This window comes from Muntiacus reevesi, chromosome 20 (genome assembly GCF_963930625.1).
Source record: "Muntiacus reevesi chromosome 20, mMunRee1.1, whole genome shotgun sequence".
Classification (NCBI taxonomy): domain Eukaryota; kingdom Metazoa; phylum Chordata; class Mammalia; order Artiodactyla; family Cervidae; genus Muntiacus; species Muntiacus reevesi.
The window spans coordinates 30,861,600-30,933,688 of NC_089268.1; the positions used below are offsets into that span (position 1 = coordinate 30,861,600).

At 39.4% G+C, this 72,089-nt stretch overlaps 2 protein-coding genes, 1 long non-coding RNA gene and 4 other non-coding genes across 10 annotated transcripts; 4 read left to right on the plus strand and 3 right to left on the minus strand.

Moving 5' to 3' along the window:
* The first annotated feature begins 16,020 nt into the window (after nucleotides 1-16,020).
* On the plus strand, nucleotides 16,021-16,998 carry LOC136151223 (putative olfactory receptor 2W6). The gene has a single exon (XM_065912169.1). It carries the CDS (start codon nucleotides 16,021-16,023, stop codon nucleotides 16,996-16,998), a length of 978 nt encoding a protein of 325 aa, XP_065768241.1.
* A 6,538-nt stretch (nucleotides 16,999-23,536) lies between these two features.
* Nucleotides 23,537-31,350, minus strand: LOC136151145 (uncharacterized). Its single transcript, XR_010660006.1, has 3 exons — nucleotides 31,221-31,350; nucleotides 30,298-30,608; nucleotides 23,537-25,622 (listed from the first exon to the last, which is right to left on the minus strand). It is a non-coding gene; the product is annotated as an uncharacterized lncRNA (long non-coding RNA).
* Nucleotides 31,351-31,434: 84 nt separating this feature from the next.
* On the plus strand, nucleotides 31,435-50,367 carry ZNF311 (zinc finger protein 311). Of its 4 annotated transcripts, none has more exons than XM_065911997.1 (7): nucleotides 31,435-31,622; nucleotides 38,750-39,077; nucleotides 39,396-39,471; nucleotides 43,832-43,923; nucleotides 44,267-44,393; nucleotides 45,027-45,131; nucleotides 47,689-50,367. In XM_065911997.1, the coding sequence occupies exons 2-7, from the start codon at nucleotides 39,024-39,026 to the stop codon at nucleotides 49,269-49,271; spliced, it is 2,037 nt and encodes a 678-aa protein (XP_065768069.1). In that variant the 5' UTR covers nucleotides 31,435-31,622; nucleotides 38,750-39,023; the 3' UTR covers nucleotides 49,272-50,367. The 4 variants fall into 4 exon arrangements, with proteins under 4 accessions (XP_065768069.1, XP_065768071.1, XP_065768072.1 ...); XM_065912000.1 differs by having other exon boundaries at nucleotides 31,510-31,622; nucleotides 38,750-39,225; XM_065911998.1 differs by lacking the exon at nucleotides 31,435-31,622 and adding an exon at nucleotides 33,887-33,985.
* Nucleotides 50,368-53,148: 2,781 nt separating this feature from the next.
* On the minus strand, nucleotides 53,149-53,230 carry TRNAL-AAG (transfer RNA leucine (anticodon AAG)). The gene has a single exon. It is a non-coding gene; the product is annotated as a tRNA-Leu (tRNA).
* Nucleotides 53,231-56,727: 3,497 nt separating this feature from the next.
* Nucleotides 56,728-56,799, minus strand: TRNAE-CUC (transfer RNA glutamic acid (anticodon CUC)). The gene has a single exon. It is a non-coding gene; the product is annotated as a tRNA-Glu (tRNA).
* Nucleotides 56,800-57,258: 459 nt separating this feature from the next.
* TRNAF-GAA (transfer RNA phenylalanine (anticodon GAA)) lies at nucleotides 57,259-57,331 on the plus strand. The gene has a single exon. It is a non-coding gene; the product is annotated as a tRNA-Phe (tRNA).
* A 10,517-nt stretch (nucleotides 57,332-67,848) lies between these two features.
* TRNAM-CAU (transfer RNA methionine (anticodon CAU)) lies at nucleotides 67,849-67,921 on the plus strand. Its single transcript has one exon. It is a non-coding gene; the product is annotated as a tRNA-Met (tRNA).
* Nucleotides 67,922-72,089: the final 4,168 nt, after the last annotated feature.

The following is a 72,089-nucleotide window of genomic DNA, read 5'->3' on the forward strand; positions in this document are numbered from 1 at the left end:
ATAATCTGATTGACTGCTCTGCAGTATGTCTAGCATCTATGTTGTAGGGAGACCAGTGTGACATGACCTAAATGGAGACAGTGAGAAATGTATTCAGGATATATTTCAAATATAGCATCAACATGATTTGCATGTCTTCTTGAGAAAAAAAAAGGAAGATGACTTTCAAGAGATAGGTATAAACATAGGTATTTATTTTTCCCATTCCACCATCTGCCTTGAAATGACCCCATGAATACAGAAATACCATGTGTGTGGTTTATGTAAACATATTGTTGGCATAGAGATGATAGCAGAGCATCTTTTCATTTAGCAGGATTAGAGTGAGGGTCAAGGGAAGATACGGACAATTAAGACCCCTTGCCTGAAGAATAGAACATGACACTCAGCCACAACTTAAAACAGGGAAACCAAAGGAGTCAGCAAAATCAAGAGGAAAGGAACAGTTATAGACACTGAAAGGCAACCCTGAAAAAGCATATGATGGAAACAAAGAATTCCTTCCATTCAAAAATTATCTTATTGTGCCCCCACCACTACCACATTTACCACATTAGGTGGCATTTAATCAGAAAGGCTGTTTTCCAAGGCAGGTATCACAAAACTTCCCACTGAGCATTTCTTGATCAACAGATGGTGTCTTGCTAATTTGCATAACAATTAATGTTCAAGTGGATTATCAGTGAAAAGTAGTATCAAACATACGTGGCCTGTCTAACATAAATAGAAACACTCCTCATTCTGGCATGAGAGGCATAAGAATCAAAAATGTATGGAACCAGAATTTTAGTGACAATGCCCAAGATTTGTTTCCTAAATGGACTTATATCCTGCCTTTTTTTTCTTTTTTTTTTGACCTGAAAGTAACCAAAATTCTGCCTCTGCTGTCACATCTTCAAATAAACCTTTTATGCAAGATAGTAGTGGAGCATCTGAAACAGCAGTGAGCTGGGACTTCATGAGCTTATAGAATATATGGCATAGCTGTCTTATTCTAGCAGGTAGAATATATGCCTACCTGCTAATGTCTGCTTAATAAACCTCTACATGAGTGGTACGATTTGGTCAGTGTCACTTTCATTACAACCTGGACAAAAGGTTGTAGGGAAAATGCTAACCCTGCAGTCACCTCAAGTTTTTCAGGGACTGATTATCTACCAAAATAACCTGAGAGCTGAAGGTGACCAGACTAGCTTTTATCAGGTCAGAACCCCTGTACAGCCCAATTCTCTCATTACACACTATTAATTCTTTTCTTAATTTATTATAACTTACTTCCTTGCACAGCCCATTTCCTTGTTACACACAATTAATTCTTTTCTTAATTTATTATACCTTTCTTTCTGCATCTATAAAAATGAGAATCTGAACTAAAGTGTTTAAGAACAAATATCAACAAGACTTTCTTGTCTGTTAACAGCTGAGAGATGTATGCATACACCCTCCAAAATAAGAAGAAACAAAACAATCATTATTTTAAAATAACATACCAATAATTCACTCCTTTTAAATACAACAAACTCATATAAAAATGATTACAAGTCCCTATAGTTTCAGCAAAGAGAGAATATACAAAATAAATATTTAAAATCTACAGCTCTCCCATCAAGTTAGCAATTAAATAAAATACATCAATAAAGATAAAATTAAGATATGTAGAAGATTTTTATGAAAAAGTTCTATTCATCTTTACCAAAGTGGGAGAACTTTAATAAATTGAGACATGCTGTATTCTTCAAAAAGAAAATTTTAAATATAAACTTTTTTTAAAAACTTAAATGCAGATATTTCAGACAACTTCCTATATTTTGTTTGGTTTATAATAAATTGATTTCAAGATTTATTTGGAAAAATGACAGTTTAGTAGATCAAGACATTTTCTATTTAAAAAAAGGTAATACATAAGGAACTGCTATGCCAGGCATTGAAATGTTATCAAGTAATAATTATTCAAACTATTGATTTGCAGATGATTGAAACAAAGTGGACAGTCCCAAAACAAACAGGTGGGCATTTCTAATTCTGGCAATAGGGTGATAGATCATTTTAGCTAATCAAATGATGGAACACAGCTCATTACTCAGCTTGTTAAGTGAACAGGGTGGTCAAGTAAGACATTTCCTGTAAATTGTGAGCTTTTTGTTGGTAAACACTATTCCTTCACAACATTGAGTCATCTATGTGAACAATAAAATTTTGTAATATGTTGTTCCCCCTTTTGGGCTTCCCTGGTGGCTCAGACAGTAAAGCGTCTGCCTGCAATGAGGAAGACCTGAGTTCGATCCCTGGGTCGGGAAGATCCCCTGGAGAAGGAAATGGCAACCCGCTCAAGTATTCTTGCCTGGAAAATTCCATGGACAGAGGAGCCTGCCAGGCTACAGACTATGGGATCGCAAAGAGTCAGACACGACTAAGCAAATTCACTCACTCACTCACTTTCTGGTTTCGTCATTACCTCTTTCTACAGATGTCAAAAAGTGAAGATAGTGGACATATCCAATGCCAGCTTAGGTGGTAACTTCGTTTTGCTGGGCTTTTCCAATCAACCCCAACTGGACCCCATTATCTCTGTGACCGTTTTGTTCTTCCATATCATGACTCTGCTAAACAACACAGCAATTATCCTGCTAACTTTTCTAGACAGCCAATTTCATACACCCATGTACTTCTTCAGTAACCTCACATTTTTAGATATCTGTTACACAACTAGTATTGTTCCCCAGATATTGATAAATCTGTGGGGGCCAAACAAATTGGTTATTTATTCAGGCTGTATCCTACAGTTCTTCTTTACCTTTGACTTCAGTGCAACAGAAAGCCTTTTATTGGTTGTCATGGCCTATGATTGCTATGCAGCAGTCTGCCAACACCTGGACCACTTCATTATCATGCACTCTCACTTCTGTAAGAAGATGGCAGCAGCATCATGGTTGACGGCATGTGTGATGCCCTGACTATGAGCTCTTTTGCCTTTTCACTGCTGCTATGTGGTCACATACTCGATAACTTCTTTTGTGAGATGCCTGCCTTTCTGAAGACAGCCTGTGCATACAACAAAGTAATGGATGTTACCATTTACACACTTGGAGTAATTTACCTTGTTTTGCCACTGTTTTTCCTTCTTGTCTCATATGGAATCATCACTCAAGCTGTGACTAAGATCAAGTCAGGCAGAGGGTGGAAGAAGGTGATAACACCTGTGGTGTCATCTGACTGTGGTCAGCCTCTTTTATGGCAGTGTCATCTACATGTACTTGCAACAAAGAAAGTTTCCATGCACAAAGCTGATAAATCTCTTACCCTCTTTTACACTGTTATCACCCCAAGTCTTAACCCACTAATATACACTCAGGAATACAGATGTCAACGGGGCATTAAAATGGCTTTTTACAAGAACCCAACATAGAAGCACCCCACATATAAAGCAAATGTAACAAATATGAAAGGGGAAAATAACAGTAACACAATAATAGTGGGAGACTTTAATACACCCACTCACACCTGTGGATAGATCAACCAAACAGAAAATTAGCAAGGAAACACAAACTTTAAATGATAAAATGAACCAGTTAGACCTAATGGATATCTATAGGACATTTCACTCCAAAGCAATAAATTTCACCTTTTTCTCAAGTGCACACAGAACATTCTCCAAGATAGAACACATCCTGGCCCATAAATCTAGCCTCGGTAAATTCAAAAAAATTGAAATCATGTCAAGCATCTTTTCTGATCACAATGCAGTAAGATTAGATGTCAGCTACAGGAAAGTAAAACTATTAAAAATACAAACATATGGAGGCTAAACAACATGCTTCTGAATGACCAACATATCACAGAAGAAATCAAAAAGGAAATCAAATATGCACAGAAACAAATGAAAATGAAAACATGACAACTCAGACCCATGAGATTCATTAAAAGCAGTGCTAAGAGGAAGGTTCATAGCAATACAAGCTTACCTCAAGAAACAAGAGAAACATCAAATAACTTAACTTTACACATAAAACAACTAGAAAAAGAAGAAATGAAGAACCCCAAAGTTAGTAGAAGGAAAGAAATCATAAAAATCAGAGTGGAAATAAGTGGGGGAAAAAAAAAAAACAAAGGAGACTACAGCAAAAATCAACAAAAGCTGATTCTTCGAGAAGATAAATAAAATAGACAAACCATTAGCCAGACTCATCAAGAAAATAAGGGAGAAGAATCAACAAAATTAGAAATGAAAATGGAGAAATCACAACAGACAACACAGATATACAAAGGATCATAAGAGACTACTATCAGCAACTATATGACAATAAAATGGACAACTTGGAAGAAATGAGCAAATTCTTAGAAAACTGAACCAGGAAGAAATAGAAAATCTTAACAGAACCCATCACAAGCATGGAAATCAAAACTGTAATCAAAAATCTTCCAACAAACAAAAAACCAGGACCAGATGGCTTCAAAGGTGAATTCTACCAAAAATTTAGAGAAGAGCTAACACCTATCCTACTCAAACTTTTCCAGAAAGTTGCAGAGGAAGGTAAACTCCCAAACTCATTCTATGAGGCCATCATCACCCCAAAAAACCAGACAAAGATGCCTCAAAAAAAGGAAAACCATAGGACAATATCACTGATGAACACAGATGCAAAAATCCGCAACAAAATTCTAGCAAACAGAATCCAACAACATATTAAAAAGATCATTCATCATGACCAAGTGAGCTTTATCCCAGGGATGCAAGGAGTCTTCAATATTCACAAATCAATCAATGTGATACACCACATTAACAAACTGAAAGATAAAAACCATATGATTATCCCAATAGATGCAGAAAAAGTCTTTGATAAAATTCAACACCCATCTGGAGAAGGCAATGGCAACCTATTCCAGTGCTCTTGCCTGGAGAATCCCATGGACAGAGGAGCCTGGTAGGCTGGAGTCCATGGGATTGCAAAGAGTCGGACATGACTGAGCAACTTCACTTTAACTTTTCACTTTCATGCATTGGAGAAAGAAATGAGAACCCACTCCAGTGTTCTTGCCTGGAGAATCCCGGGGACAGGGGAGCCTGGTGGGCTGCTGTCTATGGGGTTGCACGGAGTTGGACACAACTGAAGCAACTTAGCAGCAGCAGCAGCAGAAGCAGCAACAGCAACACCCACTTATGATTAGAAAAAAAAAAAAAAACTCTCCAGAAAGCAGGCATAAAAGGAACATACCTTAACATAATAAAAGGCATATATGACAAACCCACAGCAAACAGTATCCTCAATGGTGAAAAATTGACAGCATTTCCTATAAAGTCAGGAATAAGAAAAAGGTGCTCTCTCTCACAACTACTATTCAATATAGTTTTGGAAGTTTTAGCCACAGCAATCAGAGAAGAAAAAGAAATAAAAGGAATCCAGATTGGAAAAGAAGAAGTAAAACTATCACGTTGCAGATGACATGATCCTCTACACAGAAAACTCTAAAGACACCACCAGAAAATTACTAGAGCTAGTCAATGAATACAGTTAACTTGAAGGATATAAAATCAACACACACAATCCCTTACATTCCTACACCCTAACAATGAGAAAACAGAAAGAGAAATTAAGGAAACAATCCCATTCACCATTGCAATGAAAAGAATAAAATACTTATGAATAAATTTACCTAAAGAAACAAAATACCTATATATAGAAAACTATAAAACACTGATGAAAGAAATCAAAGATGACACAAATAGATGAAGAAATATACCATGTTCATAGGCCAGAAGAATCAATACAGCGAAAATGAGTATCCCACCCAAAGCGATCTATAGATTCAATGCAATTCCTATCAAGCTACCAACGGTATTTCTCACAGAACTAAAACAAATAATTTCACCATTTGTATGTAAACACAAAAAAAAACTTTGAATAACCAAAGCAATCTTGAGAAAGAAGAATGGAACTGGAGGAATCAACCTGTCTGATTTCAGACTATACTACAAAGCTATAGTCATCAAGACAGTATAGCACTAGCAAAAAGACAGAAATACAGATCAATGGAATAAAATAGAAAGCCCAGAGATGAATCCACACATCTATGGACACCTTATCTTTGACAAAGGAGGCAAAAATATACAATAGAGAAAAGACAATCTCTTTAACAAGTGGTGCTGGGAAAACTGGTCAAACACCTGTAAAAGAGAAACTAGAACACTTTTTAACACCATACACAAAAATAAACTCTAAATGAATTAAAGATTTAAATGTAAGACCAGAAATTATAATACTCCTAGAGGAAAACATAGGCAGAACACACTCTGACATAAATCACAGCAGGATCCTCTATGATCCACCTCCCAGAGTAATGGGAAAAAAGCAAAAATAAACAAATGGGACCTAATTAAACTTAAAAGTTTCCACACAATGAAGGAAACTATAAGGAAGGTGAAAAGACAGCCTTCAGAATGGGAGAAAATAATAGCAAATGAAGCAACTGACAAAGAATTAATCCCAAAAATATACAAGCTGCTCATGCAGCTCAATACCAGAAAAATAAATGTCCCAGTCAAAAAATGGGCCAAAGAACTAAACAGACATTTCTCCAAAGAAGACATACAGATGGCTAACAAACACATGAAAACATGCTCAACATCACTCATTATCAGAGAAATGCAAATCAAAACCACAATGACGTACCGTCTCATGCCAGTCAGAATGGCTGCTATCAAAAAGTCTACAAACAATAAATGCTGGAGAGGGTGTGGAGAAAAGCGAACCCTCTTACACTGTTGGTGGGAATACAAACTAGTACAGCCACTATGGAGAACAGTGTGGAGATTCCTTAAAAAACTGGAAACAGAACTGCCATATGACCCATCAATCCCACTCTGGGCAGACACACTGAGGAAATGAGAATTGAAAGAAACATGTGTACCCCAATGTTCATTGCACACTGTTTACAATAGCTAGGACATAGAAGCAACCTAGATGTCCATTGGCAGACGAATGGATAAGAAAGCTGTGGTACATATACACAATGGAATATTACTGAGCTAATTAAAAAGAACACATCTGAGTCAGTTCCAATGAGGTGGATGAAACTGGAGCCTATTATACAGAGTGAAGTAAGTAAAAAAGAAAAACACCAATATAGTATATTAATGCATATATATGGAATTTAGAAAGATTGTAACAACCACCCTATGTTGGAGACAGCAAAAGAGACAGAGATAAAGAACAGATTTTGGACTCTCTGGGAGAGGGCGAGGGTGGGATAATTTGAGAAAATAGCATTGAAACATGTATATTACCATATGTGAAATAGATGACCAGTCCAAGTTCAATGCATGAAACAGGCACTCTAAGCCGGTGCACTAGGACAACCCTGAGGGATGGAATGGGGAGGGAGGTGGGAGTGGCGTTAGGGAGAGGGGGGACACATGTACACCCATGGTTAATTCATGTCAATGTATGGCAAAAAAAAACCACAATATTATAAAGTAATTAACCTCTAATTATAATAAATAAAATAATTTTAAAAATAATAGATGACATATAATGGAATCATCTATAGGATTTTACAAGCCACATGGCTATGCCACCTCCCAAAGCAATGAATTATATTTGCCAAAAGGCTAGTGCTCAGCCAAGATTGCCCAAGTGCCCTACAAAATTAGAAAATCTAGAATAGGATGTTCAGAAATTTGAGTCAGTCCATCACTTCATGTACTCTAGTTTTTGCTAGGGTTAACATATTGTAGTATAGTGACAAAATTGAAGATGAAAAGAAAGAACCAAATATAGTAACTTTGATAGAAGCAAAGATGTTGGAAGTAAAAAAGACAGTTTAAGTATGGTCCTTGAAATGCCCACTGAAAGTTTCCAGTGGAAAAATTCACTAGCAAATAACTCTATATCCAAACAAATTGTCTTTTATATGTGAATGAAATATAAGTTTTTCTGATATGAAACAGCTCAGATAGTAGAAAATTCATGTAATTTCTTAAATTTTTCAGAATTAATGAAGCCAAGAAAAAGATCAATGAAAATGCAAAAAAACCCAGAACCAACAGACTAAAGAAAGAATTGTTAACAGTGTGTTAAATATATTATTGATTGATACTCAGAACTCATTTTAGCTGCCCTCTGTCTTGTTTTTGGACTATAAGGGCAAGAAAGTGAAGACAATTATAAATATTCATGTAAGAATCTAAAGGAAGAGGCAGGTAGAGACCATTTTCTGCAGTGTTCTTTTCTAGAAAATGAAGATGTAAAGATACCAGCATTTCATCTCTAGATTAATGGTTGTCAAGATGCAGATTGGATGGCAGTGTCAGCAAGATTCTGTTTCAGTATGCTTAATTAATTTAGCAAAGACTAGTTACAAAAAAAACCTTGAACTAACACTATGTTTAATAATGAAATAATGAATATTTTCCTCCTGAATTCAGGAACAAGGTAAACACAAATTCAATTTAAAACTGTAGTAGAGACTGTAACAAGAATTAATAAGTAAAGCTGAATGGTGGCTCGATGCAAGGTGAAAATTTAAACCGAATTGTATTTCTATATGAACAATAAACAATTGAAAACTGAAAGTGTAAAATAATAGCAGTTACAATAGCATTTGAAACAGAATAATTTAAATGAATGATGTACAAGACCTCTACTTTGAAAACTACTAAACATCACTAAGAGAACTTAAAGAAGGCCTAAATAAATATGGAGCTAGACCATGTTCATGGATTGGAAGACATAATATTGTCATAATGTCAATATTCCCCAAACTGATCTCCAGATTCAAAACATCTCCAACTAAGTAGGCAGAATAATGGCTCCCCCAGAGAGGTCCTCATTCTATCCCTTTGAACTTGTGAATGTATTATGTGATGCAGTAAGAAAGAGTTAAAGTTTCAGATGGAATTATAGCTGCTAATCAGAAACCTTAAAATAGGGAGAGTGTTCTGAACTATATGGATGGACCCAATACAACCACAAGCATCCTTAAATGAAGGAAAAAGGATGCAGAAGAGTCAATGTCAGAGTGATCAATGTGAGAAAGGCTAGACTGACCATTCCTAGCTTGAAGAGGCAAGGAATCGATACACTAATGACCACGGCAGCCCCTAGAAACTGGAAAATGCAAGAAAATGAATTCTTCCTAGAGTCTCCAGAAAATAATGCAACCCTACCAACACCTGGTGATTTTCTCAGAGATAGCCATTTTGGACTTCCAATCCCCAAAAATGTAAGATAATAAATTTGTGTTATTTAAAGCCACTAAGTTTTTGGTAGTTCGTAACAGCAGCAATAGGAAACCAATGCATCAATCACTTTTTTTTAAGAAATTCACCAGCTGATTGTAAAACTGACATGGAAATGCAAAAACCTACACTATCCCCAAATCTTCTCAGAAGAACAAAACTGGAGGAATGACATCACCTGATTCCTAGATTTACTATAAAACTGCAGCAATCAGGACAGTGCAGTATTGGCCTAAGAATAGACAAATAGGTCAATAGACAGCTCAGAAATTGATGTATAGGGTCAACTGACTTTTTGCAAAGGTGTCAAAATTTAATAAGAAAAATAGTCTTTTAATGAATGGTGTTGAACTTACTGGATATTCTATGGAAAATACTGAAGTTCAACTTCTACCTCACACCATAAGAAAATTTTAACTTGAAATGAATCACTGACTAAAAATAAAAGCTAAAATTACAACGCTTCTAGAATAAAATATAGAGAAATATCTTCATAAGCTTTGAGTAGGTAAAGACTAATCATAAAAGAAAAATTCATGTGCTGAACTTTTTAGAATTAAAGCTTTATCTCTTCCAAAGACACCACTAAGGATTAGAAAAGCAAGCCATAGTCTAAGGTTCCTGCATATTCAGGATGATCTGTGCAATCACCAACAGACAACACTGCCTTTCTGAAACTCTGGGAGTCCAATGAGAAGTATCGGCACACCATTGGAGCAGAGACAAATACAAGATGGACACACTGATGAGGTTAAGAAGAACAGTTTTACTTTACTACCTACCACCTCTCCTCCAAGGTGTCACAGCTCAGCGCCAAAGGAGACATCCTTACCCTGTGACTTCTCCACTGGGAGAACGTGAGAGTACCTGAGTGAGCAACCAGCTTCCCTAGTTGTGCAACAAAGACACTGACAAACAAACCGACTTTTTTCTCACCGTATTCAGTATGCTGAGATGTGCTGCAAGACTCGTGGGGAGTGGTGACCATGAGGAAGGAAGAGCCTGAAAATGCAGCAGCTTGGGCCCTTGGAGGGCAAAAAAAAAAAAGATGCAGTTCCTACTAAATGCATTGCAGGCTCCATCAGCAAAAAAAGATAGAGGACAAAAATAGATAAAATTATGAAAAAGACATTACAACTGCTACCACACTAAATACAAAGGATCAAAAAAGACTATACCAATAAATCAGAATACTTAGAAGAAATGGTCAATTCCTAAAAACTAAAACCTACTAAGACTGAATTAGAAAGAAATGGTATCACCGACTCGGACATCAGTTTGAACAGGCTCTGGGAGCTGGTGATAGACAGGGAAGTCTGGCGTGCTGCAGTCCATGGGGTCGCAAAGAGTCAGCTACGACTGAGCAACTGAACTGATTTGACTGGTAAAAAATCTAAACAGACCAATTACTAGAAAAGATATTGAATCATACATGACAAGCCCACAGCAAACACCATTCTCAATAGTACAAGGTTGTAAACTTTTCCTCTAATATCAAGAGCAAGACAATGATGACCACTCTTGTCACTTCTATTCAATATAGCTGGGAAGTCCTAGAAAAGGAAAAGAAATGAAAAGCATCTAAATCAGAAAGTGAGAAGTAAAATTGTCTCTGCAAATGACATGATCTTTGATATAGAAAATCCTAAAGACCTAATTAAAAAAAAACTCTAAGAACTGATAGACAAATTCTGCAAAGTTGCACATGCAAAAGAATATATGCTATTTAGACATTCCACATATATGTATGGGAGTGTATTAATGTATAAATTAATCCTAATGTAAGTATTTGATGAACACAGAATTCAAGACCATGATTCCCCTGGGGGTCAGGCAAGAAGACAGACTGAACTGTGTAAAGCCATATAGCCAGTTCTAAGCTATTAGTAAATTTTCAGCTCTTGAACAGAATGGCAGGCTGACAGGTGTTCACAGTATTATTTTTAATTAATTGAAAATTAAACAATGATTATTTGGCTCATGAACCTAGATTTTTAATTATTCCATGGTTTTTCAATCAAATATTTTATTTCCTATGGACACAATATTTAGATAATTGCCCATATTTCTCCAACTTGATATCTTACCTGTTGAATAAATCATATTTCAATTAAGTGTGTTATTTTAATAAATATTGTTTACATTATATTTATAATATTCAATAGTAACTTTAGTGCAATATATAAATTTACCTCTGAAATTAATTTCCATGGAAGAAATCTAAATAGAAAAGGGATAGACCCCAAAGTCTTAAGGGAACTTTTCATAAAATTGTTGTTTGGATAAGATTCTGACCATAGTCAAAGATTTGTTAATCACCTCCGTGGGGCACCAGTCCCCAAGGTTTAAATCACATCCACATAGTAGTGTTTAAAATTCCACACAAATATTTCCCTGCTACATCATTATGATTCTTGTAGTATACACAGACCAACATAGCACTCTCTTTGTTTAATTAGGCAAAAATCTATCTACAAATGCATTTAACAAAAGTATACACTAAAAGACTACAAAAACACTATCAAAAATTTAACAAAACCTAAATCATCAACTCTTCAACCAGTCCTGCATCTAGCTTTTCTCCAAAATTCACATTAGATGGAGACATCTATTTAATCTCAGTTCAGTTTTTGTATTTAAATATGAATATGATTGTCATGTTATTAATAGTATAAGAAACTGGTGACTATTCCAATATTTCATAGACTCAGTGACTTGCCAAACAATTTTTCTGAATTATCAATGAAATGAAGGCTCATCAAAGTGCGCACAGAAGTACATATGGACTACGTAAGAGCATGACAACTGTGAATTCTTCCCTCATGAAAGTATAATTACGTTCTAATATTTTTTTCTTCTGGTAAGTATGCCCTGCTATCTCCAACAGAAGACATGGAGTAGAAAACAGATCCTAGGTAGCACAGATGTTAGATCTCAGTTTAACATGAAAGCAAATATGTGACAGATACGTGAGATAAAAATAAATCCTAATATACTAATTCCCTCTCAGGAATGAAGATTATATTAAATTTCAACAAGAGCAGTTAGCGAATATTTTAACTTAGTAAATGCTCTCTATGCTGAGCATCTTACTAAACAGTTAATATGCAATATATCATTTAATTATCTTCACAAACCATTCCATGAAGCAGGTGCTCTGCTGCTGCTGCTGCAGCTAAGTCACTTCAGTCGTGTCCAACTCTGTGGGACCCCATAGACAGCAGCCCACCAGGCTCCCTGGTCCCTGGGATTCTCCAGGCAAGAACACTGGAGTGGGTTGCCATTTCCTTCTCCAATAGCAGCTGCTCTAGAATAACTATTTTACAGATGAGGAAACTCAGGCTTAAAGACAATAATTAGCTGCTTCAGTTCACACAGTGAGAAAGTAGTTGAAGGGTATTCTAATACCATCACTGATGGTCTGAATCTAGAGTCCAGAGTCTTAACTACTTTTACATTGTATTTTTCTGCTTTGGCTTTGTATGGTTACAGCAATGTACATCTTACTTTACAGTTACAAAAGATCCATTTAATATCTTTTTGTTTTTTATAAAATTTTAGACAACTATGAAATTTTATGTATCTAGTTTTATCGCCATATCATTGTGTACACTCAAGTTATGTTTAAATGTGTCTGATTCATTTGTCTTAGATTTCACTGAAGAAAGTAAAATGTAAAGTTACGCTACATTATTAGAAACTGAAGTTCATACTATGAAAAATGAAAGTGAGTTTTAATTAAAATATAACATGCTTCTTTTTAACATCTATTTCTTCAACTCATGTTCTCTTTTTTATATCGTATTGACTTTTAAATTTAAAATGATATCTAAATTTTGAGACTTCAAGGCTTAAACCAAAATATTAAAAAGCATTAAGTGAAGTCTTATATTTGGGTTCACAAGAATAAATTACATAAAGTATAATCCTTGTCTTGACAGCACTTCTAACAAGGGGCCTTATATAATCCAAAGCTTAAATTAAGACTGTAATGTTTTCCACCTGCTAAAACTGGCTAAAGTATTTTAGAAAGCTTGTGTAAATCATAGACTGTCACTATTCTCTTCAACAGTGTAGCACACCTGGTGCACTGTGTTTACTTCTAAACTCACTATTCTGAGGCAGTTGATAAACCATGGTGCATCCAACGGACAGCAACCAGAAGAGCATAGTAGTTAAAGATCATTCAGTGACCTATGCACTTGGTCTGGGAACATAAATGTAAGTGTATATTTAACAATAGATTCTAATATTAAAAGAGACTTAAAAGACATATAGAAATTCTTAATGAACCAAATTAAACAATAGTGTCTACAGAGGCACAATTGATTAATTAAACTAGTAAAGCACAAGGAGGTAGTTACTATAAACATCAGGATAGTTGATACTTTCAAGGACAGAGAAGGGTTATGATTGGAATGAGGCACAAGAGAAGCTCCTGGGTGGCTGGCAGCATTCTGTTTCTTGACCTGGGTGTCAGTGAAAAAATATTCACCTTAGCTCACCAAGCTTTTATTTTTCTTTCTGTACATATGTTTTATTTTATAATAAAACTACCTTTATAAAACCATGTCAAATTGACTTATTCTATATTTATTTCCAGAAAAAAGAAAAAGAGCCAGTGCCTGGATGTTACAGAGGCATCTTTGAGTTCTACATAAGTAAGTAAGAGACACTGATTAAAGGAAAGAGGCTGCTTCATGTGCAAATGACTTTCCTGTCACTGAATTTATGACAATAGGAGTGGAAGTGAATCCTCCTGTGGAAGGATTTCCTGTGCAGGATAGAAGGCTGGATTCACGGTGCCCGAGGTTCATTTCAACTCTAAAATTCTGTGGCCTTTTAATTCCCAACACTATCCCACTTGATGAAGAGATCAAAAAAAGCCAAGTGCATTCTGTAATCAAGTCATTTTGGAAACCAAGTCCTCTCTTCCTTCTGAAGCTTATTGGTTCAATCTGTACACTGTGTTTGAAAGTAATTTTGTGTATACAAATATGCTTGGGCACTTAAAAAATCATGCCAAAAAAAGTACTTAAGCATTCCACTTTAGTTATAGACCACATGGTGAATCATCAGCGTGAAAGACAAAGGAAATGAGGGATAGATAGAGTAACAATGATTTGGGGGTAGGTGAATATAGCTTTTCAATTTTAGAATTAATCGTGAACGAAGGATTTCTGCCCTGCATAGGAAATCTTTCCACAGAAGAAGGATTCACTTCCAAGTGTCTTCACAAATATTAACCTTCACAATCTCCCTTCACATAACACATAGAGAACCTAGTATACAGACAGGTTAAATAAATTGCCCAAGGGCACATTGCTTCCAAGTGGTGAAGCTGGAATTTGATCCCAACCACTCTGAGTCAAGAACTGGTGCTCTTAAGCAATATGCTTAACTTAGTCTGACATCTACTCCATAAAAACTGGACACTCATAATTAAATTTCCATTTTATATTGAGAAAAACTACATCTTTATCTCATACTACTTAGTAATAACAGTTCTTTCTTCATGATTATAACATGTAATTTCTAACTAAAATGCTTATAACAATGGTACACTGTAGGTAATTTATCTTTACTTTAACTCACTATAACTGCAACTAATAGGTAATTATTCCTTGGCCTCAAAGACACTATAAATGTAAAGCATACATTTAGGTCTGAAGTTTATGGTCAAAGATTATATACATTAAAAAATTCATAAATAAAAAATAAAGATATGGTACTGTATCTATTCATAGTAAGGCTGATATAGTTGTATCTCTTATCTATATTCTTGTAGAGATGAAATTAGGTGATAGTTTTACCTATAGAGTTCCAAAGCAGCTAAAGGATAAACTCATGCAATTAGTAAATTCCATGGGGAAAAATAACTCATAGTTGTTTAATAAACTGCTTTTTGTTTCAATTAACTGCCTGGTTAATTTTGCTGAATGGCCAGGTAAATAGGAGCTAACACAGATTGCTGCCATGTGTATGTGGGGACCAAAACCTTTTGGAATTAGTTCAACTTTTAATTCTGCAACAAATCAATAAGACTACGTAGATGGTGTAATAACATTCATAAAAGGTGTTCAAAGAATTATACAGCCTCTGTACATGTAAATAAAAGTTAATAGTACTAATAAGGACTTTTATCCGGCATCAAAAACACATGCACAAAAAAAGGGCAGGAGAGTAAAGAACATCAAAATTAATACAAGAACAACAGTGTAATGTTGAAGAGGGGGGAAAAGAGGAGGATGCTGGTTGTGATGATAATTATGATTACAATTATAATGGTTGAGATGCAGACGTTTGAAACTGAATATAGAAAGTGATTCTCTTAGCAAAAGGTAGAGTTTACCACAGGAAAATGTCATTTAACTTTTACCTTAAGCTCAACAGCTTTGTAAGAAAAATATCTGTGTGAATCAGTGGTCAAAAATTATCTTTAGAAGCATTCTGGGGAATTCCCTAGCAATCCAGTGGTTAGGATCCATGTTTTAACTGTCGTGGGTGCCAGGCTCAATCCCTGGTCAAGGAACTAAGATCCTAGGAGCCACATGGCATGGCAAATAAAAAAAATAAAATAAAACTACACTTGATATGATTAAATATGTAGATTTGGGGAAATGAACACAGCAGATATGTTAAGAGGTGTTCCAAAATGGGAGAAAGCATGCAAATAAGTGGCCTTTGGATATTCATGACAAACTTCAGAGGTTTTTAGTTCTACCTAAGGCTGACACTATTTTTTTCTTACCATGGTACAGCCTCCTAGTTTTGCAAAAGGAGCAATGGGAACCAGCAATGGAAGTTCCAGAACAGACTTCATCCTTCTGGGCTTTTCTGATCGGCCCCAACTGGAACACATCATCTCTGTGGTTGCCTTCATCTTCTATATTATAACACTGGTAGGAAACACAACTATCATTCTTGTATCTTACCTAGACACCCAGCTCCATACGCCCATGTATTTCTTCTTATCCAATTTGTCTTTTTTGGACCTCTGTTACACAACTAGCATTATCCCCCAGATGCTGGTAAATCTATGGGGTCCAAAAAAGTCTATTACATATGGAGGGTGTGTGCTCCAATTCTTCTTTGCCCTTGACTTGGGAGCCACAGAATGCCTTCTCTTGGCTGTGATGGCTTACGACCGCTATGCTGCTATCTGTCAACCTCTTCACTACACAGTAATAATGCACCCCGAACTTTGCCGGAAGATGGTGTTGATTGCCTGGTTAGGTGGTCTTGGCAGTGCCTTAATTCTTTGCTCTTTGACTTTGAAGTTGCCAAGATGTGGGCACCGGGAGGTGGATAATTTTTTCTGTGAGATGCCAGCATTGATCAAGATGGCTTGTGTCTATTCAAAAGTAATTGAAGTTGTTGTCTTTGCTCTTGGAGTGGTATTTCTTCTGGTACCTCTGTCACTAATTCTCGTCTCATATGGAGTTATCACTAAAGCTGTCATGAGAATCAAGTCAGCAGCAAGGTGGCGAAAGATCCTTAATACATGTGGTTCCCATCTCACAGTAGTATCTCTGTTTTATGGAACAGTAATTTATATGTACATGAAGCCACAAACTAGCACCTCACAAAATGAGGGGAAATTCCTTACTCTCTTTTACACCATTGTCACACCCAGTCTTAACCCTCTGATATACACTTTGAGAAACAAAGATGTAAAGAGTGCAATAAAGAGAATATTGTGGATAAAAAAATGGCCAGCAAAGTCACGAATTAGATGGAAAAATCACAGTGTAGAGAGCTAAAGATATAATATTGACCTTGCGCAACAGAAGATGAATCAAATCATTTATTCAAAGAGTATTTCTAGGGTGTTTAACACATACCAAGAATTGCACTAGGTACTGACTCTGTAAATAAATAGGAAGTAGAGATAAATGATAAGGAGACAGATAAATAAATATACATAAATAAAATGTGATTCATGCATTCAAAAGCTTCAAGATTAATCAGGGACTACAAATAAATAAATAATTATGAAATGTGGTAACAACATACAAAAATTGAGAAATTATTTATCATAAGCATCTATTCTAAAATAAAATTGTACTGACTTTTTTCTTCCCAGACGTATCACTTTTATTAGAAATAACAGTCTTTCATTCACCTGATTCTGCCAAAGGAGACATTGTGGTGGAGACTGACAGCTCACAAATACCCATTCCACCTTCTGCCTCAAGTTATAACAGAGGAGAGGGCTACTACACTGGGGCTTCCCTGGTGGCTCAGTGGGAAAGAATCCACCTGCCAATGCAGGAGACACAGGTTGGATTCCTGGGTTGGGAAGATCACGTGGAGAATGAAATGGCAACCCACTCCAGGAGTCTTGCCTCAGAAATCTGCTGGGCTACAGTAATGGGGTCACAAAGAGTCAGACACCACACAGCAAATAAACAACAACTACAAGTTGACCATTTATAATGAAGTCAATATAAAAGGTTATTCCTCATTTAACACTACCTGCTTGCACTTTCACTTTATAATGTTCTTTCTTTTCTTGAATTATAGTGGTAGTAGACAGTAATTTGGAGGAAAGGTTTTGATGCTCTTACTTGACAAAACAAAAATTTAGTAATCATATGTTTAATCCCATTTTTATTTTATTTTATTGGTAAATACATTCAAAATCTGGGGATCTCTATGCTGGAGAATAAATTAAACTTCTCTACAAGTTGATCATTTCAGAGACTGAAAATCATCTCTGCAAATGAAAGAGTCTTCACATCCACAGTGCACTGCTATGTCATTTCAAGTGCAAACGAATCCACCATCTGCCTGAAGTATCAAATATTTGGGAAAAACTGACATTAGGCTATTTCTCACCTGTACTTTCAGTTCTGTTAAACAAAAGCAAACCTTTGTTAGGAAAAAAATTCCTTTCTGAGAGAGAATAATATTAGCTATTTGACATTTTTCAGAAACAGCAGATACTTCTTGAAGAAGACACTAATTATTACCACTAGTCTAGAAAAATACAGGTTTTTCTTTGGAGTTGAGGATTCAAGAGAATTTATAATTGTTTTAAGATACAGTAGTATCATCAAAGAAAATAACATTAAAGAATAATATAACTTTAACGTATGTTTATCTAATATTTTAAGTGCACATTCACAGTAGCCACATGAAAATGATGGGTTTTAAGTTCTTGTGCGCCAACCAAAATATCAAAAGAAAAGTTTCCATCCTTGCTGTCCTGCTGGTAAGAAACATTTCATGAACTTAAATATGGCCCATTGCTTTTCTTTATTGTTATTATTTTGCAGTTTATTCATCAGCCCCCAATTGCAATATTAACAGAACGTTGTCTCCATTTTGCTTGGCCTTTCCCCCAGAACGATCTCCAAACCTGAAATTCCAAAAATGAGTTTATATCAGTTCGCATACCCGACCAGGAAAGGACTGGTAGCTAAGTTCACTACTGCCATTTTGGCTTACGGCCACAAGGTGGTGCTATGAAAAACGGTCCTTCAAAATATAAACACTGACATTCTAATAAGAGCTAAGGAGGTTTTGCCATACAATATTGTAAAGTAAAATAAAAATTAAAAAGAGCTAAGGAGGTCACATTGGTTCTTATAAGGAAACTGACTCTCCCCTTTGCTTTTTCATAACAATTCTGTACCAGTGAGCCCGGCCTTCAGTCTCCCTTAGTGGCAGATTTTTGTTTCCAGATTTTCCAGTTTGAAATTCACCCATCTTCATCAGAGGACCTGCAGCCCATTAACTCTGGCCGAATTTGCTTTGGCATGAGGTTCTTGAGGCCCGGATCACTTTGCTCTCTTTTTCGTTCTGGATCCCCATCTTCATAGGGTCGGACAATTTTTCCTTCATCAACCAATCCTCCAACCTACACCCAGCTCTCCAGACACACACACACACACACACACACACACTTTTATAATTAATTACACTCTTTCCCAAGAAGATGGCAAACTCTACCCACATCCTCTCGATATCCCCAGCATCTCTAATTCATAAATTTGCTGCAAGAATGTGGTGCAGCAGGCATTAGGATAAATACTGCAACATCACACAGTGAGAACCAAAGAACAAAGATTTATTGGGGAAACACAGGAAACCAAGAGTCAGGAACAAGAGGCAAAGTACTTCCACCCTCTCATAATCTCAGGGAGAGGAGAATCAGCACCAGGGTCAAGCTGTTCTAGTCCTGACACAACTGCTGTACCTTCTCAAAAGGTAAACTTGAATTCCATTTCTCAGTGAGACATCAAGACTACTTTGTTGCCAGACAGTCTAGGTTTAGATGCCAACTGTTTGAGGAAGGCCAGCTAAAGACCATGGATACCTGGCACCTAAAGACCATGGATACCTGGAAAGTTGGAGGCTATCCTGTTAGGGAGTGTAAGGCACTGGTCCAATGGAAAACTGAGTTTAAGTGCAGTCCTTCCCTCCAGGAAGAGGGGGAAACCCCAGTTCCAGCTAGCTTCTTTCCTAGGCAACCTAGAGGGAGACCTCAGGATCACTTCTGAGTAGTTCTATTCATTGCCACACAGAAGATTAAGAAAAATATTTCACCCAGTGTTCAGTATAGTCTGTAGTTAAAGTTCTCAATAAATAGTAACTACTGTAATTAGTTCTATTTGACTATTATTTCTTTTATATAAGTCTATTAAGAATCTCATATGGGAAGAGTATCAGAAGCAATTGACAGGGGTGGACTTAGTCTTTTATGAATTCATTAGCAAAAAGAAAAAAAAATCTAAAAGTACGTCAAACCTCATCCTCAACTCTCTGTGTGTAAACTGGACTTAAACTATGCACTAAACCAGATGGACAAAACATTCCATCCAAGAATAGCAGAACACATATTCTTCTCAAACACCCATGAATATTCTTAAAATACCCATACTACCGCCCAAGGTAATCTACAGATTCAATACAAACCCTATCAAAATCCCAATGGCATTTTTCACAGAAATAGAAGAAACAATCCAACATTTGTGTGGGACCATAAAGAACCTAAATAGCCAAACCAATTTTGAAAGAACAAACTAGAAGGCATAACACTTCCTAATATCAAACTATACTACAAAGCCACAGTAATCAAAACTGTATGATATTGTAATAAAAACAGACACATAGATCAATGGAACAAGAATAGAAAGCCTAGAAATAAGCTCATACATATACAGATAAAGGAGCAAAAACCATGCAATAACCAAAGGACAGTCTCTTCAATAAATGATGCTGGAAAAACTAGATAGCCACATGCAAAAGAATGAAATTAGACCTCTCACAGTATTTAACTCGAAGTATTACACCTCTCACAATAATTTACTCAGAAAAGGATTAAATAAAGACTGAAATTTCATGACCTAACCAAAAAACTCCTAGAGGAAAACATTATGGGAAACAAATGGTTTTTTGGATACGACACCAAAAGCACAGTTTAAAAAAAAAAAAATGCAAAGACAACCTATGAAATAGGAGAAAATCTCTGTAAAACATATATCTACTAAGAGGTTAATATATGAAATCTATAAGGAACTCATACACTCAATTGCAAAAAAGCAATTATCCAATTTTAAAATAGACTGAGTACCTGAATATTTTTCCAAAGAATACATGCAAATGGCCAAAGGTACATGAAAAGAGGCCCAACATCACTAGTCATCAGGAGAATGCAAATTAAAACCACAATGAAATATCACCTCATACCTGTCAGAATGGCTATTATTAAAAAGCCAACACAAATAACATGTGTTAGTAAGATATATAGAAAAGGGAACTCTGTATACTACGAGTAGCAATGTAAACTGATATAAACCATTATTTTTAAAGTATAATGAGTTTCTCAAAAAATTAAAAATAGAAGTACCATATGACTCAGGAATCCCACTTCTGGGTATATAACCAAAGGAATGAAAACAGAACTCAAAATGATATCTGCACTCCCATTTTTATTGCAGTGTTATTCACAGTAACCACAATATAGAAACAACGTAAATGCCAATCAACAGGTATGAATGGATAAAGAAGATGTGGTGTATATGATGTAGAATATATAATGGAATATTACTCAGCCATGAGAATGACATCCTGCTATTTGTGAGAATATGGATGGACCTTCAGTAAAATGTGCCAGAGAAAAACAAATACTTCATGGTATCACTTATATGTGGAATTAAAAAGAAAAAAGAGGAGAAAAAAAATGGTTGACAGGGGCTAGGGAATGGGGAAATAGAGAAAGATTTATAAACGGTTACAAGGGGAATTCTTTGCCAGTCCAGTGGTCAGGTTCAATGCTTTCACTGTCACAGACCTGAGTTCAATCCCTGGTTGGGGAAATAAGATCCCACAAACCACATGGTGTGACCAAAAAGGAGGGGAGGGAAATGGTTACAAACTTCAACTATAAGATAAATAAGGTCTGAAGAGCTCATGTAAAACCTAGTGACTATAGTTGATAACATTGTATTTTATAGTTGAAACTTATTGAGAGAACTTAAATGTTCTCACTCCCCCTAAAAGAATAAATATGTGAGGTGATGGTGTATTAATTAACTAGATGGGTGGGGAAGAGGGTGATATCCTTTCATAATGCATACACATATCAAATCACAATGTACACTTTAAATGTCCTACAATTTTATACTTCAATAAAGGTGAAATTTAAAAAAGAAAGGCAAAGCAGGGAGGGGAAAACAATCATGGAAAGTGCTACTTAGAAAGGATGGTCAGGAAGTTCTGAGTGTGTGAATGTGAGCAGAGACCTGAATGAAGTAAGGGAGTCGGTCTTGCAAAAAAATATAAGAGAATTCCCAAGAATTGCAAAAGATATGTTCCACGTGCTTGCCAAAGAGCAAGAAAGTCAGTGTAAAGCAAGTGGCAGAACTGTAGGAGATTCTTTCTACAGGGACAGTGGGGGGAGTTAAAATGAGAGGCCTTATACTTCACATACTATAAAGCTTATTCTGAAAGTGATCATTCAGAATGTAGGATGGTTCTATAACAGCTGTTCCCAAACTTTTTGGCACCAGGGATAGGTTTCATAGAAGACACCACTTTTCCACGGACTTGGGGGCGGGGGGGCAGGGTGCAGAAGGGGGATTGTAATGGTTCAAGCTCATTCTATTTATTCTGAACTTTATTTCTTTCATTATCACATCAGCTTCACCTCAGATCATCAAGCATTAGATCTTAGAGGTTGGGGACCCATTTTCTATAAATCAGATTGCCTCAACTCTTTATTTAAACAATCAATGCCATGAAAGAAAAGTTGAGTGATTTGTTCTAGTTTCACACATCCAACAAAAATACCACATAAGCAATAAATGCAAGTCATATAAGTATTTTAAGTTCTCTTGCGGTCATTTTTTAAAAGGTTTAAATGAATAGCTGAAATTTTAATCATTTAATTTGTATATCTAAAATACTATTTCAACATGTGACCAATACAAAAACTGAGATATCTTACTTTTTTTCTGTACAAAATCAAAACTGGTGTGCATTTTAACTGACAGCACATCTCAATCACATTTACAGCATTCAGCTCAGTAGTTACATGTGACTAGAGTCTACTATATTAGACAGCATTGCATTAGACAGCATTGTTGTTGTTGTTCAGTCACTAAGTCATGTCCAACTCTGTGACCCCATGGACTGTAGCCTACTAGGCTCCTCTGTCCATGGGATTTCCCAGGAAAGAATACTGGAGTGGGTTGCCATTTCCACATAGTTCTAAATTAGACTAAAGAAACAACTACTGCAATGTGTGTACCTTAATTGAATTCTGATCGATGGTATAGCTATAAGACTTTGGAGGATAATGGGGAAATTTGAATGTGGGCTGGATGTTAGATGTATTATTGAATCAGTAATTTTCTTCAGTATCATAATGGTATTGTGACTATGAAAAAGAATGCCACTATTGTCAGGAAAGCATTCTGGAGTATTTAGGGATAAGTATCATGATATCTTCAACTCATTTCCAAATGGTTCAGAGAGAGGCAAAGTAAATATGACAAAAATGTTTTATAAAAGTGGGGAATGATGGGAAGCCACTGGAGAATTTTGACAGCACCTGATTTGTATGTTCAAATAATCTGATTGACTGCTCTGTAGTCTGTCTAGGATCTATCCTGTAGGGTGACCAGTGTGACATGACCTAAATGGAGACAGTGAGAAAGGTATTCAGGATATATTTTAAATATAGCATTAACATGATTTGCAGGTTTTCTTGAGAAAAAAAAAAAAAGGAAGACAACTTTCAAGAGAGTGGTATAAACATAGGTATTTATTTTTTCCATTCCACCATCTGCCTTGAAATGATCCCATGAATACAGAAATACCATGTCTGTGGTTTATATAAACATATTGCTGACATAGAGATGATAGCAGAGCATCATTTAGTTTAACAGGATTGGAGTGAGGGTCAGGAGAAGATACAATTAAGACCACCTGCCTAAAGAATAGACCATGATACTCAGCCACAACTTAGATCAGGGGAACCAAAAAGAGTCAGCAAAAGCCAGATGAAAGGAACAGTTGTAGACATTGAAAGGCAACCCTGAAAAAGCATATGATGGAAACCAAGCATTCCAATCAAAAAATATCTTACTGTGCCCCCCCAACACCACATTTACCAGACAAGGTTCTAGTGACCTTGAATACATTAGTAAACAAGAGACTAAGTTTTTTGTCCTCATGGAGTTTATATTCATGGAAAGGGATAATACACATCATAAACATTATAAATGAAGTATGTATTAGAAGTTATTAAGAGGTATGGGGGAAAAGTAGGGTAGGATAAAAGCAATTGAGAAAACCAGGAAGCAAGATACAATATTAAATAAAGTTAAGTTCCCCCCCAAAATAATAAGGATTCTTTGGTGTCAGTTACAGGGAGGTAAATGTGGATGTGGCTGAGAAAATAACACTGGACTTAATTTTTTACTTTCACATTCAGAAAGTTTCTCTTCAGTATGTGTTCTTCTCTTATGTTCAATGGGATCTGTATTCAGTCTAAAAGCTTTCTCATACTTTTCACATTTATATGGTTTCTTTCCTATAGGGACTCATTCGTGTACGTTAAGTTCTGAGCTCGGATGAAAGGCCTTCCTACACCCTATATCCAAAGGGTTTCTCCTCAATATGTACTCTTCTGTGGTGCCTTAGGCCTAAGCTATAACTAAAGGCTTTTCCACACACTTGACACTCATAAGGCTTCTCCCCATTGTGGGTTCTTTTGTGTTCAGTAAAATGACTTCCCACCCAAAGCCTTCCCACATGGGTTACAACCATACGGTTTCTCCCCATAGTAAATTATATTTGATGTCAGATCTGCAACTGAAAGACTTCCCACACTCAGCACACTGGTAGGGTTTTTCTCTTTCTCCAGTGTGGATTCCTTTGCATTTGGTAAGGTCTGGACTCCCACTGAAGATCTTCCCACTTCTGCACATTCACAGCGCTTCTCTCCAGTGTGGACCCTCTGATGCAGTGTAAGGTAGTGCCTAAACTGGGACTGCCAGTCAGAGCACTCATAAGACTTCTTCCCACAGTGGATTTTCTGGTGCGTGGTAAGGCAGCTCCTGGGCTTAAGGGCTTTCCCATAGTCACTGCACTCAGGATTTCCCTCCATTGTGTATCCTTTTATGCTGAGAAAGGACTGACCTGCTACTGAAGGTCTTCCAACATTTATTACATTCAAACAGTTTCTCCCCATTATGGATTCAGTGTTTAGATAGGGTTGAGCTTTTCTTAAAGGATTTCCCACAGTCCTCACATTCACAGGTTTTCCTCCAGTGTGAATTCTCTTGTGTTTATTAAAATAGAGCTGAGCTCCCACTAAAGGTTTTGTAACACTAGTCACACATACAGTTTCTCCCCACTGTTGATTCTTTATAGTGTTGGATTAGGGCAGAGTTTCAGCTGAAAGCATTCCCCCACACTTTCACATCTGCAAGGTTTCTCCCCAGTGTGGATTCTTCTATGTACAGTGAGAGCTGAATCACTCTGAAAGCTTTTCCATATTCAACACATTCAGTTTCTCTTTGGCATGCATTTTCTCGTGCAGAATAAGATCTGACTACTGACAAAAGTTTTTACAACCAGTACTACACTCAAAGAAACTGTTCCCATTTGAAATTTTCTCATACCTGGCATATTCTGAGCTTATGGGCATGCCTTCCTCTAAATCCTCATCTTTTTGTTCTGAAATGAGAATTTTCTTACCTTTGTCTTTCAGCTTTCTATAATGTCTATTCTTATCCTTCAATGTTTCCGTAGATTTTCCACTTTGATTTTTATGAGAATTTGTCAAGATAACCCTTTGTCACTTCTCATTTTCCAAAGATAAGTTTTTCAGTTGATTCCCTACCTCCAATCTTGGTCTTAACACTGGACACTAAAGGAGAAAGAGAGAGAGAAGAAGAAGAAAGGAGGAAAAGAGGAAAAGAAGAAAGGAAGGAGAAAAAAAAAGAAAATGTCACTTGTTTATTGCACTCAGGTGGGGGGAAAATGGATGGTGATTATATGGAAGAAGAAAAATGAGCTACGGTGAGACATTCTCTAAATCTAAATATTGTTTAAATATTAGGGACATGACAACGGACAAAATTAAGAAACACCAGGATAGAGCTATTGAAGAAAGATAAAGGAAAAGGAAAAATGAGTTGAAGCAGAAAACAAAAGGAAATAAAATACGTGGTAAAATAAAATGGAAAATCTTAAGCACATAAAGAGGGATTTTGTTCATAACCTCAGAATACCCTCCAAACTGAACAAAATGAGACTAAAAGATGGGTTACATTTGCAGTGATCCCACCAAGGAGGCTCAAGAACAAGAGCAACTCAAGGAATCTGTTCAGCCCAGGCCTAATGTCACACATCTCACTTTGAATACATTCTCTTCTGAATGCTAGGATTTCAGTATTTTCTTTCAAACTGTATCTCTGAACTCCTCTTCTCTATATATGTCACTAAACACCCCTTCTATAGGAAACCTTCCAATTAATTCAATCCAACTTTTGTCAAACAAGGACTGAGTTTTGTCTCTATTACTGTTCACTGTGTACTAGTATACACTATTTTGTTAAATCTTAGCTAATTAGGTCATATATTTGTCTCCCAAACAAGAATGTCAAAAATATGTAGAATCTCTGGCATAGATTCTAACTATTCTAGGAATAATCTCTTCATCAAAATTCAAAATAAAGTTACAGGAAGTCCTCTACATACAAACCTTCAAGTTGTGAATCTTCAAAGATGTGAATGTGCCCAGAGAAAGGACAAAGACAAGAGGAAGAAGTAACTCAAAAACTGAAGAGATTCAAAACAGGAAATGGCAAGGGGATTTTGAGGAGGCATTGGTAGTTTTTGAGGCATAGGACACAAATGTAGAATGGTTTACAAAGGTTGCAGCAGTCATCCAGAATGCAATCCAGTGCCACTATGTCATCTATGACAAGAAAAAAAGCTATATGACCCAGACATCATGGAATCATTTTTCAAGAAAGTAGACAGAATTGAATAAAGCAAGGAACCAGAACCAGAACCTGTGCCATCGATGTCAGGTGTGAGTGAAACTGCAGCTTGCTCTATCTCCTATTGCTGACAATCCTTCAGCTCTACCATTTCCCACCTCCTCTCCCATCTCCAGTCAGTAGTTCTTGCCTGTTCACTCAACGCCTGTAGGAGACAGACCTACTAAAAGGCCTGGCAAAAGAACTAAACAATCTTGCTGAGAGGACATGGCTCAGTATGTGACTCCTGGAGGAATCCAGGAGTCAAGAAGGATCAAAGAAGGATCAAAAAACATCTTGAAAGAAGGATGTACACCTGGGAATGGAAAGCCATCAACAGACTGTTCCTAGCTTTGGCAGCTGGGAGGCACATAAAGATTAACTGGGTCTTTGTCCTTGAGGCAGAAAAACAGGGATACAAAAATGTTAAATGTTAACTGCATAGGATTATCACTGAAGGCCACGTGGCCTGCTATGCTCATGTAAACATGTACAAGCAAGTCTCAAAAAGTATAATAAAGCAGGCTTGAGATCAGTTTTGGGCACCTTCACCTCGTGGTGGTCTTGGTCCCCTGATCCCTGCTATAACTTCCTTGAGTGTTTCTCATTCTTTCGTCATGCGGCGCTTTCAGGAACCTGTGCTGTCAAGCTGGACTTGACAGATGCCAGCCCCTGTAAGCCAGCTGTTATAATGTACCACTATACTTTCCACGGTACTGTACTATAAGATTTTAAATGTTTTATTTTTTGTTATATGTTATTTGTGTGAAATGTATTATAAACCTATTATTGTACAGTACTAAACAGTTGATTGAGTATATAGTTAGTTGGGTACCCAGGCTAACTTGTTGGACTTATGAACAACTGGACTTACAAACACACTCTCAGAACGGAACTTGTTCATGGAACTTGTTCATTTGTAGGAGACTTACCGTATCCTCAATATAAGCACATGCATATTAAGTCACTTCAGTCATTTCCAACTCTTTGCAACCCATCGGATCATAGCCTTCCAGGCTCCTCTGTCCATGGGATTCTCCAGGCAAGAATACTGGAGTGGGCTGCCATGCCCTCCTCCAGGGGATCTTTCCAACCCAGGGATGGACTCTGCGTCTCCTGCATTGGCAGCCGAGTTCTTCACCACCTGGGAAGCCCCAATATAAGCACAGTATAGTTGAACAACATGGGGGTTACGGGTGCTGACCCTCTGCTCAGTCAAAAATCCACATGTAGGGACTTATCTGGTGGTCCAGTGGCTAAGACTCCATGTTCCCAACACAGGGGACACCTGTTTGATCATATGCAACTAAGATCCCATATATTGCACGATGTGGTCAAAATAAATAACAACAAAAAATTTACAATGAAGTATCACTTCACACCAGTCAGAATGGCCATCATTAAAGAGTCTGCAAATAACTAATACTGGAGAGCATGTGGAGAAAAAGGAATCTTTCTATACTGATGGTGGGAATATAAGTTAGTACAGCCACTATGGAAAACAGTACAGAGGTTCCTGAAAAAACTAAAAAAAAAGAGAAAAATAGAATTACCATGTGATCCAGCAAGCCCACTCCTGGGCGTATATCTGGACAAAACTATAATTCAAAGAGATATATGCACCCCATGTTCATATTAGTACTATTTATAATAACCAAGACATGGAAACAACTTAAATGTCCACTGACAGACAAATGGCCAAAGAAGATGTGGTACATATATATAATGGGATATTACTCATTTTAAAAAATCTGCTTGTAATTTTACAGTCCACCCTCCATATTCAAAGTTCTATATCCTCCCATAAATCGTGCAATACGTTTTAAAAAAAGAAATGCATGTAAGTGTACCCACACATTTCAAACCTATGCTGTTCAACTGTCAACTGTCTACTATGCAATGATACTATCTATAAACTGCAAACATAGCACCAACACCTGAAATAGAGACCAGTATACACATGGGCTGTTTCAATGTTCATATAACAAGTATTTATTAAACACAAATCATGTCATGATGTTCTAGGGATAGATAACTCCAGTCTTTTGCCTCAAAAATCTCAGTCTAGCACAATGCTTCTCAAACCCTTTTCTCTGATATACCCTATAGATATACTCAAACATAAAGCCAAATTTTTTTAAGCCAAGTATTTTATTCCCATTTTACCTCTGATCCTACTCCCACAACACTCTGTACCTGCTTCTATCACAGTGTTTATCACACTGGAATGTTATCACAGATTTTCTAGTCTGTTTCACCAACCAGACTGAAGTATCTCGAGGTAGCATACTTGGTACCAGAATCATTATCTGGCACTTCAAGTACACTCAATAAATGTGTGAATGAATGCATGAATTAAATGAATAAATGAATGAACTGTTTAGCATCTGCTCCAGATGTACAGGAGAAGGCAATGGCACCCCACTCCAGTGCTCTTGCCTGGAAAATCCCGTGGATGGAGGAGCCTGGGGTCCATGGGGTCGCTAAGAGTTGGACACGACTAAGCGACTTCACTTTCACTTTTCACTTTCACTCATTGGAGAAAGAAATGGCAATCCACTCCAGTGTTCTTGCCTGAAGAATCCCAGAGGCGGGGGAGCCTGGTGGGCTGCCGTTTACGGGTTCGCACAGAGTCGGACACGACTGAAGTGACTTAGCAGCAGCTCCAGATGTACAAGGCACTGACAGGGAAAGCTGGTGCTATTAAACTGAAGGTTGGCCTTTCCTCCCATAGATATATCAGGTATAGTACAGCCCAGTGTTCACTTGGGTCTTTTTTTTTTTCTCTGTAATAGTCATTTGCGTAACAACTAAAAATCAGCTCTTGGTACCATCATTTTAAAGATATGCTCTGGCTCCTTTTCTACCAAAATTCGCCTCATAAGCAGAAAGATGACTGCTAGCTCCCCACCTCTCTTTTGCAGGATTCAAAAAGAAAAGGAATGATATTTTCAGGCTGGATGACTATGGGCCAGTGTTGAGTAAACAGTGAATCAAAAGCCAGTGCCAAAATCTCACATGCCAAACTCTGCCCTTCTTGAGTACTGGATGGAAGCTAAATGTAAGAATGACATCAAAAGGAAAGGAGGGACTTCCCTGGTGGTCCAGTGGCTAAGACACTGTGCCCCTAATGCAGGGGTCCAGGTTTGATCCCTGGTCAAGGAACAGGATTCCACATGCCACAACTAAAAGTTCCCGTGCTGCAACAAAGATCCTACATCCCACAACTAAGACCTGGTGCAGGCAAATGAATAAATAGTTATTGTTGTTTTTTTTTAAAGGATTATTTACATGTTAAAATTAAAATCCCAGTAAAGATACAAAAGCGCAATCTCTGGATTACAGTGAAAAGGAAAATCCAAGTTTCATTCCATTTTAGGAAAAGACAAACGATGCACACAGTCTTTCCAACAAAAGCATGCAACTTTAAAGACCATCAATACAGTCAATAACAAAATGGTAAAGGGAGAATCTCAAATGAGGCATTTTGTCAGTATTTTCTTTAACCATTAAGAAAATCACATCATTCATAGTTTCTCTTCCCTGGCCTCCCCTTACCCATTCTTCTCCATCCAGATCTGGCTCTCCGTCTCCTATCACTCCTGTGACCATCTCTCTACTAAGTGAATCACGTAACCATATCCAGTACTGTCTCTCTCCAGGTAAGACATCCAGGGCCTGCTGCTCAGGACAGGCCTCCTCAAGGGAGCAAAATCCCTGTGAACCCCATTAAAAATAACTGCCTCCTCCCAGTAACTGACATTTTGAGCCAAGGGGCAGGAGCTGCTCTGCATTTTTTGTCCATTGGCAGTATGGCTTTAGAGACCAGTGAAATTTAGAAGCTCCACTCTGCATTTTAGGTTACTGGCCTGAAAGAAAAGGGCAGGGGAAAAAAGAGAGAGAGAAAGTCATGGATGGGAGCAGTACCACATTAACAAAACTCACAAAAAAACCGAGCAGCCTGACGGGAAAGAAACTGGCAAAGAGGAAGTTAAAACTCTAATCAGAGATTCAGAATTCGTGAGGAAACTAGTGTTGAGGTTAAAAGCACCATATCGTTTAGATTTTTTTCCTCACCTTAGCAGATATGCGACTGTAGGTAAGTTTTTGGTATACCTGGGCTTCAAGCTGCTTATTTAAAAACTGGGGGAGTGATAATACTTACCTCATTGGATTGTTTGCGAATTAAAGGAGTTAATGCATATACTGCACTTAGAACTAAGGCCTGACCCAAAATAAATACTTTATTAACCGGTTTGCCAAATAAAAAAATTTTAATTGTAATATTAAAGAATAGCCTAAAGAAGGAAGAGCGGGGGGGGCTGCGGAGGGGGGAGTGGAAATATGACTAGAAGAGTTAAAGATAAAATAGGTTTCAGCAGGCAGGCCCTCCTACATCCCATCCCACCTCGGATCGCAGGCCCAGCCCCAGAAGGCCAGAAAGAAGCTCCCGCCAGAACCCCGGAAAGGGTCTAACAGACCTTACCCACGACCTCCGCATCTTCCCGGGTCTTGCTGGTCCTGTCTTCGCCGCACTGGGGCCGAAGAAGCCCAAGGACCTACCCAGAAGAGGTCAGAAAAAACCGCATCCTTACCTCAGAGTCTAGGGGCTGAGCCCCGAAGTTGCAGATAGCGCCTTTCCAGTCCGCGGTCTCTATGGTAATGCGCGGCTTGCCCTTCTAGGACCTTCGGAGGACTCTTCTCTTTGGTTCAACGCTGCAAACCCTGAGAAGCTGGACGGTCCCAGTCCCTGCTTACTAGGTTGGGACTGATGCCACATGGAGAACAGATGAGCTTAAATATGAAACTGATTTCCTTCAGCGTGTGAAGAGGCAAAACAACGAAAGAAAATGGAGCACCGAGTTAATCAGAATTACATGAATGTAAGCTCTACCACGCAGATATCTTTGTTTATTTATGTAAACCAAGCTCTTAGAACAGTTGCTGAAGAAATTCTTGTTAAATGAATGAATTGAAATGATTCTGAAAAGCTATTGCCGCAAAGCATCATTTACTAATATAAGTATTTGCCTTTTATCGGTAGCTTTATTTAAAAGAGAACTATGTGTCACATACATTGAAATATGTTATAATTTAGGGATCATGAAAACTCACAAGCATACATTATAAGTAACATATGCTGTATTTTCCAAAATATTACATTTCTAAAATGTTACATTTTCTATATTTTCCTTACGTTATGTTTCAGTGTAATGATTAGCAGTAGAAACTTGAACAGAAAATAATTAACATATGTAAGTAAGCACAAAAGTTATATTTAAAAATTTGAGGAAATGGCAAATACTTTTTAGATTGTCCTTTCTTACACTGGAATATGAATTGGCAAGCATAAAGTCATGGGACATAATCGTTTTAGAAGGGGAAACTCCAAGAAAATGATTTCAAAAAGACAGCCAATATAAACAAAATGAAATCCATAAACTCAAAGACTAAAAACAAATACTTGCTGAATTGTAAGCTGAACTGGAAAAATAATCAGAATAATGAATAAGATTATTGGAAGGGAAATGAAAAATACCTGTGACATAAGACAAATGAGCTAAAGATAAATTTTTCTTTAAGGATAAATCTCAGAATCATGAAAGCTGGGTGTGTACAAAGTCCATAATAACCCCTATGAAGCATTCTTGCCAAAAATACTGAACCTAAATCAAATCAAGCCTTTCAAACTTAAATGTGTACAGAGTGAAACTATATGTATAAAATTAGAAAAACAGGTAAACTATACTATAAAATGTTTCTGGCTACCCACATATGTACTAACAATATTTAAACATGCTTTGAAATAACAGCATCAGTATCAAGGTAGTAGCTAACCGGAAAGAAAGAGGAGAACAATTGGAGAAGAGTAGACAAGGGGGTATAATTATATCTGTAATATTTATGTCTTAAGATAGATGTTAAGTGTTTCTTATATCATTGCTTTGTAAGACTGAAATATTTGCTGTCTTTTTTAAAAAGCCCCTGGAAATGAATTTAGTAATTTCAACAGACAGAAGAGGGGCTATAGAATTACTTAACACCAGTCAGGCTTCTGTTTCTCCATCTTCAAATTGGGAATGGTAGGACAAACATTAATATGAGGGAAGAAAATTTCAGGACATACAAGGAGATAATGAAAGAATAACTACTTCCCTTAAATGAGTGTAAGTCTTCATACCCAAATAAAATGGCTATAAGTATTCAAAATACCAATTACAGGTAGATTGACCACAGGGCCCCTGAAGGCCATTTTTAAGAAGTGTGATCTTGACTGAGATTGACAAATATCCAGATTTTCAAAAACTAAAAAAAAGAGAGAGAGAGATGAATTGTGGAGTTAGGCTGAAAAGCTTGACATGAATCCCTGGCAAAATTCCAGCATTAATTATTTTAGGAGACTTTATGAGATTAGCAGTAACCAAGAATAATGTAAATGAATTATATCTCAATTGGGATAGATTATTTAAGTGGTAGTCTGAGGGTCTGCCGTGCAAGGAAGTTATCTTCATGTCTGCAAAGGTTATAGCAAAGGCTCTCATAAATGTACCCTGTGATATGTGTACTGGACGTTAATACTGTTAAGAAGATTGATATCACGAAGAAAGACTGTACCAACTCAGCCTGGAGGATGTTGTCACGGTCTTTATAGACCAGGACCTGGGGACTGGAGTCCGAAAAGAAGGACACAGGGGACCCAAGTCTCGAGTGAAACAAGGGTACTTTATTTGTAGCAGTGTGTGCTTCATATATCTCCATACAAGGAAGCTTTAGGCAGCAAAAATAAAGTTGGGCAAAAACAAAACTAGGCTGTCAGGGGACGTTCAACTTTAAGGGATCCAATATGTTATTCTTTTCTTTTGTGTGCCGTTGCTCAAGGATTCTCTATTCCTTATCAGTTCCTGGAAAACAGGAACAAGCAGAGCTGCACGCAGTTCTCAGGACTGAGATCATGAGAAAGGGCACCTGCTTGGATTCCTTTCAGTGACTGCCTTCAGTGACTCCCTTCAGTGACCTTACTTAAATGTAATCTATTCAGTTATGCCCTTCTTACTCAGGATATGGAATGCTTTCTGGCCCTTTCAAGATTGTCATTTGGTTGGCTTTGTTTTTGCTCAATTTTTTTACTGCCTAAAGCTGCCTTGTATGAAGATATATAAACATGCTTTTTTGCAAAAAAATCACCTTGTTTCACTGAACGCCCTTGGCAAGCGGACAGAGTGACTGTTAGGACCTCTGGAGGTCGGTAAGTGCGGGGTTATGGGACAAACGGCTGGAAAGCCCCACCACTTTTCTACTTTACTTCATCATTTATTTAAGGTTCAAGGACTTTCGGTTTCGAATCAATGGATAGAGGCTTGTCTCCAAACAGTGGTTGAATATAATCCCTGGTTCCCTGATGAAGGCAGTTTTGATTTAGAAATTGGAACTGGGTCAAAGAGAATGTTGAACGAGCCACTAGAAGGGGAGAAAATATTCCAATAGATTTCTGGCCCTTATGGGCCCTCATTAAAGCCATGATCTTGACGTTTCAAGGCAACTCTAGCCCCCTGATATTCGTCAACAAGCAGAATGTTCATTATACGAATATAAATTAGATGGTGAGACTTTACAAAAGGCCCAATTAGAGCAACATAAAATGTTTCAAGACTTCCCCACCATCCCTGCTCCGGCTGTCCCAAGTGCTCCTCCTCCTCATTTCAATGGGCATGAAACCAAAGGTCCCCTCAATTAGAGGACAAAATGAATCTGATGATGATTCTTCTGATGCTCTCTTTGACACTAAAGCCAACAGTACTTTTTTTGATGACAATGATAAACCCCTAACACACACTCATATTTATGAAAACAGACAATCCACTCATTCTCCTTCACAACAAAGGCTTTCTGATTTACTGGCTTTGCAATCTCAAGTTTCTGAGGCTGATGATCTTTTTGCCTTTTCTGTGTTAAGAAATATTAATGCTCAAGGGCAACTAATACCTCAATATGAAGGCATTGATTTTTCTCACATGCAACAAATGAAAAATGCTGTAACTATGTATGGCCATCATTCTCCTTTCACTAAAGAGCTTCTAAACGCTATGGCATCTTCTATTGGAAATTTTATTCCTTGTGATTGGCGAATTTTGGTAAAAGTTCTTCTTAAACCAGGAGAATATCTTCAGTGGATAATGTGGTTTCATGATGTGGCCTGAGATCATGTCAATTCTAATGCTCGAGCTGGCGCTCCCCAAAACCAAATTACTTTTGAAATGTTAACCGGTACAGGGCAATTTGATTCAGTGGAAGTTCAGATACAGTGCCCTCCTTTGTTACATGAACAGTTGAAAGAAGTTGCCCTTGAAGCTTGAGATCGAATTACTCCTCAAGGGGAACCTAAAGGTAGCTACACAAAGATATCACAAGGGCCTAATGAAGCCTAGTCTGATTTTTTAGCTAGGCTGGGAGTTGCTATCTCCCTTAGTGTTGTCAGAGAGGAAGCCAGAGTGCAATTAGAAAAACCGCTTGCATATGAGAATGCAAATCAGGAATGTCAAAGAGCCATCGCTCCAATTCGTGATACCGGGAATGTTATTGATTATTTGAAGGCTTGTCGCAACTTAGGATCAGAAACTCAGAAAATGCAAATGTTGGCTGAAGCAATGGCTGCTGCCTTTAAAAAGGGGAATGAAGGATGTTTTGTTTGTGGAGGTAAGAGCCATTTAAAAAAGGATTGCCCTAAAAAATGCACAAAAAAATTAAAACTATTAAAAAGCCTCCAGGAGTCTGCCCTCGCTATGGTAAGGGAGTACATTGGGCTAAAGAATGTCGATCTAAATATGATGTTGAGGGAAATCTTATATCAAGAAACTCAAAGAAGGGGGCTCCCCGGGTCCCCATCAACAAAAACCAGGGGCAAACTCCATCTTTTCCCTCAAACCCTCAACATCCGGCAGTGCTGCCGTCAATATACCAGCCCTAAATGATTTTCTTTTTTTTCCTCAAGCAGTCCCTTCTAGAATACCTACCAGACTTTATGAACCCCTACTCCACAGTCCTTCGGCCTTATACTTGGCTGATCTAATCTGACTTCTAAGGGAATTACTGTTCACCCTGGAATAATTGATTCAGATTATAAGGAAGAGGTTCAAATTATGATGTCATCTCAGATACTATGGCAATTCAAAAAGGGGGACAAAATTGCCCAATTACTTCTTTTCCCTTGCATTTCTATTAACTCCTCTAATGGTATATGGAGAGGTGGATTTGGTAGTATAGATCAAAAGCAATCCTTATGGACATCAATAATATCTGAATATGCATGACCAAATATAAATGTCAAAATTAATGGCAAAAGATTTTCTGATCTTCTTGATACTGGATCTGATATCACTATTATTTCCAAACATTTATGGCCCAAATCTTGGCCTATGCAGAGAATTTCTTGGCAAATTGCAGGAGTTTCTCAAACCAAAGTATAAGAGGTTTATCAAACTGTCCAAATATATCCATGTGAGGGACCAGAAGGCCAGCCTGCAACATTATGACCTTATGTGATAGCTGCACCCCTTAATTTAATAGGAAGAGATTTACATATGCAATGGCAAACTCAAATATATATTCCACATTTTTCCTAGGGGCCACTGCCCATTTAACAAACAATACAATTATTAAAATAACTTGGAAAAATGACGAGCCTATTTGGACAGAGCAGTGGCCCCTTACAAAAGAGAAATTAGAGGCTGCTAAAGACTTATAGATACACAATTGAAATTAAAACATATCGAGGAATCTTGTTGCCCTGGGAATTCTCCCATTTTTGTAATAAAAAACAAATCTGGCAAATGGCGTCTTTTAGCAGATCTTCGATAAGTTAATGCATCTATGAAACCTATGGGTGCATTGCAACCAGGAATTCCATCACCTACCACTGTTCCTCAAAACTGGCATATTATTATTATAGATTTACAAGATTGCTTTTTTACTATACCTTTACACCCTCTAGACCAAGAGAGATTTGCTTTCTCTCTTCCTTATAAATGATATCAATGGACTTGTTGCCTCAAGGAATGATGAATTCTCCCACCATGTGTCAATATTATATAGCCAAAGCCCTTGAACCTATGAGAAGCATCACAGAGAGTGAAATAATCCAACATTATATGCCTCCTGTTGTAAAGCAAAAGGAAGTAGGTAGCACCACGTAAAAATAATACTTACCCATAAAGGTAAAGCAAACTCTAAACCTTTAGAGCTAACATCTAGTTAACAAATACAAGGCTAGAGAAACAAATTAAATGGGGATGGACTCAGACCAAGCCAGCATGTGGAATATTCAGGATAAATGGCCAAATGTGTTCGATGGGGGAGAAAGTGAAAGATGGGGGAACTATTCTAGATCTAAATTTAAAAAGATTTAAGACAAATAACCAAATAAAGTACAGACTTTAAATCTTGATTCAAAAAAGCAGCATATTTTATCTATTTGGAAAATTCAAATATGGACTCAGTATTAGATGATACCCGGGAGTTATTTTAATTTTGATAGTTGGGATAATGACATTGTGCTTCTGTTTTAAGAGATGCATTCTGAAGAACATAAAACCAGAAATAACACGTTTGGGGCTGCGGTTGCGGAGGGTTTCTAGGGAACTCCTCAACCAGCGAGTTGATGATTTCCTAGAAAGTCACCGGAACTGATTATTGAAGGACTAGGAAGTGGAGCTAGAACAGATTCCTTTATTTTGTCATTTCTAGAGAAGAATAGCGGCAGGAAGGTCTGTGTCTCCAGCCAGCGTGGGATGGGACTGTAGCTGACGGGCTCCCAAGCTGCCACTGGGGTCTCCGAACCCTCCGAGGGGCGGCTGGAAGGAGGCCGACACCACCACCTGCTTCACTTAAATCTTAATATTAATACACCTCCTCCCAGGGGCCCGGAACGGCGGGCGGGGATGGGGCGGGGCTTTGGGGCCGGGTTGCCCGGGATCTGGAGTCCGCCGCGGATTCCTGCCCGACAAGGACTTTTTTCTCCGCCTCCCCCGCGCTCTTCTTGCTCTCAGCGGCCCTTTACTTTTTCTTTTTTTTTTTTTTTTTCATTTATTTTCCTCCCCAGCATCCATTCGTGCGTTCTTTCATTTGGCCAATTTCTAGCTGAGCGACTGCTGGTGCAGGCACTGTTTTAAACGTTGGGGATAGAGCAGTGAACAAAATAGACAAAAAGTCCGTGCTCTCAAAAGCCTAGAAGCTTACATTATAGTGAAAGGAAGACCTATAATAAACAATAGAAAGTATATAATTAACTTATGCACCTTGTTGGAAAGTGCTGTATAGGAAAGCAAGGCATGTCATGATTGGAAGGAGATGGTAGACTGTAATTTTAAATAGTGCACCTAAAGTAGGTTTCCTAGGGAGGATTACATACAAGCAAACAGTTGAAAGAGGCGAGATTATTCATCGTGAGGATAGCTTGAGGTAGAGGGAACAACCAGTGCAAAGTCCCTAAAATGGCACCGTGCCTAAAAAGGAAGAGAAAGATCTGTGGGACTGAATGGGGTTGAATGGGGGGGAGAATAGTAGGAGAGGTAATAGTAACCCTGTAGACTCAAATGGCCCTGTAAGGACTTTAGCTTTTATTTTGAATGAACAGAGGCGATGCAATGAGATTCTTTAGGGCCTTATATGCTACTCCTTATTTTGAGTAAGATGGATGCATTGAGGGCTTTTAAGCAGAGAGCTGAAATAATCCAACTGAAGTTTTAAATTGTCCACTTTATCGTATTGAGAAAAGACAAGTAGAACACAAGGACAGAAGCAGGAGACCAGTTTGATGGCTAACACAATACAGGGCAAGGCAGGCAATGGTGGCTTGGGCCAAGATGGTGGCAGGAGAAGTTGTATTCTGGATATATTATCATATTCAGTTTGTTCCGCTTCTCCCTCATCTCTCATAGATACTCCAGATTCTCAGTGATTCCTTTTCACTTTGGTCACATCCCTCTATTCTCTTTTCTCTTCATCAAATATACAGGAAAACAAGCTATGGGATCACGACTAGCTTATTACTGCTGATGAACCCCACATCTAGGGCAGTATTGATGCATCAAACCAAAAAGCAGCTGCCCTGTGGGTCAGGAGCAGTCTTTGACTGGTCTCACCAAGGCTTATATCCCTGAAAGGAGGCTAGTATCCGCTGGAGCCACTTCAAAACCGGTTATCTGGGCAAAGCCAGGATTGACTTTAGCAGCTGGATCCAACCAGCAGAGAAGAAACTGGGACAGTATTAGAAGACTGGAAAAGAAAACATGCAGCCGGTAAAAAGAGGAGAATCAGCAGTGTATCACAAGGAGGAAGAAGAAGTGAGTCCAGGAAAGGAGGAAAGCATTGGAAGTGTGGTGGGCTTGGATTGACTGTGTGGAAGTTTTCTCCTTCAAAATACTTTTTTGGATTACCTGGTGATGTTTTTAAGTTATAGAATAGTTGGATGCCATTTCTGTTTTTCATAAGGTATATCAAGAGACTGAGCCCCTGTTTTTCTCACCCCTTTTGGTAGTTTGGAGAGTTGATTTCCATGAATAGAACTTTATAGTTGGTTGCATAACCAACCAATATGCAGCTTACCATAAATTTTCTGTCCCTCCATAACTTCTCCAAATGTTTTCTATTCCTTGCAATAGATCGTGGTATCAGATGAGAGTCCAGGATCACCAAACCAGTTTGGCATCCCTGATACCATGTTCCTACAGGAAAGAGGTAATGTACACAGGGTATTGTGGCAGGAGTTATGGCAGCTAAAAATGGGGCAGGGACACAGACTAGGTGAGAGATGCTTCCTGGGGCCTGGAAATATGCTCATTATTGAGTATTTATAGAAAAATATATTCTTTCTATATTAGCCTTGGCCTGGTATTGACAGGAACTAAATTATTCAGTTTCGGCCCTCATCTTAAATCAAATTTGGAAAAAAAAATAAAAATTCATAAGAAAAGATTCTTCAAAGCAGTTTATGGAAGCTTTGAATGTATTCATCCACTTATTATATGTTCAACTCAATATATATATGACAAGTAGCTTACATATGGGTACATGAATATTTGCACATGTTAAACTTGTAGTATAATTTGGTAACACCTCCCCAACCACAGTTTTACCAACATGTAAATATTGATTGTATGTCATGTTATTTCTGTACATCTGTTAACCCTGAGATTTTTACGTTATAGTATAGGTATACCTGAGAAATAAGATAAAGCCATGGCAAAAGAAGGAGCAAAGGTTTTGTTTTGAAACTTTGGGAAAAATAAAGAAGGGGAAATGTGGGACTGTGCTTTAGAAATGCTCTTCGGTGGCATATATGAAGAGAAAAGTGGATAAGATTTGTGTGCTAAGTCGCTTCAGTCATGTCTGACTCTGTGCGACCCTATGAACTGAAGCCCACCAGGATCCTCTGTCCATGGGATTCTCCAGGCAAGAATACTGGAGTGGATTGCCATTCCCTTCTCCAGGGGATCTTCCCCACCCAGGGATGGGACCAGCATCTTTTACACCTAACCAGCATTGGCAGGCGAGTTCTTTACCACTAGGGCCAGGTGGCACTAGTGGTTTGTATAGACAGAGGCTATTAGAGGACTAGGCACCTGGACACCCCTAAAATAGGCCTTTAGGATGATACATATTACCTGCAAAGGAAAAAAAAAGGTAAAATGAATTTCTAAGCATATTATTGGAACTTCCAGAAGAGAAATCTTGAAATTTCTACTGTAAAGTAATCTTAAAGGAAAAATTAATACTATAGAACATACTTATCACAAATTTAAGAGGTAGAAAATAATGGATATTGCTTAACTTGGTGGTTAGTTTTATTTCATTTTTTTAAAGTTTAAAAATATATATAATTTTATGGTTCACATCTGACCTGAGTATTCCAGTCCTCTTTTTCTCAAAAGATATTGAATTCTCTTCCTATAAGTGATTTTTAGGGCCATAAATTTTACAATTACTTAGCATAATATGTAAATGAGTTAATCTCATCCTGGATAATATCTGTACATTGCTTTAACATATAGTTTTGTCATGGGCTGAATGTTTCTATCCCCTGAAAATTTATATGTTGAAGCTCTACCCCCCAACCCAGTGTTATGATATTTAGGGGTGAGGTTTTGGGAAGTAATCAATTTTAGATGAAGTCATGAAGGTGGGACCCCAATGATGAAATGAATGTCCTTAGAAAAGGACACTCTCACCCATGTGTGAATTCCCCCAAGTTCATTTTTAACTGATCTTTCAAATTCAGAAACTAAGAAATAAAGTTTAAGAATCACTACAATGAAGAGAATTCCCTTGCACTCCAGTCATTAGGACTGCTGCTCTTGCCTAAGTGCAATTACTGATGGGAGAACTAAGGTGCCACGAGCCACACTGCACAGTTCAGTTCAGTTCAGTCGCTCAGTCTGTCCAACTGTTTGCAACCCCATGGACTGCAGCACGCCAGGCTTCCCCATCCATCACCAACTCCTGGGGGAAAAAATCACTACAGTGGTTACCAGGGGCTGAGGAGAAGGAAAAATAGAGTTGTTTTGTTGTTTAATGGGTATAGAGTTTCAGTTTTGCAAGATGAAAAAGTTCTGGAGATCTGTTATGATTTTAGTGTGGTACATTTGTTACAAGCGATGAGCCAATATTGACACATAATTATTAACTAAACTCTAAACTCCCTAGTTTATATTGGAGGAGGAAATGGCAACCCACTCCAGTATTCTTGCCTGGAGAATCCTGTGGACAAAGGAGCCTGGAGGGCTGCTGTCCATAGCATCACACAGAGTCGGACACGACTGAAGTGACTTAGCATGCATGCATGCATTGGAGAAGGAAATGGCAACCCACTCCAGTATTCTTGCCTGGAGAATCCCAGGGACAGAGGAGCCTGGTGGGCTGCCGTGTATGGGGTCGCACAGAGTCGGACATGACTGAAGCAACTTAGCAGCAGCAGCAGCAGCAGCAGTTTATATTAGGATTCATGCTTTGTGCTATACAGTTATATGGGTTTCTACAAATGAATAATACTATGTATCTGCTATTAAAGTAGTATGCAGACTACTTTGATGCCCTAAAAGTTCTGTTCCACATATTCATCCTCCCCCCACCACTGTGAATATTTTAACACTATTGAAATACTTAGAAATAGTTAAAATGGTAAATTTCCTTTTATATTTTTTTTAACCACATTTAAAAACAGTTTTTAATGTAATGAACACTTAGGGGAAAAAAAACCACTACAAAGTAACAAAAGTTTTGTAATTTATGAAGAAGATATGGTAAACATCCAACTGAGATGCATATGGAGGAAAGTTTGAGTTAAATAAGGGTATGCTTTGTCAAAAATTTAAGACATACATTTGACTGTATATAAATTTTACTTTAAAAATAAGAATGTAAACAAATATTCAACTTTAATTAATGATATGTGTCATAGTGTTAGGGGTCATGTATGCTGATGTCTTCAACTTACTTTGAAATGCAACAAAAAATAAAATGAATTTATAGTTAGATGGACAGATATGCAATAAAGCAAATATTGCAAAATGTTAATAGTAGAATGTCAGTGGTGAGTATATGGATGTTTCCTATATAGTTCTTTCAACTTTTTTGTATATTTGAAAATGTTCATTATAAAATGGTGATTGAAAAAAAAAACAATTGGGAGGTTAAAGTTTATTGATATTATAAGGAAAAGAACTGTTATGGAACATTTTGGAACAAAGCATGTGTCTGCTGTGAGCTCTGTGCCTTCCAGGGGGTTGGTTTCCCAACCAACCAACTTTTTGAGACAAAGAGTCATAAAATAACAGACTTTCAGAGGAGATAGTGGGGAAACTGTATGGAATCCACAATGGTTGTGAACACAGACCTGTTTTGATCAAAAGCTAAGGGTGACATAGACCAAAGAAGAATCTTCTTGACACATTTCTGAAGAAAGAAGCCAGTTTTTTCCTAAACTGAGGTTTTGGTGAAATTGAAGTGATAGTTTTGGGGTCCTGAGGCCAAGGGATGACCCTAGAGTCTTACCGATAGGTGACTTCAGACCAGAAAGGAATGGTCTTGGACTGGGAAATATGTTGATAACTATCAAGAAAGATAAACCCCCATAAACATGGAAGCTACAGAAAGGCCAGGTTGGCCTTCAAGGAATAAAACAGGGGCCCCATTAACCAGTAGTGAGAAACTGTACTTTTTTTCCCAATTCATACGGATCATACCTGGTCATTTATACACTCTGAGAAAGTTTCTTTTGCATTTTAAAAAGTGGTGTGCATTATACTATACTGGAAGGGCAGTTGGGGGCGGGGAGCAGAATTGCTTAATACTAGGGAATTAACAAGAAAAAGACTCAGAATCAAAGAGGGAAAGTGATTTTCTCTAATAAGAACAAGAGAAAAAAATTTTCTAGTGAACTAAGTGGAGGTAGACCAACTAGTAAGTTACATAAAGAAGTAAGCTTTGGCCCTATCCCTTTTTATTTATATTTATTTATATTTCCTTTAAAAAAAATACATATTTGGTTGCATTGAGTCTTAATTGCGGATGCAGGGTCTTTCACCTGATAGCCGCAGTGCCGGCGTTAGTTGCTCTGTGGCAAGTGAGATCTTAGATCCCTGACCAAGGATCGAATTTGTGTCTGCATCACCAGGGAAGTCCCTCCGTGGATATTTCTGATCCATACCTCTCCTTTTTTCCCATCCACCTCCACTCCAAGTCTTTCTGGACAAAATTACTGCAACATTCAAACACAGGAAGCCGAGCTATCATATTAAGCTGGTAGTCAGTGATGTGGGCCTTTTAGGTCTTCTAGGATTAAGAGAGACAGAGTAAAGGATTTAGTAGGTGAGAGAAAAGAAGAGTGCACTTACAGTTGGCTTGGCTGCTGGCCAGGTCATGATACCTCACACTGGAAACTGAGACTAGAGGAATAACGGAGAAAGAGGATACTGTAATGCAGTTGACTTATCCCCTAGATCAGAGCTTCATAAGCATCTACATTGGGGGAGGAGAGGATGAAAGTAGGCTTCATTAACACTGTGCTGAATTGACTCTAGGCTTATTTCCCTTCTCTCAGCTCTACCATTTCCTCAGTGCCCTGCCTTAGCCAGAGATGAAAGCCAAGGAAACCTGCCAGGAGCAAAGCATACAGTGATGAGCCAGCCTCAAGTGAGCTAAGGCCCCTTCCTTCCTTCCTGAAAATATATCTCTGTCTCCTAAATGTGTCCTTGTCCTCACTCGCTTACCTGGCTATGCCACTCCCAAGTCCAGGTGCTTCCTCTCCTAAGGGATGCTTTTTTGGATGACAGACCACTTGTGGATTATTTGTTCTTTCGTTATTTTTTGCTACTGAAAGCCTAAGCTCCCTTTCACCTTGTCCCCAGATATACACCAAACAGTAACAGCCTTTCACTTCTGTAAACCTTCGCCCTACAAATTCTTTTCTTCTGCCTCTGTTTCCTGAGAGAACTATGAAATTTCCTCCCACAATGGCAGGAACATGTTGTTTCAGGAGTCAGTGACATTTGAGGATGTAGCTGTGAACTTCAGTCATGAGGAGTGGCAGTGTCTGACCCACGCTCAAAGGCACCTCTATAAAGATGTGATGTTGGAAAATTATGGGAACATGGTGTCACTTGGTAAGAATTTTCCCTGCGCTTGACTTAGTACTTTCTCCCTTCCTTTTTCTTTTCATTGCTTTGTTGATGTGTATGGGGTCTCATATTGGAAATCAGAGCCCTCGTTCTTTATCATCAGCTTCTTCCTCCCAGATTAGTTTTGAGTTGTCCCTGTTTACATAGCAAGATAATTTCCTGGCTAACTTAGTTGCTGTTTTCTGATTCTCTGAAATGAAAGTCTCTCTGAATACAATGGAAATCCTTAGCTTCTGTTCTCCCTAGATTCTTGCCTTCTCAAACCTCTCATTTTCCATCAAATGCTTTGTATCCATCGCCTAGTCATGAACTCCTTCCCAGCGGCTGAAAGCAGATCAGCCTTCCTTTACAAACTCCCATTCTCCTAAAAAGAACAGGGAAAATATAACCAATGACAGTTTTCCAGAAACTCTTTCTTTACCTTTCTGAGTATTGACTTCTGAGAAAGTCCTTCAACCTTTTTCATTTACAGGTTACCAGACCCCTGAATAAACCCTTTTCTCTGCCCAAATAGACATTTCTTTCCTATTTTCATATGCAAACAGAGGGATCAAAGTAAATGTTAGGGCAGTTCTTTGTTGCTATACACACTTATTCCTTCTTCCTCTGTACAACCAGGATTTTCATTTTCTAAACCTCCTTTGATCTCCGATCTGGAGCAAGGTACAGAGCCCTATGTTCAGGATCGACAGGACTGGGAGTTCCTGAGCTGCTCCTATCCAGGTGAGTGCCAGAGAAGCTGTCTGTCCCCTTGTGTGTTCCATGTGACAGAATGGTTATAGAATGTTCTTAGTGGTGGGTCATCCATCCTCAAGGGCCCAGAGGAAATCTATTTAGGAAATCTTAAAAGCAGAGAAAACATACTATTTGGGTAATTATTCTGTCATTATCTATCAGCTCTCTGCAACATATCTAATAGACTTTTTGCGATTTCTTACAAAAAGTCTCTGACAATTTATCTGCCCTCTGTGTATCATTTACTACAGTGCTCAGAGATCATTGCTTTTCTGCCTCTGGATTTTAGGGGATTTTGTTTGCTTGTTTGTTTTTTCAGGACCTTCCCTCATTCAGAGTCCTGAGCCTTTGACCCTTGTCTTTTTCTATTCTCTGTTATTGTGAAGTTGGATGCCTGCCATCCGAAGAGGTAACCTTTACCTCTTTCCTGGGCAGCAGTCTCATGTTTCTAACTCCTGATTTTTATTTGAATATTGCATTGTCATCTGGGAAGCAACATATCTAAAGTCAAACTCATCTCTCCCTGCAAGGCTGTCTCTTCATTAAGCTCTCCCTATTTCTATATCTGGTTCTACCTCTTTCTTTACATTTACTTTTCTTTACATTCCATGAACCTCTTATGTAGTCAGTCATAAAATATTACCAGGTCTTCATTTAAACTATTTTCTACATTTGTCATTCAAAAAAATCGTCCTTTGCTTACAGGGCAACTCCAGCTTCCCTATCCAAATACCTACTCTTTGGTCCTACCTGCCATCTAAAAAGCATAATTGGGCAACTGTTATGTGCCAGCTATTATATAAGGTTCAAGAGATAGACAGATAAGATATGGGCCCTGACTTCCAGAAGCTTGTTTTCTAGTGGGGAAAGCAAATAGGTAAAGAAATAATTATACAGTCCAGTATCATGGGACTTATTGAGATATGTAGATGAGGATAAGCATCTGGTATACATAAACAGAGAGGAAAAACACCTAAATCTGACCTGGAGACCAAAAGACTGCAGGAGGAATGACAGTTGAACTAAGTTATGTGGAATAAGTGAAGTCATTTTGTTGAAGGAGGGGAGAGTCCTTCTAGGCAGAGGGGAATAAGAATGTGAACTGTGAATAGTTCAGTATGACCAGAGCAAAGGACTTGCACTAGCCAGTGGAGACACTACAGGAGCAGCGGACAGGGGCAAGATCATGACTGAATGAGTTTTTGCTAAACTACAGACCTTGAACTTTATCCTTATACTAACAGGTAAGATGATTAAGTACTTATTTCAGTGTTGCAGGTGCTTTACATACATTGACTCATTTCATTATCATGGGTAACGTAGATCCCATTTTATTGATAAAAACAATGGGTCATAGAGAGAAGTTACATCATCCTCCCAAGTTGGCACAGTTATTAGGTGTCAGAACTAGGACAGTGAGCTGGGGCTCTTGACTGTACATTTTACTTCCTGTCTGGTTAACTATGGAGCACCATTGAAGTGTTTTAAGCTAAAAAGTGATGTGATTAGATCTGATTTTTAGAGGGAATAATCTGGAAGCAGCGTACAGGATGGATTAGAGAGGAAGCAGACTAAAGGACTTTTGAGGGGTATCGAAGTTAGCTAGTGAGAATGCACTCGAAATAGAGATGAAGAAGGGATAGAGTTAGGAGATAATAAGGTAGATTTGGACTGTGGTTGCCAATAGAAAAAATTAACTCAAGCTAGCTTAAGCAAAAGAAAACAAATGTACTTATTATTCAGGGTGTCATGGAACTTAAGAGCAGGTATACAGGAGACTTAAGAAGGGCTGGAATGCCATCAGGCCCTGCTCTTCAGCTGTCTTCTCTGCCACTCTGTGGGTCTGCTCCATTCTTCTTTCTTGGCAGATCCATCTCTGCTTGTCAGTCCCAGTGACAGAGCTTTCCATCCCCTATACAACACCCATATCCCAGCACCACTCAAATTTAAGTGCTAAAGATCCAGCCGTCTTCAGAGCCGGGCCTTACCTGCTTTCATATCGTGATTCCAGAGTTCATGAGGAGAGAATCTGGCCTGGTTTGGATCAGGTCTTCCCCAGATCTAACTTGTCCTACCCAAGTGGGCAGAGGTACACCACAGAAATATGGCTCTCCAGGGTCCACTGTCAGGAACAAAGCAGACAGATCCTTATGAAGGGGGCTACACTGGCACTTGAGCATCACCTCTGCAGCTCACTTCACTGGTAACATCTGTAAAACATTAGTGAGTGTTAGAATGAGTTGAAAATGATTTCCAGTTACCTGTTTAGGGGCTTAGGTGTATGAAGTTATCATTTGCGAAACTAGGAGATTCTAGAACATGAGTAGACTTTGGAAGGATTTTTGTCAGGTTTACTCAGTTTTGAATATCTTCGTACTTTTCAGTGTTTCAGCCTCCTTTGACCGCTGCCATAATGTTAGCAATTCTTCAAGCATGAGAAAGTCATTTACTCTTCCAACAATTTACCATTGCTTCCCCTGTTCCAACTCACCTATCTCCTTTCCTCTGAACATCTGACATTTTTATTTTCTTGTTTAAGTGTCAGCTGCCAAGACGTGGCCTGAGAGTGAGAAGGCAAGATCAGAACAGGAGGTTTTTGAAAATGGAGAAGTGTGCTGGGTGAAATTTAGAAGTCTCCTAAAAGTTGTTTCCCAGGATCCAGAAGTTGGAGAAGTTTGTGTACAAGATGTCGAATTAGAGAATCAATGGGAAATGCCTGTGAGGGAGAAACAGAGAGAAGAGAAAGAAAGCTGTGAGAAAGTGACTTTCAGGAAAGGAAAGAACCAGAAAGGACTTAGAAAACACTTCAGTCCAAACTCAGAATGTATTCTGTATGGAGTTCTTACAGAAAAGAAACAGCATGAATGTACCCGATGTGGCAAAAACTTCAGTTGGCATTCTGACTTAATTCTCCATGAGCGAATTCATTCTGGCGAGAAACCCTATGTGTGTAATGAGTGTGGGAAAGCATTCAAGACCAAAAATCAACTTTCCATGCACCAGATAATCCACACAGGGGAGAAACCCTTTAACTGTACCCAGTGTGGGAAGGCCTTCGGTAGTAGATCCGCTCTTTGCCGACATAAAAAAACCCACAGTGGGGAGAAGCCACACCACTGCGGTGACTGTGGGAAGGCCTTCAAGACCAGGTACTGTCTCAGGATGCATCAGATCATCCACACAGGAGAGAAGCCTTATGAATGCAGTGACTGTGGGAAGGCCTTTCAGTTTAAGCATTCCCTCATCATCCACAACAGGAGCCATACTGGGGAGAAACCCTATGCGTGTGAGGAGTGCGGGAAGGCTTTTAGTGGGAGTTCAGACCTCATCAAACACACAAGAGTCCACACTGGGGAGCGACCTTATGAGTGCAATGAGTGTGGGAGGGCCTTCAGCTGGAGCTCAGACCTAAGCAAACACAGAAGACTCCACACTCAGGAGAAACATTGTGGGTGCCCTCAGTGTGGAAAAGCCTTCAGCAATGAAGCAGAGCTCACCAAACATAGAAGAATCCACACCGAAGAAAAGCCTTACAAGTGTAAGGAGTGTGGGAAAGCCTTTCATCATAACTGTAAATGCCGGGCTCATGAACGAGGACACACAGGGGAGAAGCCCCATCGATGTGGGGATTGTGGGAAAACTTTCCAAGATCAGCACTGCCTTACCATCCATCAACGAATCCACACTGGAGAGAAACCTTATAAATGTTCAGAGTGTGATCGAGCTTTCAGTGGGAAATCAAACTTGACCAATCATCAAAGAATCCACACTGGAGAGAAGCCTTACAGGTGTGAGGTGTGTGGAAAGGTCTTTCATCAGAGTTCAGTCCTGAGACAGCACAAAAGAATCCACACAGGTGAGAAGCCATTTACCTGCCATGAGTGTGGCACGTCTTTCCGTCAGAGCTCGGCCCTGATTGGACACAAGCGAGTTCATACTGGAGAGAAACCTTATGTATGTGAGGAGTGTGGAAAAGCTTTCAGAGTGAGCTCAAATCTTACTAGACATAAGAAAAGAAAACATAGAGTGTGGGAAATCCACAAACTTGGGGAGAGTGGGAAATCTCTTTCTCTAGTAACTGGTTCTCAGACCTTTTCATTCATCAATATTTTGACCACCAACACCTGAGAGTAGTGATTCTGGTGTTTACACTTTCTCATTTCTCCTTCTACTTCTTATACTGATCCCTCTTGTCTCCTGTGTTGGTTCTTCCTGGTTCCCTGACCCCTCTAATTGTGAGATCCCCCAAGCCTTTGTCCTTCACCTTCCCATTCAGTGTTTCTTCGGTTCCAAGGTTTTGTCTATCAATAATAGTACTGTAATACTACATACTAGTACCCTACACATGCCAGGCACTATTCTTTACAGTTTTAAATCATTTAATCCATACAAGTCCCTGTGGGATGAGGAAATTGAGGCATAAAAAAATTAAGAAACCTGTTATGGATCCTGTAACTGGTAAATTATAAACAAATGCCTGCTGAATGCTCAGACTTCTCTGAGCAATTTCTGTTATCCTGTACCACATTTCTTGAACGTGCGGCTATACCTCAGTTTAGCACAGAACATTTTTTTGATTAATAAACATTGATCACTTTTAGTAAGTTTTTTATTTTTTTGGCCACAGTTCTCTGTTCCCTGACCAAGAACCAACCCTGTGCCCCCTAAGTGGAAGTAAGGAGTCTTAACGACTGGACCGCCAGGAAAGTTCCAGCAAATTTTAAATTAAAACTTAAATGGCACTCTCCTATATAGAGTCAGAATTTCTGAGATTCAGCAGAGGAAGGAAGACAAGGCAAAGGCAGATTTTTTTAATTACAAGTAAGTAGAAGTCAAGTGTGAGCTTCCCAGCTGTCACGGTGGTAAAGAATCCACCTGCCAATGCAGGAGATGGAAGAGATGCAGGTTCAGTTCCTGGGTCAGGGAGATCCCCTGGAGCACAAGATGGCAACCCACTCCAGTATTCTTGCTTGGAAAATTCCATTGACAGAGGAGCCTGGTAGACTAGAGTCCATGGGGTTGCAGAGTTGGATGTGACTGAGTACACGCAGAGAAGTGTACACAGCTCGAGTGGAAGTTTACATATGGAAAGAGCATGAAGCCCGCCCCACTTTGTTATAAATGTACTAAAAGGTCTTCAAGGTGTTGATTTCTTAAATATTTGTTTTATCTATCTGCATGACATATGAAATGCTCTTTCACAAGGATTAATAAATGTATATCTTTTCAAGTCTTTCAGTGTCTCTTAACATCTACCCTTTCTCTTTCAAACATTACAGGTTCTTGCTGCAGACAGAATTAAATACACACATGCAGTAAGGCTAAGGAAATGGCAACCCACTCCAGTATTCTTGCCTGGAAAATCCCATGGACAGAGGAGCCTGGTGGGCGACAGTCTGTGGGATCGCAAGTGTCACACACAACTGAGCAACTAAGCCACCACATTCAATAAGGTTACCAAGATAGAAATTGAAAATCCTAGAAGAGGATGCAAGTATGTGTCATAATGACCATACCTGAGGATTAAATTTAGTTCTCAGTTCCCTGACTGGTCAAGAAAGTGATGAGCAGTGGGTTATCCAGTATTTGTCAAAGGTGTTTTACAAGCTAATGTTTTTTTAAAAATAACAAGTTTAAGAAATGCTGGCTAGGTGGTGGGGATTTTTATTCCCTTAAAGACTTCTCAGGGTTTATAATATGCTGATGTCCTTTCTAAATCTTAAACAAAGGAACTGTAAGAAGCATTGCTTTCCCAAAGGGAAGGGCAAAAAGAATCCTGTTTGGAGGAGCACCTTCACGCCCTCTTGTTTCACAGAAAACACTTTGGGAAATGGTTACACTTATCTAATTGAACAAAGAGTCCAAGATACACAATTTTCTAGTAACAAATTCCAAAGGGAATTACATGGTTTATTACACAATAGACAGATTAAACATTGGTCTTTAGGTTCAGTGTCTACAGGATATTAGAGCATGTTCCTTATACAGGCATTTCTTATATAGCTTGTTGAAGAAAACTGAGATGAAAACATGTAGGCTCTAACTTTAAAATTGTTTCTATGGAAGATGAAACTGTATATGTGGCTTTCAGATGATACAATGTGACTTAAGAACAGAGTTCAGGATGTGTCTGGAGAGTTCATAGTGCTTTTCCAGTCTTTTTTGAGTATGAAGACCCCTTATTTGATGATGAAAACTTTTCACCAACATCCTCTCCCTCATGTATACACATACTACAAGTAGTTGTACTTTATTGCTTGATGGCAAAATGTTGTCATGTTCTCCAGAAAATCTGAGGTTTTGTTAATTACAACGTCATATATGTTGTTGTAAAATGTATATACATGTTCAGGATGTTTATTTTACCTGCAAATTATGATGTGCATTTAGATTTTGGACTCAGAAGTCCTTAGCCCATCATGAGGACCCTCAAGTGCATCCTTTCATGTCGCTTCTTTAGTCCATCTTCTAACAGAATCTGGCAAAGTTTCAATTCCAGTTTAAATTCTGGACAATCCTGGAGTGTTGCTGTTTTGTGTTATTGACTGCAGAGTCATATCTTTCAAACGCTGGTTAACTGAAAGAGGTGGCAAGCCTGACATTCACCTGTGAAAGCTGAGCAACCTCTGTATTGAGCCCAAATAGAGTAGACTTCATCCTCATGAATCCATCTTCAACATGACCATTGTCTCCCTAAAACAGTCCTATGATCGTGACACCTGGCTTTATTTGTTTTTATTGAAGTATCGTTGATTTACAATATTTTGTTCACTTCAGGAGTATAGCTGCCTTTAAAACTCCCAACTGACTTCCAGTCCTGCAGTTAAAAATCCCCAAATTACTAGCTCAAACTCCAGGAATCTTTTGATATCCTCTAAACACTGAAAATGAACATGATGAAAAGACGCTGAAAAAGTTTCAGATACTTTACCTGTGGAAAAGTCAGTACATTTTCAAAGAATCCTAAAGTTGGGTGACAGAGAAGGCAATGGCACCCCACTCCAGTATTCTTGCCTGGAAAATTCCATGGATGGAGGAGCCTGGTAGGCTGCAGTCCATGGGGTCTCTAAGAGTCAGACACAACTGAGCAACTTGCACTTTTCACTTTCATGCATTGGAGAAGGAAATGGCAACCCACTCCAGGGTTCTTGCCTGGAGAATCCCAGGGAGGGGAGAGTCTGGCGGGCTGCTGTCTATGGGGTCGTACAGAGTCGGACACGACTGAAGCGACTTAGCAGCAGCAGCAGCAGCAGCAAAGAGGGGTGAATGCTCAGTCACTCAGTTGTGTCTGACTCTTTTTAGAGCCCGGGAACTGTAGCCCATCAGGCTCCTCTGTCCATGCGATTTGAAAAGCAAGAATTGTAGAGTGGATTGTCAGTTCCTCTTCCAGGGAAATTAGGATAGACTCAACTCTGCTATATCGTTGTAAATTTCGGAAAATGTTTGTATGCCCTCGGGTCAAGAAAAGATTTTTCAAACAAGGCCCTGAAAAAAGACGATTTTGATACTTTTCTCCATTCCCATACTATAAGTATTTCCAAATTAGAGAAGGACACGAAGTAACTGAGCTGAGAGAGGCTGGAGAAAGGATAGTGACTATTTTGAGCATAAATTATTCCCTCGGAGGCATTGGCAGTATCTATATTGAATTGCAGGGCATTCCCAGGAGTCTGACATCCATTCATTTGTTTGTAATAAGGATTGTATGCATAAAAGCACTTTTTGTTTATGTTATTGATTGTTGCATTCTCAGGGCCTAGAATGATGCCGAAAATACACTGGCCGCTCAAATAGATAGACTGAACAACAACATGTAGACAAATAGATTATTCGAGCGCATGCTTTCCGTTGAGCATTGTTCTGAGGTAGTTACCTATGGCCCTTGGGAAAACAGAAGTCAAAACGGGGGGAGATAAGGACTAACTTTGTAGGATATTAGAACTGCCCATTTCGAGTATGAAGAAAATTCGTCTATCAGGCTGTCTCCCAATAAAGAAAACAGCCCTGGCAGCGGTGGGATTCGAACCCACGCCCCCGAAGAGACTGGAGCCTTAATCCAGCGCCTTAGACCGCTCGGCCACGCTACCTCTTCCGGTCTGTCTTTTTTTTCATCATTTTCCCTAAGAGTGATAGTCTTCCCCTTACGGTTCCGTCAAGTCTCCCCGCCTAGGACTCCTACCTGGCGTTTTCCTCACCAATACTGCCATAGAATTTCTGCCTAGCGTTCAACCACCACCCAGCCTGATCCCTGATACCCTCCTTCCCCACAGTTGGGAGTAGCGGGGAAGGAAACCAGGGGATCCGAGCCGCCCGCCCGTTTGTAACCAACCCGGGAGGAAAGAGCTGCAGGTGGTCGTATGGGTTGCGGGTCCGCGGTGGACGGTGATGTCCCGCGCAGCCGCGACAGAGCTGAGAGTCCAGGAGTGGTTTTGGATGAGGGGACGCTAGAGGGGAAAGACAACCCGACGAAAGGAGCAGAGAGCCCAGTCCTCAGGACGAACGCGGTCTCCGCAGAAATGCCCCCAGGACCAAAGGCATTGGGCGGTTCATTTTGAAACGCCAAGGTTTCAATCAAAACTATAAACAGACGCGGGTTCCATCCCTGGAACGGGAAGATCCCCTGGAGAAGGGCATGGCAACCCACTCCAGTATTCAGGCCTGGAGAATCCCATGGACAGAGGAGTAGCCTGGTGGGCTGCAGTCCATGGTGTCGCAAAGAGTCAGACACGACTGAAGTCACTTAGGATGCATACATGCATTATCCTTAGCTGCAATACTTTAGCAATTACCAGGCGTTATTTTCTAAGGAGATTACCTTAGGATAATCACTAAGAAAAAGAATTCTCAATAGAGCAAAAGCAACATAGTCACCCCCCCTACTCTTCCTAAAGCTTTTTTCCCTAGTTTCTCCATATATCCCAAGCTGCTGCTGCTGCTGCTAGCTCACTTCAGTCGTGTCCGACTCTGTGTGACCCCATAGACGGCAGCCCACCAGGCTCCCCCATCCCTGGGATTCTCCAGGCAAGAACACTGGAGCGGGTTGCCATTTCCTTCTCCAGTGCATTAAAGTGAAAAGTGAAAGTGAAGTCGCTCAGTCGTGTCCGACTCTTAGCAACCCCATGGACTGCAGCCTCCCAGGCTCCTCCGTCCATGGGATTTTCCAAGCAAGAGTACTGGAGTGGGGTGCCATTGCCTTCTCCAATATCCCAAGCTAGGAACCTCTTTTCTCATCTGCTGTGTCTTTCCAAGGCCTCTCCCTCACAACACCAGTAGACTCCCCTCCACTATCAGTATTATTAATATGTACTCCCACCAGTTCTGGATGGCAATACGGACATAATTTGATGGAAGCTGACCACTTTGTGACAACTTTAACCCTCAAAGACAAAGAGCAAAGATATCCTCCTGCTAGGTACTAACTAGTTTAATACTTCATCAACGTCATCTTGATCCATCAAAGGCATCAATTCAGAGACCAGTTTTCTGTTTCCGGGGTTTGCATTTCTACATGGTAAGCTATCAAGGGGAAAAAAGAAAATTGAAGAAATAAATTGAGATTAACTGACTATATCAAAGATTGGGCATCAGGAGCCCACTCATTCATTCAACAAGTATTGTTCCTGGGCCCCCGGGCGCTAAGCTGTACACTGAGTATTCAGTAGAAACATTTGACCAGTGCTATCCTCACCCTCAAAACTACCAGGGAAGGCAAACATTCATCAGGTAATTATAACTCAGGGCTGTAAATGCAGGAGGGCTGCGTTCACATTTAGTTGGAAGAGCTAACTTAGCATAGATCTGGAAAGGCCTGGTTGGAAGAATTTATGAATGCACTGAGGAATGCATGTTGGAGTGAGACAGGCCTGGTGAGAAGTGTAACAGGGAAAGTTTGGGTGGAGGGGGCCAGGTTCAAGATTGAACCTGCAACCCCTTTCCTCCAACAGGCCCTCTCCTGGAGGGAAGATGGAGATTCATGAAGGAGTGAGAAATGGAAGCAGAGAGAAAGAGGTGAAGAAGAAATGATCTCCATGCAAGAGAAGAAAATTCAGGTAGCTTTCAAATAAGAGTCCTTTGTCTCTAATCTAGTTAAGTTTGTGTTGAAAAGTTTTAATATTTAGAAAAGCATTAAACACATTTAAGGGTTCTACCCAGATTCCTCTCTAAAAAAACAGATATTAAAAAGAAATGAAGCAAAAGATTCTTGCTACATAGAGAGGAGACAAAATATGACATCATTAAAAGAAGATGTTGTTCAAGAGGTATTTGCCATCAGGCCTATAGGTTGATTCCCTGTGAAACATTAAGCAAAAAAACACAGAACAGCTTCCGTATACAGAGAAATTCAACAAGATACTACTTTTATGCTTATAGAAAAATAAAATTTCTTACATAAATTGATATTACATAGATGTTAAAATGTATTAACATAAGAGTATTGGCAAAATAACAAAGGAGTGTCCCAGTTCAAAGAGGTTTTAAAATTTGGGAATTTATATTTGGGGGTTGGGGGAGAGCAGGAAATGTGCTGTTAGCTAGAAAGAGTACTACTGTTTCAATTTAACATGATATAAAAACACCATCTGTTTGTAGAGTAAGATCAGGGACACCACAATTTCTATTTGGAAACTTGTGAAGAGTTCAAATGCACAGTGAACCTCTATAAGAAATGAGAAGGAAATAGTAAGCAATACACCTGTGAATGTTATTTAGACAAACCAGGTAACAAAGATTCGTGCCTCAGTACTCTCAGACAGAAGGCAGTTATTGCAAAGGCATGAAACTGTCAAAAGTCAGGAGAATAACAGGATCTGCCTTTCCTCAAATAGTTTTCAGTAAATTTCTTAGGTGCGCATTCCAACATGTTCAATACTTTGTTTGCCTGTTTCTTAGTTTTTGACAGTTTTCCTTTAATGATCTAGCCTTCCCCTATTTTCTTTCTTAGCAAACCCCAGACAAACTGTAAATTCATAGCTAAAGAGAGGTGGAGGCGCTGGGGAGATCAGGCAGTCTGGAGCTCGCCTAGGCCCAAAATTCAATTACCCTTCCAGTATTTCTCGGGCGATCTCCTTTCTCCCAAAGCAGTGAAACTAGAAAATCCACCATAGAGAGTGCTTTTCAAAATTCCAGCTGCTCTCCCGGATTCAGAAACTCGCCCACAACCAGCGAAGACAAACGTCCAGAAAATAGCTTCTCGATTTCTTTCATCTTCATTCGTAACTGTTTTTTCTTTATGTTATGCTAATCTCGATCAACTCCTAAAGCTAATCAATTGCCTCCAAAATTTCCCTCTCACTGGATCATCCAATCGAATAAATTAAAATTTTGAAGCATTTAGGAATAGTGGACAGCTTTTTGATCAATGAGAAGTAACTAACTCATTTACCCATTTTTTTGTAAACCGCTGAAATTTACATCATTTGTCATTTTGAGCTTGGAATATCAAAACCATTGCAGGGCTTCTAAACCGAAAATGTTTCATATGAAAATTAAACGTTAGCTTGTACACACTTCTAAAGTTTCCCCTATGCGGGAACACTGGTAGTTTTTTTAAAAAAAAAGAAAAGAAAAAAGAAAACGTTACCTATTCCCTGACCGGGAATCGAACCCGGGCCGCGGCGGTGAGAGCGCCGAATCCTAACCACTAGACCACCAGGGAAGGTGATGGAAAGTTTTCAAGAAAGATCTACGAGGCTAATGCTTCGTAGGTACGAAGTGGCACTGCAAAGGATCACTTTCGTTTTTACAAGGACCTCCTGTCCGCACCAGCCAATAAAATATGGAAGAGAGGAAGATGTGGCAACGCCGAAGAAGAAGAAATCGGGGCATGTAGATTCATAGAGTCTCTTTCCCTGCTCCAGACCTGTGGATTTACTCGGGAATAAATTGAAGATTTAACGAAATAATTACAGCAGTTCTTAAAACATTAATTTGTAATTGTCTTATCTTTCTCCTTATAAATTGATGAGCCATTAGAAGATGAAAGTCCTTTTTAAATTTATCTTTGACTTCCTCAAAGTACTTATCGTGATGTTTATCAAACAAATTCATAATAAGTAGTGACTAAAAGGACAGAGAATAAAGCCATTACACATTATTTTAAGGTCGCGTGGGCGGAGCCGAAATAGCTCAGTTGGGAGAGCGTTAGACTGAAGATCTAAAGGTCCCTGGTTCGATCCCGGGTTTCGGCAAACGAACGGCTCATTTTAATATTTATTAAAATATTGAATGTACTAATGTAAACAAAATACCCACAGAACCAAAGAAACAGGCGACCTTTTTTTTTCTCAGATTCATAAAGGAAGACACAAGGGTGTTGTGCAATAAGACGATTCTTCCAGTCGGAGAAACCTAGGGACGGACTTCTACATTTCACTAAATGGAAGTAGATCCAAATGTGCTAAAGGAAAATCACTTTCCCTTCTTTTTTGTAATACTTAGTGTGTATCTTCTTTCTTGTTCGGATTCTGTTCTATTTAATGCTATGCTCCTCTTTCTTCAAACCTACGCCTTCTTCATTCCCACGGAATTAGTCCAGCAACCGTAACTCAAAATCAAGGGGACTCCACTTTCTCCCGTTCATTTCTACTTAATGATTCCCCCTTTCCCCCTAATCTTATTCTCTGCCAGGTTCTAACGCAAAGGACACCAGTCTCCCAGGTAGATATGAAAAAGAGAAGTTTAATATGAGGAATATCAATTACATTTTTTTCTTGACGTCATTTTCCTTCAATAAAAATTTATTTAATAACTGGACTCCTATGCAATTCTGAAGAGAAAGAGAGAGGCAAGGCAGGAGAACTGAAGAAAGTTTCCTAGAAAATGAAGTCATCTGAGTTGAATTGAAGAGGTGGCTCCTGGCTGAAAGAGAGTGTGGGGCAGGGTGCCTGGTAAACTGAGCCAGAGCCTTGAAAGAAAGAACAGTCATGATACTCCAGTGGTTTCCTTTTTCCCTATCTCCTAATTTTCTGGTTCTTCACATATTCCAACCTCTTCCTACTCAGGGAAAGTTTTCTCTCATTTCCAAGGTTAATTAACACTCCATCTGAGCTTTTGACAACCTTCTCCTAAATTCCATTCTACCCTTGTGTCTGATCTCTCTCCCTCTTACCTGCCTCTCTTCAGACTACAAAATGCCTAATCCTCATCTTTAGACAAGAAGAAGCGAACACAAGCCCTCCTGTTTCGCCCTCAGGCTTCTTCCCCAGAGGCTTTCCTTCCACTCACCACCAAACTTGTGTCAGGAACAGTATTTGTCTCCGCTTCCTTGCCTTAATTGCTCATCAGCTTACATCTGCCTTCCAATCCTAAGAAAACATTACCATCAGCCACTCAAGTTTCTAATGCTTTGGCTTTTCTTTCCCCCTAAACTTAATTTTGTGCAGAATGCAAACTATTGACGACACTTCCTTCATGACACACTCTTCCTTGGACCTTTTCTTCTCTGTGCTCTCTGACGGCTGTTTCCATCTTCCCTCTCTCCCACTTCTAAGGACTCTTTTTAGAAATGGCTACTTCTCAGTGTTCTGACCTCTGTCTTTTTAAAATTCATTTTTAACTTTTAGATAATTATAAGTTCACATTCAGTTATAAGAAATAATGAAGAAAGATCTCATGTAGGCTTTACTGAGTTGCCCCCAATGGTGACACATTGCAAAATTATAATGCAATATCAGGAGCAGGGTACTGATATTGCTAAAGTCAAGGTACACAACATTTCCATCACCATCAGGGTCCTCAGGTTGCCCTTTTATAGCCGCTGACCTCTTACTCACCCCCACCCTAACATCTGGCAACCACTAATCTACTTTCCATTTCTACAACTTTGCAATTTCGAGAATGTTATATAAATAGAACCATATATACAATATAATCTACTGGGGCTGGCTTTTTGCACTCACTGTAATATTCTGGAGATTCATCTAAGGTGTTGAATCTTTCACAGCTCATTCCTTCTTATTACTGAATAGTATTCTGTATATTATTCACCACAGTTTGAACATTCTCCACTGAAGGACATTTGGGTTGTTTCCAGGTTTCTATTAGTATGAGTAAATATACTATAAACACTTGAGGATAATTTTTATGTAAACATCAGTCATCATTTCTCTGGGATATATGTTCAGGAGTGCAACTGTTGGGTAGCATGGTACTTGCATATTTAGTTTTTACAGAAACTGACAAAGTGTTTCCCAAAGTGGTTGCACCATATTACATTCCTATCAGCAACATATATAGCCTCATCAACCTTTGGCATTGTTACTAGTTTTATTGTAGCTCTTCTGATAGGTATCTAGTGACATCTCTTTGTGCTTGTAATTTGCATTTCCCTAGTGGTTAATGATGTTGAAAATTTTTCTTGTGTGTATTTGCTATTTATATATCTGCTTTGGTGAAATGTCTCTTCAGGTCTTCTGTCCAGTCGAGGAAGAACTTTTGTGTATAGGTTTTTGAGTGAGAAGTTCCTGAAAATAACCTGAAGTTCAGACCTGTTGCACATCTGTCTTGGATTATACACTTGTCAGGTAATGCAATATAATGAAGCAGTATTTACAAAATGCAATATAGCCTTACTGTTTTGGGGAAGGCCAATTGCAGAGTGGAGAAATCCCCAGGATAATAAGTCATTAAGAAGAGTTTCTTCCAGTTTGCCTGACTGTACCACCCTACCCCTGTGTGCAACATTTAAAGATAAAGCAAACAGGTAGTGTTTAAAAAAAAAAGTCAAGGCAGTCATTTATGCTAAGCCTCATTGTCACCAAGTCCGGACATAATTAGCGTTTTTGCCCACCTGGAAATATAATGTAAAACCAGTCAATCAGGAATTACCTGATCAGTATTAGTTAGATAATCTAACTCCTGCCATCCCCTAAAGGAAAGAAATTTAGCAATAACTAATCATCTTTTTTCCCTAATATAACTTCCTTGTTCCTGCTCACTTCTGTCTACTAGGGCCTTCCATTTTATACAGCTCCTCGGAGCTCCTACCTATCCGCTAGATTGGATGCTGCTCCACTGGCATCGATGTTTGCTCAAATAAAGTCTTTTTTAAAATTTAAGATGCCTCAATTTATCTTTTAACAGCAGTATGCGCACCGCCCTGAAGTCAGGTGGTTGGCTGTGTGAGAGAATAATGCTGGCGAAAAATGAATTTTTTTTTTTTTTTTTTAAGAGAAAATCCTGTAAAGGGAAGGTGAACAAAAGAGACCGGGTCTCGTCGGATGTCCGGGCAGAACTGCAGGCACTGCTCGCAGGCGCGGTCCCACCGCCGCCCAGCACGGGGAGTTTGACCTGCTCCGTGTCCGGCCTGGGCCGGGTCCCCCCCTCCTTAGACAACCTGGTACCCCCGGGCTCCCCCGGAAGCCCCATGTTGGTGCCGGGCCCAGTGCGGACGCCCGCTCTACACAGCGCCGGAGTCCCGAACCCCCGGGCACCCACGATCCGCCGACCTCAGCCTCCCAAGAAGCTGGGATTACAGGCGCGCGCCACCGAGCCCGGCGCGGGGAGACGAAGCGCCACGGGCCTGGAGGCTGCGGCCGGCGGCCCTGCAGTGATGCGCGGCGGGACCCGCGCGGCGACTCCGCTGTTCCCAGCCCACTACCCCCTCAAGATTGCTGGAAGGGGCTCAAGAGACGCAGAAAGCAAGGGCAGAGATGTGAATACGCTTCTTTTATCGTGTTGTCCTGGGAATCTTTGCATAAACGACCGTAAATTTATCAGAGGATGAGCGTTGAGCGTTCTTCGCAAATTTCAATGCGCGTACAAAATCACAGGGGGATCTCGCCAAAATGCGGGTTCTAACGCTGCGGATCTGGGGGTGAGCTCTGAGACTCTTCATTTCTAAGGAACTCCAAAGTGTGGCCAATCAGCGGCCCGTGCGGCAAATGACAAAGTTGTTGACGTTTTGGAACCTGATGGTTCTACACTCTTATTTAGCAGTGACAGCTTTATATTAGAACATTACAGAGAAAAATAAAAGATACCCACAGTTGTGCCTTCCCAAACGATCATAGGCATCCACCCCACCACCTGCTACCCCGCGCCCTTTTTATTTCCCGCCCTCCTGCATGCATAATTTTTTGCCTGGTTGAAACCTTGACATATGTACAGTACCATGTTGGATGTATTTGTTTGCTGCTTTGTGGTAAGTAATAAAAAATTGCAGTATGTGTGTTAGTTGCTTAGTCGTGTCCGACTCTGCGACCGCATGGACTGTAGCCTGCCAGGCTCCTCTGTCCATGGAATTCTCCAGGCAAGAATACTGGAGTTGGTTGCCATTTCCTTCCCCAGGGAATATTCCTGACCCAGGGATAGAACCGAGGTCTCCTGCATTGCAGGCAGATTCTTTACAGAGATAATAATAAATGTTGAGAACTGTTCAAGTACTGCTCTGTCAGCCAACATTTACTGAGACCCCTCTTTGTGCTGTCCACCTGGGGAATCAGAGAGTACAAAATGCACTCTTCTGAGGAGCTTATGGCCTGGTTTAAAAAAAAAAAAAAAAAACAAGTAAATCAGCAAGAATTAAAAATTGTATTCTTCCACAGATGTAAGGGCAGGGTTTTGTGTAGAGGACATCATCTATCCAGGCACCTAACCTAAAGATGGGGAGGGTTTACTGGAGGAGATGATAGTTGAAATGTGTCTTAAAGATGAGCTATGATTAGGCAGGTAAGGAAGGTGTGATCAAGATTTATAATAAATATTATTGGGTCTTCCTCACAGGACACACAGTTCCTGAAACCCTAGGACTTTCCTAATTGATGAGAGCCATAAAGGTGTCTTTTGTTATGTTAATGAGGGGATTTGGGAACAACTCACTTGGAGGGGTCAAATTACCAAGAAAACTAATCTTCTGATTGAAGGGTTGAAACTCTGAGCCCCACCTTCACCTCCAGCGAGGGGAGAGGGGCTGGTTCAGTTCAGTTCAGTCTGACTCTTTGCACATGGACTGCAGCACACCAGGCTTCCCCTGCTCAAAATCATGTCCATCGAGTCAGTTAAATTGCTGATGGCCTATGATTTAATAATAGTGTCTATATAATGAAGCATCCATAAAAAAAAAAAAAAAGTAAAAAAAAAAAGGACAGGGTTTGAAGAGTTTAGGGCCGGTGAACACTTGGAAATGTGAGAACTGTGACCAGCTCAGAGGAGGCATGGAAGTTCCATGTTCCCTTTACCCATACCTTGCCCTTTGCAACTCTCCCATCTAATTGTTCCAGAGTGATAGCCTCATAATAAGCCAGTAAACTCATACAAGCTCAACATTCAGAAAGCTAAGATCATGGCATCTGGTCCCATCATTTCTTGGCAGACAAATGAGGAAACAGTGGAAACAGTGACAGACTTTATTTTGGGGGGCTCCATAATCACTGCAGATGGTGACTGCAGCCATGAAATTAAAGAAAAGTTAGACCACCCTAGACAGCATATTAAAAAGCAGGGATATTACTTGGCCAACAAAGGTCTGTCTGGTCAAAGCTATGGTTTTCCCAGCAGTCATGTATGGATGTGAGAGTTAGACTATAAAGAAAACTGAGCACTGAAGAACTGATGCTTTTGAACTGTGGTGTTGGAGAAGACTCTTGAGAGTCCCTTGGACTGCAAGGAGATCTAACCAGTCCATCTTAAAGGAAATCAGTCCTGAATACTCATTGGAAGGACTGATGCTGAAGCTGAAACTCCAATACTTTGGCAGCCTGATTGAAGACTCATTTGAAAAGACCCTGATGCTCAGAAAGATTGAAGGCGGGAGGAGAAGGGGACGACAGAGGATGAGATGGCTGGATGGCATCACCGACTTGATGGACATGAGCTTGAGTAAACTCCGGTAGTTGGTGATGGACAGGGAGTCCTGGCATTCTGCAATCCATGGGGTCGCAAAGAGTTGGACACAAGTGAGCAACTGAACTGAAACTCATACATAACATGTTTCTCTGAGTTCTTTTATCTAACAAATTAATCAAACTCAAAGAGAGGAATTTTTTAAAACTCCCATCTATAATCAGTTGATCATATGCACAGCTAACAACCTGGACTCGTGATTGGCATCTGAAGTGGAGGGCAGTCTTGTGGAACCCAGCCCCCAATTGGTAAAATCTGACGCTCTCTCTGGGAAGACAGTGTTAGAACTGAGTTAAATGGTAGGAGACCCAGCTGGTATAAAGAACTGCTTGGTGATGTAGTGGAATATCACACATGTTGGAATTATATCAGATCCATAGGGCATGGAAAGGTTCTTTCCATGAAGCATCAACAGGTACAAAGCTGATGATGAAATGATGAAAATTGCTCTGTCATGTCCAACTCTTTGCAACCCCATGGACTATACAGGTCAGTATTCTGGCCTGGAAAATTCCATGGACTGTATAGTCCATGGGCTCGCAAAGAGTCAGACAGGTACAAAGCTGAAAAGGTGTCAAAATCCCTAGTTCCAAGTTCAAGTAGACCTGAGCAGAGCATCAACAATGCACAGGCCAGAGGATAAGATTAAGATGATGTTGCAGATGAAAAAAGAGTTAGCTTGTGTGGTAGTTAGTTTCATAAAACTGACCCCAATGCAGCAGGTCTCTCAGTAATCACACACCTTTGTATAGCACATTTTCACAGTGACTCTTGGCTGACCTAGTAGAATTTCATTGACATGACATTTTGCCCATTCCAGGCCCATCTGAGTTATAAGAACCCCAGCAGCTTCTGACGAGGTTTCTTGAAATGCTCAACCTGAGAAGCTCCCTTTCAGAACCCAGCCACGTGGAAAGGCCACAGTCAGGCACTCTGGGCAACAGTCTCAATGAAACTCCTAGAAGATCACAAACACCAACTGCCAACACCCATCACATGAGCTGTCCATCTTGAACAACTCAGCCCAACCAAGTCTTCAGACGATCGAAGTTCCTGCTGCATCACATGGAGCAGAGTTGTCCAGATGAGCCCAGTCAACCAACAGAATCAAGAGAGATAATAAAGTGGTTTTCTACTGCTATCACAGCAAACGTAGTGGCTTGAAACAACACAAATTTATTATCTTAGAATTTTGCAGGTCAGAAGTGATACATTTGGGGACCAGTGTGATCCAGTGGTTAAGACTGAGCTCCCAATGGAGGGAGCATGGGTTCAATACCTGGTTGGGGAACTAAGATTCCGCATGCTGTGTGTCCAATAATAAAATAAAACAATTTAAAAAGAAGAAGAAGTGATGCACCTGGTCTCACCATGCTGAGGGCAGGGTATTGGCAGCCTGCATTCCCTTCTGGAGGCTCAAGGGGAGAATCTGTTTCCTGCTTCACAGAGTTTGTTTCTTTGCAGTGGTAGGACTGAAGTCTCTGTTGTCTGCTGGCTGTAAGCTAATGGACACTTCCAGCTTCTAAAGGCTGCTACATTCCTTGGCTCTTCAAAGTCATGAATGATGGATTGAGTCCTCAAAATCATATCTCTATACCTAATCTTCTGCTCCCCCACCCCACTTTTAAGGACTCGTGATTAGGATCATCTCCCCATCTCATGGTCCTTAATCACATCTGGAAAGTACCTCTTACCATAGAAGGTAACATTCACAGATTCCAGGGATTAGAGAATACCTTTAGAATGGCCGTTATTCTGCACACCACAAGCCACTGTGTTTTGGAATTCTTTGCTACACATTACTAGATAATGAGGACACACTGTGAGCCTTATCTTCAATGCCACAGACTTGAACTTTACCTCAAAGTTCCTTCTCTATTTCCTCCTATCCCCAGTGTCTAAATTGTGGAGTTCTCTAAGGTCCCTACCTGAGTCCTCATTTATCTTCTCCCTTCATGAGCTCACCTGATCACCTGACTTTAAACACCACCTACACCCTGATGATTCCCAAACTTTAATTTTCAACCCTGCCTCTCCATTAAGCAGGTCCATTTACATGACTGATATTTTCACTGAATGTTCAAAAGGCATCATAAACTTGGTATGTTCAAAGGTCTCTTGATTTCCTTTGTGAAAGTCGTTCAGTCAAGTCCGACACCTGTGACCCCAGGGACTATATAGTCCATGGAGTTCTCCAGGCCAAAATACTGGAGTGGATAGCCTTTCCTTTCTTGATTTCCTACCCATCCCCAAACCTGCTACTTCTCCAGTTCTCTTAATCTTGATAAATAATCATAGCAGCAATTAAAATGTGTGAAATAAAACTTAGATTCCAAATAAGTTATATTGTACTTTTAGCAAATAAGAAAATTCTGTTTTTCTTGCTATTTGGCTGCCCCTTTCTGGTATTATTATTATTATTTCATTCTTAAGTAGTCATATTTCCCACAAAATAAATCATTTTTTCAGTGTATGAGTTTTTGTCATGATCAATATAACATCGAACAATACTGGAGAAAGAGCATATGCATTTCTGTTTTACTATAGTACTTTTTTCCATTCCCATCCTCAAAGCATTTCCAAATTAGAGAAGTACATTCTTCTTATCCCATTATTTGAAAATAAAGATTTTACAGCATGCCAATACTCAATGTATTTTCTATGGCCAGCAACAATGACAGCCACCTTGGAGGCCCAAAGAGTTTATTTCATTACATTTGTATGAGGTTAAAAAACTCAGTAAGTGCTTCTGCACATTTTGAAGAAAATAAGGCTATAAACTTCAATAAACCATGAAAGCCTCAATATCATGAGTAAGCAAGCCACAATCTTTTAAAGCAATGCTATTTGTACACGGAGAGCAGGACATTTAGCAGATAAGACCTTTTCATATTCTTTGGTAAGGTTAAATAGAATTTGCCAAAATTCACATTTGCACCTCTGCAAATTGTGCAGATAGATGAATAAGGCCTAGTTTGTAGTTAAACAAGGTATCAACAATCATTTAAGTATGTAGCGGTTTTGTTAAATCTACACACAAATCAAAAAGGCGATTTTCAACACTATGTTTCAAGTGAAAGTCTAGGAGCTAGGGAAACATTTTTTGGTTGCAGAATTTTGACACATCACTTGAGGGTGTTATATTGTAGACAGCAAGGTCATCAGACAGAATCAGCTCCACCTTGCAAGAGACCAATACATGGTATTGGAATTTACCTTTTTGTTTGTTTCCCGGTTGCAACCTCTGAATCAGGACTTTTCAAGTGTTATACCTAATTCTATTTTTGAATGAGCACTGGTGTCATTTGGAGACTAAGAAAACCTAATTGCAAAGTTCCCGCCAGTCTAAACCCAGATTTGGGAGATTCAGTATCCCCATGTACTTTCACATCTCCTTTTTCACCATGCCCAAATCCAAATCCTTTTCTACATACTGTGCAGTTGCTTCGGTAATTTACCTCCCTAAACCAGTTGTATGTGTTCTTCAATCCGTCATTTAGACTTTTTCAGTGATCTGGGTCATGCTGGAATTCCCACGGAAGTTCGTTTGTTCCCACTTTCATTATCTAGACTCTTAGAAAATATGGTCATAATATCCACAATGTTAAACATAAAGCCAACACTATTTGGACAAAAAACACAAAACAGTTATTCTACAGGCACAGCCAAACTGTTGACGCCCACGACTACGGACAACTTATTTCGCATATTTAAGCCACAGCACTCAGAGGGATGCAACACTGGACCGCCCATTGTTGCGAACCAGAAATTATGATTGCCCTTATCAGCGTCCAGGGAGAAACAGCGACTGCAACTACAGAAGTTGAAAAAAATGTGCCGCATCCGTTTGACGGTAAATCAATGTTCCTTTCAGCTTTCCGGGGTGGGGAACCCCGGGGCGATAAAGTTGTCATAGGATTTTTTGTACTTTCCCCAGCCGTCCGTAGCCCATCTCTGAACCCCGAAAACACTGACTTTTCTCAACTGGGGAAGAGGGTTCCCGGGAGGTGGGGCTTTCCCGAGACTTTCCCTGCAAACCAAGTGGACGTGTTAGTCGTCAGTCGTGTCCATCTCTGTGCGACCCCATGGACTGTAACCCGTCAGGCTCCTCTGTCCTCAGGCAAGAATACTCGAGTGGGTTGCCATTTCCTTCTCCAAGACAGTAGGTAAACCAGGCTTTTCTCCTATTCTTGTTTCTGTAACTACAACTCTTAACACCAGCAGATTCCCACGAGTTTGCAGCGAGGACACCTTACTCTGAACCATCAAGTGCCGCATAGTCCTGGAACCACATCTGGACTTCCTCTGGACGGAGCCGTCGTCGGGGAAGATTGTAGTCCGTTGAAAAACTGATGGGGGGGGGGGGTTAAAAATGAGGACAAACCTCTTTCTGGGAAATTTGCCTACGAAGGAGCAAACGAAATAGAGCGACGTCTTGAGACCGAGGCGCCGAGTCAAAGGAAGTGTTTTGTTATTTAAGACAGTAAACACTGAAAAGTGTTCAAAATACTGATGCAGAAGAATCAAGTATTGAAGAAAAGAGGGATCATGAGAGAGGAAGCGGGCAGTTTTCCCCTTTCCTAGAGACCACAGGGATGGACGCCAGTGTAGCTTTAGTGCAGGTTTATGGGCAAGACGTTAAGGAAATTTTCCTTAGGTTGTGAGAAGTGGAGGTCATCAATTCAGAACGAGCGGGATCAACAGCGACAATCCTCATCTGATGCAGGGTGTAGAAGCTGTTGCACTTGTGCAAGACAGCTTTTCCTTTCCAAATTTTAAAGTGAGGAAAATATAGAGCAAGATCGAAGTTTAAGCGAAGTAAAATCCAGTGTTAAAGATATTTAATGAGCAGACGCAGTCATCTGCCTCCTTAGCGCAGTAGGCAGCGCGTCAGTCTCATAATCTGAAGGTCCTGAGTTCGAACCTCAGAGGGGGCAGCTAGCTTTTGCCCTCAGGTGTCAAAAAGTTACAGTCTCGTCAAAGTCTGCCTCCTGGCCATTGAGCTGAAAGTGCCCTCGAAGAGGTTAGGATTAAACTTTATCTTCCTCCCAACTGGTAGATACAAAAATATGCAGACATATGCCTCTTTACGTGTAGTGACTTGTTTTCTTCATTTCTTTCCAATGGACAACCTCTTTTTTTTCCATTTATTTTTATTAGTTGGAGGTTAATTACTTTACAATATTGTAGTGGTTTTTGCCATACATTGATATGAATTAGCCATGGATTTATGTGTATTCCCCATCCCAATCCCCCCTCCCATCTCCCTCTCCACCCGATCCCTCTGGGTCTTCCCAGTGCACCAGGCCGGAGCACTTGTCTCATGTATCCAACCTTGGCTGGTGATCTGTTTCACTCTAGATAATATATATGTTTCGATGCTGTTCTCTTGAAACATCCCACCCTCGCCTTCTCCCACAGAGTCCAAAATTCTGTTCTGTACATCTGCGTCTCTTTTTCTGTTTTGCATATAGGGTTATCGTTACCATCTTTCTAAATTCTATATATATGCGTTAGTATACTGTATTGGTCTTTATCTTTCTGGCTTACTTCACTCTGTATAATGGGCTCCAGTTTCATCCATCTCATTAGAACTGATTCAAATGAATTCTTTTTAATGGCTGAGTAATATTCCATGGTGTATATGTACCACAGCTTCCTTATCCATTCGTCTGCTGATGGACATCTAGGTTGCTTCCATGTCCTGGCTATTATAAACAGTGCTGTGATGAACATTGGGGTGCACGTGTCTCTTTCAAATCTGGTTTTCTCGGTGTGTATGCTCAGAAGTGGGATTGCTGGGTCATATGGCAGTTCTAATTCCAGTTTTTTAAGAAATCTCCACACTGTTCTCCATAGTGACTGTACTAGTTTGCATTCCCACCAACAGTGTAAGAGGGTTCCCTTTTCTCCACACCCTCTCCAGTATGTATTGTTCGTAGACTTTTGGATAGCGATCATCCTGACTGGCGTGTAATGGTACCTCATTGTGGTTTTGATTTGCATTTCTCTGATAATGAGTGATGTTGAGCATCTTTTCATGTGTTTGTTAGCCATCTGTATGTCTTCTTTGGAGAAATGTCTGTTTAGTTCTTTGGCCCATTTTTTGATTGGGTCATTTATTTTTCTGGAATTGAGCTGCAGGAGTTGCTTGTATATTTTTGAGACTGATCCTTTGTCTGTTGCTTTGTTTGCTATTATTTTCTCCCAATCTGAGGGCTGTCTTTTCACCTTGCTTGTAGTTTCCTTTGTTGTGCAAAAGCTTTTAAGTTTCATTAGGTTCCGTTTGTTTATTTTTGCTTTTATTTCCAATATTTTGGGAGGTGGGTCATAGAGGATCCTACTGTGGTTTATGTCAGAGAGTGTTTTGCCTATGTTCTCCTCTAGGAGTTTTATAGTTTCTGGTCTTACATTTAGATCTTTAATCCATTTGGAGTTTATTTTTGTGTTCTAGTTTCATTCTTTTACAAGTGGTTGACCAGTTTTCCCAGCACCACTTGTTAAAGAGGTTGTCTTTTTTCCATTGTATTTTCTTGCCTCCTTTGTCAAAGATAAGGTGTCCATAGGTTGGTGGATTTATCTCTGGGCTTTCTATTCTGTTCCATTGATCTATATTTCTGTCTTTGTGCCAGTACCATACTGTCTTGATGACTGTGGCTTTGTAGTAGAGTCTGAAGTCAGGCAGGTTGATTCCTCCAGTTCCATTCTTCTTTCTCAAGATTACTTTGGCTATTTGAGGTTTTTTGTATTTCCATACAAATTGTGAAATTATTTGTTCTAGTTCTGTGAAAAATACCATTGGTAGCTTGATAGGCATTGCATTGAGTCTATAGATTGCTTTGAGTAGTACAGTCATTTTGACAATATTGATTCTTCCAATCCATGAACATGTATATTTCTCCATCTGTTTGTGTCCTCTTTGATTTCTTTCATCAGTGTTTTATAGTTTTCTATGTATAGGTCTTTTGTTTCTTTAGGTAGATATACTCCTAAGTATTTTATTCTTTTTGTTGCAATGGTGAATGGTATTGTTCCTTAATTTCTCTTTCTGTTTTCTCATGGTTAGTGTATAGGAATGCAAGGGATTTCTGTGTTAATTTTATATCCTACAACTTTACTGTATTCGTTGATTAGCTCTAGTAACTTTCTGGTAGAGTCTGTAGGGTTTTCTATGTAGAGGATCATGTCATCTGCAAACAGCGAGAGTTTCACTTCTTCTTTTTCTATCTGGTTTCCTTTTACTTCTTTTTCTGCTCTGATTGCTGTGGCCAAAACTTCCAAAACTATGTTGAATAGTAATGGTGAGAGTGGGCACCCTTGTCTTGTTCCTGATTTTAGGGGAAATGCTTTCAATTTTTCACCATTGAGGGTGATGCTTGCTGTGGGTTTGTCATATATAGCTTTTATTATGCTGAGGTATGTTCCTTCTATTCCTGCTTTCTGGAGAGTTTTAATCATAAATGGATGTTGAATTTTGTCAAAGACTTTTTCTGCATCTATTGAGATAATCATATGGTTTTTATCTTTCAATTTGTTAATGTGGTGTATTACGTTGATTGATTTGCAGATATTAAAGAATCCTTGCATTCCTGGGATAAAGCCTACTTGGTCATGATGTGTGATTTTTTTAATATGTTGGATTCTGTTTGCTAGAATTAAATGGACAACCTCTTATCCAAATTCCTCTGATTACTATTCCTTCTTGGAGCAGTATCTTATTGGTGCACTCTAATATATTGAAAAAAAATAATGTACAGATATATTAAAATCTGATATTCAATTTTCTTAGTAAGTTTTTTGTTTCGTCTTCAAATATACATGCCGTCTTCTTGCCCTGGCTAATCTGGTTCTAACTGGTTTCCCACCTGTACTACACTAAATTGTTGTTGTTCTTTAGTAGATAAATCATGTCTGCTCTTTGGTGACCTCATGGCCTGTACCCTGCCAGGCTCTGTCCATGGAATTTCCCAGGCAAGAATACTGGACTGGGTTACCATTTCCTTCTCCAGGAGATCTCCCTGACCCAGGAATCCAACCTGCCTCTCCTACATTGGCAGGTGGATTCATTACCACTGAGCCACCAGGGAGGCCCACAGTATAGTGGTCCACAAAAACATCCCCACCCAAAACTTCAGAAAAGGACCTTATTGAAATTAGAATCTTTGTGGTTGTATTGGGCTTGCCTGATGTAATCAGTTAGTGTTACAGAATGCGCCTGCCAATGCCAGAGACCTAAGAAAGGAGGGTTGGATCCCTGGGTCGGGGAGATTCCCTGGAGGAGGGCAGAGCAACCCACTCCAGTAGTCTTGCCTGGAGAGAATACAGAGAAGCCTGGCGGGCTACAATCCATAGGGTCGCACAGAGTTGAACATGACCAAAGCGACTTAGCACACATGCATGCATATGTAATTAATTAAACTAACATGAGGTCATACTGGATTGGGGAGTGGGGGGAGTAACTTAAATTCAGTGGCTGGTGTCCTTATAAGAAAGTGTGTTTCATCCACTCTTGTATTTCCAGTGCCTAGCACAGTATCTGACAAACAATAAAAGTGAAAGTCACTCAGTCATGTTCACCTCTTTGCTACCCCATGGACCGTACAGTCCATGGAATTCTCTAGGACAGAACACTAGAGTGGGTAGCCTTTCCCTTCTGCAATAAACACTTGTCAAATAAGCCAGTGAGTGAATTAATTAGCATATTAAATGTTACTGTTTTTGTTTTGTGTGTGTGTGTGTTTGCCATATTCTCTGTAAGAAAGGTTTTTTTTAATATCAAAGGAGAAGTTATAAAAAATAAAGAAGTGATTCATTCTTAGAATAATTGAAAGAAAAGTATATAGGAGGCTTGTGAATAAGATTCCTAAAATGGTGGCCCGTTGCCAATCCCCTGTTCTTTTCACTTCTTGATTCTCCTTCCTCATAAGAACATTTTGGCAAGCTAATTTTGCCGGCTTTATCCTGGACATGCGCAGAGCACTAAAAGACTGGGGAAAGTAGTTAATATAAATCCTCCAATCAGGAACTTAACAAGGGCCACTCGTGGCCCTCATGGAGACCAATCGTCCAATAAAAACTTAGGTGACCTCCCGGAAGGATTTTAAC

What these genes read in the sequence shown, in the direction of transcription:
- LOC136151223 (XM_065912169.1), top strand. Translation starts at nt 16,021, where the DNA reads ATGGGAACCAGCAATGGAAGTTCCAGAACAGACTTCATCCTTCTGGGC.
- ZNF311 (XM_065911997.1), top strand. Translation starts at nt 39,024, where the DNA reads ATGCAGCCGGTAAAAAGAGGAGAATCAGCAGTGTATCACAAGGAGGAA. An exon ending in CAGTGATGAGCCAGCCTCAA is followed by an intron (nt 43,924 to 44,266) that starts GTGAGCTAAGGC and finishes ATGTTGTTTCAG; the next exon opens with GAGTCAGTGACATTTGAGGA. An exon ending in TGGGAACATGGTGTCACTTG is followed by an intron (nt 44,394 to 45,026) that starts GTAAGAATTTTC and finishes CTGTACAACCAG; the next exon opens with GATTTTCATTTTCTAAACCT.